At 33.2% G+C, this 72,089-nt stretch overlaps 1 protein-coding gene across 3 annotated transcripts; it reads right to left on the reverse strand.

The window, feature by feature from the left end:
• Positions 1-20,761: 20,761 nt before the first annotated feature.
• On the reverse strand, positions 20,762-41,405 carry LOC110673718 (polygalacturonase QRT3). Of its 3 annotated transcripts, none has more exons than XM_058130059.1 (4): positions 41,165-41,405; positions 40,863-41,090; positions 21,561-21,960; positions 20,762-21,434 (listed from the first exon to the last, which is right to left on the reverse strand). In XM_058130059.1, exons 1-4 carry the CDS (start codon positions 41,339-41,341, stop codon positions 20,905-20,907), a joined length of 1,335 nt encoding a protein of 444 aa, XP_057986042.1. In that variant the 5' UTR covers positions 41,342-41,405; the 3' UTR covers positions 20,762-20,904. The 3 variants fall into 3 exon arrangements, with proteins under 3 accessions (XP_057986042.1, XP_057986041.1, XP_057986040.1); XM_058130058.1 differs by having other exon boundaries at positions 20,762-21,476; XM_058130057.1 differs by having other exon boundaries at positions 20,762-21,960.
• Between the last annotated feature and the right edge of the window lie 30,684 nt (positions 41,406-72,089).

Below are 72,089 nucleotides of genomic sequence, written 5' to 3' on the forward strand. Positions count from 1 at the left end.
ATGAAATTCCACTACAAAACCCTTAGGTCTCTTCATTAAAACTTATCCACTCAGCTTGGGGGAGTGTTTGGCAGCCTAGAAAAGGAAGGAAAGTGAAGTTTAAGCTTGGAAAATTCTGCCCTACAAGAGGTTAGTGCCTATTATGCATACATCTTTCTCTTTCCATGATTAGAGACCTAAAATAAGCAAGAATTTGTGAATTAAATGAATGGAATTTATGTGTATGTATACAAGGAATTTTGGCAGCCCTAAGGAAGGAATAAGAGTGACTGTTTTGATGAACTTAGAGTGGACTAAAGATGATAATTAAGGTATATATATACATGTATAATGAATTGGTGAGCTAACTAGGTAAATGGGAGTAAACTTTGAATATGAGCTAGGGTTTGGGAGTGAAACTTGGATTTAGCTTATGAAATTGTGAAAGAACATTTTAATGGTCAATTAGTGACCATTTGAGGTAAGTTGATCATAAATTGGAGTGAAATATGGTATTGCAAATTGGTTTTGGTAGGCTGCCTAGTGATAGCAGCAGGGAGGCTATGAGTCCAGCCTGTTTGGACTGCCATATCTTTGGCTGTGTAGGTTCAATTGGTGTTTGGCCAATTGGACATGAAACTAGGCTTTTAATGGCACATTTTTGCTGAAGAAACCATGCCCAAAAGACCAAAGCAAGAGGACCAAAAGTTGGCCCCAATCCGGATACCCTGCAAACAGCCCCTGCAGAATGACCAAATGAGCGATGGCTGTTCATTTGGCCATAACTCACTGTAGAATGGTCAAATTGACCTGAAATTTTTACAGTAACAAGATATGATATAGAAAAACAACTTTCATGAAGAACATCACCCAAAATTATGCCATTAACCCATTCAAATTATTGAGCAAAGTTAAGTTATCAAACCTGCAACTCTGCAGATTTTCATTTAAGCAGTAATGTTTGGATGACTATAACTCCCTCTAGAAAACTCGGATTTAGGCGATTCTCGAACCGATAGAAACCTAAGGCATGGTAGAACATTTCATATGAAGAAAGTTAGACCAAATTATGAACTTAACTTGGTCAAATTACTGACCAAAATTGGACCAAAATCTGCCAAAACCCAAAATTTCAGCATGAATAGTACACGTGAACAGTAAACTTATTTTGGCCATAACTTGAGCTACAAAACTCCAAATGGAGTGATTCAAAAAAAGAAATTCAACTAGACAAAATAAGGAACAACTTTCATGTTTACCATTTCTTCAAATTCCCATCTGTGATTGCCCAATGGAACAAGAAATTAAGCTTCAAAAACTGAAAATTTTGTTTCCCTTGGTTTAAGCCTAGAAATGGTAATGGTGATCACTTCCAATAAGTTTTAAATGAAAAATGTGGTATTTTTGAAGTGCCAAAGTCAATGTACCTACTCTCTATGCAAAAGTCAACTTTCTTGTTGACCAATGAAATGAATAGTGACACCAAAAGTTAAAATTCAACGATTGAAGAATTTTAAAGTATCAAATGCCCTGGTATACCTAACAAGATTGGTTTGGATAGTTTGGCATGCCAATAGGGTATTGTTTTAGTAGTACTGCGAAAGGCTTTATGCCTGTATTCATGGCTTTATGCCCGTATTCATGGCTTTTATGCCAGTATTCATGGCTTTTATGCCCGATTATGTGATATCATGGCTTTTTAGCCATCTTGTTGCATACATGGTTGACGTTCTGCGTCCCATGGTATGACGGCCCGAGACACTGCGGTGTCCAGTGCCAACGACCCGTTACCCAGTCCAGTCGTTCAGTATAGGTTACTTGGGCATGGAAAAGTATAACTGTAATTGAACTGATTGTTAAAGAAAATACAAAAATTAAATATCAGGAATGATCATGATAGAATACAAAAAAACTCAAGATCTTGAAGAAAATAATTAACAAAATGCATGAAGAAGTTAATATCATAAAACGTAATTAGCCCTCGACTAAACATTAAGTTGGTAATTATTCAGTTCTTATGAACACAATGGCTAAGAAATTATGATTTTTATTTGCATATTATATTTTCTTGTATTATTGGCACCACTAAGCTTTATGCTTAGCGCCTCGCTTTTGCAACGCATAGGTACTGAAGATTTGGACAGAGGGCCCGGTAGACCATAGATTGGGTAAGGCCATTCACAGTTCTGCATAGCGTCCGTGTCACCTCACAGACTACAGTACATTGGTAGGACACTAGGTCCCATTTTGTATTTTGAGATTTTTGTAAATTTTGGTAATTAAACTCTTATTTTATCATATGTATTTGAACAAATGTAATATAATTTTGTATTAATGTAAGTACTTGTAATTTGTGATTATAAATCACATGTGAGAATTTATTTATGATTTGAGTCTAACGATGATGTGAAATGACAAATAGAGGAATCGTTAAGAAATTGCTGTAAATTGATGTGATACAAAATGTGAATTGTATATGGGTACCATGAGATGAATGATTGAGAAATAAATGAAATTGATGAAATTATTCTGAGACTTTGTTGATAATTGGTGTTTGTGAATGGATGAATATGATTATTAGAAGTGTTTTTCACAGGTTCCGAAGAACTGTTTTCTCCATTTTTAGCCGGTACTCTGCCGGATTTTCTATAAAATTTTCGGAACCTCAAATAAATTACAATTTCAATAAATGAATTATATTTCACAAGTTATTTTCAAAACTATGATAAAAATGAATTAAGATAAAAATAGAGTGCTCCGGCACACTGAGTGGCATAACTTGCTCGGCTACACTATAGTCGGGTAAGGGGTGTCACATTTAGTGGTATCAGAGCGCGGTTTAGGCGTTTCTGGACCTAGATAGATTGCATATCATGCATTGCATTCATATGAGTCGAGGTGACACTATTGCAGATCTGTATTTATTGTTTATTTTAGGTTAAGGTACGGAATAAGAGAGTGAAGAGACAATGAGATAGTGAATGGAGATGAGAAGGAGACTGTATTTAAGATGAAAAAGGATGAGTACATAACTGTTTGAGGATAGGATTGAGACTAAGGAGAAAGTGAAGTAGGATAACACGGAAAGGTGAAGAAATAAAGAGGTATTAGCTCCTTGGCTATTTACATTGGGTAAATTTCGAGGACGAAATTTAAAGAAGAGGGAAAGAGTTGTAACATCCTCCCGGTAGCAACTCCGTACATTCTCTTTATTCGGTGACGATGTCGGTCCGAGCAATAGAACGTCCGGAAAAATATTTAAACTAAAGTCAGGAACCATAATTAACTCAAATATTAATAAGAGAAATTTAGTAAAAATTTTAGAAATGAAATACAACTAAGTCAAATGAGCCGGTGCCCAAGCGATGGGTAACCCAGAGGGAAGTTGCGGTTCTCGCAACGAGGAGCCCTAGACCCGAGGGAAAAATTATAAAATAATTTTTGGGACTCCAGAGAAGGGTTATTGAGGTTTCCATGGCATTAGAATGCCAAGAAAATATTTAGAAAAATTTTTCAATCGGTACAGACAATTTTGACCCGTTAAGCCAAACGGAGGGCATTTTGGTCATTTCGCCTTCAGAGGTGAGTTTTGGCCGACTTGTCCAGTTGAGTAAATAATTATTATGACATAAAATATGAATTAATGTTGATGAAAAACTAATTCAATGTTAGTAGAAAAGAAAAGAAAAGAAAAATCAATAAAATGCAAATAATGACATCACATGATGTTACTCACTTACTCCCAACCAATCACAAGTTAACAAGCTTTCTTAAATCACTTAAAACATACAAAATGGACCAAAAATTCTGGTCATCTTCTTCTTCTTCTTCCTCAAGACGTGAAGCTCTCCTCCATAACCCTCCATGGAAATTTTCTTTAATTACTTCCATTTCCCATGAAATTCCACTACAAAACCCTTAGGTCTCTTCATTAAAACTTGTCCATTCAGCTTGGGGGAGTGTTTGGCAGCCTAGAAAAGGAAGGAAAGTGAAGTTTAAGCTTGTAAAATTCTGCCCTACAAGAGGTTAGTGCCTATTATGCATACATCTTTCTCTTTCCATGATTAGAGACCTAAAATAAGCAAGAATTTGTGAATTAAATGAATGGAATTTATGTGTATGTATACAAGGAATTTTGGCAGCCCTAAGGAAGGAATAAGAGTGACTGTTTTGATGAACTTAGAGTGGACTAAAGATGATATTTAAGGTATATATATATACATGTATAATGAATTGGTGAGCTAACTAGGTAAATGGGAGTAAACTTTGAATATGAGCTAGGGTTTGGGAGTGAAACTTGGATTTAGCTTATGAAATTTTGAAAGAACATTTTAATGGTCAATTAGTGACCATTTGAGATAAGTTGATCATAAATTGGAGTGAAATATGGTATTGCAAATTGGTTTTGGTAGGCTGCCTAGTGACAGCAGTAGGGAGGCTGTGAGTCCAGCCTGTTTGGACTGCCATATCTTTGGCTGTGTAGGTTCAATTGGTGTTTGGCCAATTGGACATGAAACTAGGCTTGTAATGGCACATTTTTGCTGAAGAAACCATGCCCAAAAGACCAAAGCAAGAGGACCAAAAGTTGGCCCCAATCCGGATACCCTGCAAACAGCCCCTGCAGAATGGCCAAATGAACAGTAACTGTTCATTTGGCCATAACTCACTGTAGAATGGTCAAATTGACCTGAAATTTTTACAGTAACAAGATATGATGTAGAAAAACAACTTTCATGAAGAACATCACCCCAAATTATGCCATTAACCAATTCAAATTATTGAGCAAAGTTAAGTTATCAAACCTGCAACTCTGCAGATTTTCATTTGAGCAGTAATGTTTGGATGACTATAACTCCCTCTAGAAAACTCGGATTTAGGCGATTCTTGAACCGATAGAAACCTAAGGCATGGTAGAACATTTCATATGAAGAAAGTTAGACCAAATTATGAACTTAACTTGGTCAAATTACTGACCAAAATTGGACCAAAATCTGCCAAAACCCAAAATTTCAGCATGAACAGTACACGTGAACAGTAAACTTATTTTGGCCATAACTTGAGCTACAAAACTCCAAATGGAGTGATTCAAAAAAAGAAATTCAACTAGACAAAATAAGGAACAACTTTCATGTTTACCATTTCTTCAAATTCCCACTGCAACAGTGCCCAATGGAACAGTAAAATTAAGCTTCAAAAACTGAAAATTTTATTTCCCTTGGTTTAAGCCTAGAAATGGTAATGGTGATCACTTCCAACAAGTTTTAAATGAAAAATGTGGTATTTTTGAAGTGCCAAAGTCAATGTACCTACTCTCTATGCAAAAGTCAACTTTCTTGTTGACCAATGAAATGAATAGTGACACCAAAAGTTAAAATTCAATGATTGAAGAATTTTAAAGTATCAAATGCCCTGGTATACCTAACAAGATTGGTTTGGATAGTTTGGCATGCCAATAGGGTATTGTTTTAGCAGTACTGCGAAAGGCTTTATGCCTGTATTCATGGCTTTATGCCCGTATTCATGGCTTTTATGCCAGTATTCATGGCTTTTATGCCCGATTATGTGATATCATGGCTTTTTAGCCATACTGACTGCATATATGGTTGACGTTCTGCGTCCCATGGTATGACGGCCCGAGACACTGCGGTGTCCAGTGCCAACGACCCGTTATCCAGTCCAAATGCTCAAGATAGGTTACTTGGGCATGGAAAAGTATAACTGTAATTGAACTGATTGTTAAAGAAAATACAAAAATTAAATATCAGGAATGATCTTGATAGAATACAAAAAAACTTAAGATCTTGAAGAAAATAATTAACAAAATGCATGAAGAAGTTAATATCATAAAACGTAATTAGCCCTCGACTAAACATTAAGTTGGTAATTATTCAGTTCTTATGAACACAATGGCTAAGAAATTATGATTTTTATTTGCATATTATATTTTCTTGTATTATTGGCACCACTAAGCTTTATGCTTAGCGCGTCGCTTTTGCAACGCGTAGGTACTGAAGATTTGGACAGAGGGCCCGGTAGACCATAGATTGGGTAAGGCCACTCACAGTTCTGCATAGCGTCCGTGTCACCTCACAGACTACAGTAGATTGGTAGGACACTAGGTCCCATTTTGTATTTTGAGATTTTTGTAAATTTTGGTAATTAAACTCTTATTTTATCATATGTATTTGAACAAATGTAATATAATTTTGTATTAATGTAAGTACTTGTAATTTGTGATTATAAATCACATGTGAGATTTTATTTATGATTTGAGTCTAACGATGATGTGAAATGACAAATAGAGGAATCGTTAAGAAATTGCTGTAAATTGATGTGATACAAAATGTGAATTGTATATGGGTACCATGAGATGAATGATTGAGAAATAAATGAAATTGATGAGATTATTCTGAGACTTTGTTGATAATTGGTGTTTGTGAATGGATGAATATGATTATTAGAAGTGTTTTTCACAGGTTCCGAAGAACTGTTTTCTCCATTTTTAGCCGGTACTCTGCCGGATTTTCTATAAAATTTTCGGAACCTCAAATAAATTACAATTTCAATAAATGAATTATATTTCACAAGTTATTTTCAAAACTATGATAAAAATGAATTAAGATAAAAATAGAGTGCTCCGGCACACTGAGTGGCATAACTTGCTCGGCTACACTATAGTCGGGTAAGGGGTGTCACATTTAGTGGTATCAGAGCGCGGTTTAGGCGTTTCTGGACCTAGATAGATTGCATATCATGCATTGCATTCATATGAGTCGAGGTGACACTATTGCAGATCTGTATTTATTGTTTATTTTAGGTTAAGGTACGGAATAAGAGAGTGAAGAGACAATGAGATAGTGAATGGAGATGAGAAGCGGTCAGATTTAAGATGAAAAAGGATGAGTACATAACTGTTTGAGGATAGGATTGAGACTAAGGAGAAAGTGAAGTAGGATAACACGGAAAGGTGAAGAAATAAAGAGGTATTAGCTCCTTGGCTATTTACATTTGGGTAAATTTTGAGGACGAAATTTAAATAAGAGGGAAAGAGTTGTAACATCCTCCCGGTAGCAACTCCGTACATTCTACTGTTCCGGTGACCGGTGTCGGTCCGGACAGCTAGAACGTCCGGAAAAATATTTAAACTAAAGTCAGGAACCATAATTAACTCAAATATTAATAAGAGAAATTTAGTAAAAATTTTAGAAATGAAATACAACTAAGTCAAATGAGCCTGCCTGCCGATGGGTAACCCAGAGGGAAGTTGCGGTTCTCGCAACGAGGAGCCCTAGACCCGAGGGAAAAATTATAAAATAATTTTTGGGACTCCAGAGAAGGGTTATTGAGGTTTACATGGCATTAGAATGACAAGAAAATATTTAGAAAAATTTTTCAATCGGTACAGACAATTTTGACCCGTTAAGCCAAACGGAGGGCATTTTGGTCATTTCGCCTTCAGAGGTGAGTTTTGGCCGACTTGTCCAGTTGAGTAAATAATTATTATGACATAAAATATGAATTAATGTTGATGAAAAACTAATTCAAAGTTAGTAGAAAAGAAAAGAAAAGAAAAATCAATAAAATGCAAATAATGACATCACATGATGTCACTCACTTACTCCCAACCAATCACAAGTTAACAAGCTTTCTTAAATCACTTAAAACATACAAAATTGACCAAAAATTCTGGTCATCTTCTTCTTCTTCTTCCTCAAGACGTGAAGCTCTCCTCCATAACCCTCCATGGAAATTTTCTTTAATTACTTCCATTTCCCATGAAATTCCACTACAAAACCCTTAGGTCTCTTCATTAAAACTTGTCCATTCAGCTTGGGGGAGTGTTTGGCAGCCTAGAAAAGGAAGGAAAGTGAAGTTTAAGCTTGGAAAATTCTGCCCTACAAGAGGTTAGTGCCTATTATGCATACATCTTTCTCTTTCCATGATTAGAGACCTAAAATAAGCAAGAATTTGTGAATTAAATGAATGAAATTTATGTGTATGTATACAAGGAATTTTGGCAGCCCTAAGGAAGGAATAAGAGTGACTGTTTTGATGAACTTAGAGTGGACTAAAGATGATATTTAAGGTATATATATACATGTATAATGAATTGGTGAGCTAACTAGGTAAATGGGAGTAAACTTTGAATATGAGCTAGTGTTTGGGAGTGAAACTTGGATTTAGCTTATGAAATTTTGAAAGAACATTTTAATGGTCAATTAGTGACCATTTGAGGTAAGTTGATCATAAATTGGAGTGAAATATGGTATTGCAAATTGGTTTTGGTAGGCTGCCTAGTGACAGCAGTAGGGAGGCTGTGAGTCCAGCCTGTTTGGACTGCCATATCTTTGGCTGTGTAGGTTCAATTGGTGTTTGGCCAATTGGACATGAAACTAGGCTTGTAATGGCACATTTTTGCTGAAGAAACCATGCCCAAAAGACCAAAGCAAGAGGACCAAAAGTTGGCCCCAATCCGGATACCCTGCAAACAGCCCCTGCAGAATGACCAAATGAACAGTAACTGTTCATTTGGCCATTACTCACTGTAGAATGGTCAAATTGACCTGAAATTTTTACAGTAACAAGATATGATATAGAAAAACAACTTTCATGAAGAACATCACCCCAAATTATGCCATTAACCCATTCAAATTATTGAGCAAAGTTAAGTTATCAAACCTGCAACTCTGCAGATTTTCATTTGAGCAGTAATGTTTGGATGACTATAACTCCCTCTAGAAAACTCGGATTTAGGCGATTCTCGAACCGATAGAAACCTAAGGCATGGTCGAACATTTCATATGAAGAAAGTTAGACCAAATTATGAACTTAACTTGGTCAAATTACTGACGAAAATTGGACCAAAATCTGCCAAAACCCAAAATTTCAGCATGAACAGTACACGTGAACAAAGAAACTTATTTTGGCCATAACTTGAGCTACAAAACTCCAAATGGAGTGATTCAAAAAAGAAATTCAACTAGACAAAATAAGGAACAACTTTCATGTTTACCATTTCTTCAAATTCCCATCTGCAATAAAGGCCCAATGGAACAAGAAAATTAAGCTTCAAAACTGAAAATTTTGTTTCCTTGGTTTAAGCCTAGAAATGGTAATGGTGATCACTTCCAACAAGTTTTAAATGAAAATGTGGTATTTTTGAAGTGCCAAAGTCAATGTACCTACTCTCTATGCAAAAGTCAACTTTCTTGTTGACCAATGAAATGAATTTTGACACCAACAGTTAAAATTCAATGATTGAAGAATTTTAAAGTATCAAATGACCTGGTATACCTAACAAGATTTGTTTGTATAGTTTGGCATGCCAATAGGGTATTGTTTTAGCGATCTTGCGAAAGGCTTTATGCCTGTATTCATGGCTTTATGCCCATATTCATGGCTTTTATGCCGTATTCATGGCTTTTATGCCCGATTATGTGATATCATGGCTTTTAGCCATATCGATCGCATACATGGTTGGCGTTCAAGGCCCCATGGTATGACGCCCGAGACATCAAGTGTCGGTGCCAACGACCGTTATCCATCCAATCGTTCAAGATAGGTTACTTGGGCATGGAAAAGTATAACTGTAATTGAACTGATTGTTAAAGAAAATACAAAAATTAAATATCAGGAATGATCATGATAGAATACAAAAAAACTCAAGATCTTGAAGAAAATAATTAACAAAATGCATGAAGAAGTTAATATCATAAAACGTAATTAGCCCTCGACTAAACATTAAGTTGGTAATTATTCAGTTCTTATGAACACAATGGCTAAGAAATTATGATTTTTATTTGCATATTATATTTTATTGTATTATTGGCACCACTAAGCTTTATGCTTAGCGCGTTGCTTTGCAACGCTGTAGGTATCAAGATTTGGACAGAGGGCCCGGTAGACCATAGATTGGGTAAGGCCATTCACAGTTCTGCATAGCGTCCGTGTCACCTCACAGACTATAGTACATTGGTAGGACACTAGGTCCCATTTTGTATTTTGAGATTTTTGTAAATTTTGGTAATTAAACTCTTATTTTATCATATGTATTTGAACAAATGTAATATAATTTTGTATTAATGTAAGTACTTGTAATTTGTGATTATAAATCACATGTGAGAATTTATTTATGATTTGAGTCTAACGATGATGTGAAATGACAAATAGAGGAATCGTTAAGAAATTGCTGTAAATTGATGTGATACAAAATGTGAATTGTATATGGGTACCATGAGATGAATGATTGAGAAATAAATGAAATTGATGAAATTATTCTGAGACTTTGTTGATAATTGGTGTTTGTGAATGGATGAATATGATTATTAGAAGTGTTTTTCACAGGTTCCGAAGAACTGTTTTCTCCATTTTTAGCCGGTACTCTGCCGGATTTTCTATAAAATTTTCGGAACCTCAAATAAATTACAATTTCAATAAATGAATTATATTTCACAAGTTATTTTCAAAACTATGATAAAAATGAATTAAGATAAAAATAGAGTGCTCCGGCACACTGAGTGGCATAACTTGCTCGGCTACACTATAGTCGGGTAAGGGGTGTCACATTTAGTGGTATCAGAGCGCGGTTTAGGCGTTTCTGGACGTAGATAGATTGCATATCATGCATTACATTCATATGAGTCGAGGTGACACTATTGCAGATCTGTATTTATTGTTTATTTTAGGTTAAGGTACGGAATAAGAGAGTGAAGAGACAATGAGATAGTGAATGGAGATGAGAAGGAGACTGTATTTAAGATGAAAAAGGATGAGTACATAACTGTTTGAGGATAGGATTGAGACTAAGGAGAAAGTGAAGTAGGATAACACGGAAAGGTGAAGAAATAAAGAGGTATTAGCTCCTTGGCTATTTACATTGAGTAAATTTCGAGGACGAAATTTAAATAAGAGGGAAAGAGTTGTAACATCCTCCCGGTAGCAACTCCGTACATTCTACTGTTCCGGTGATCGGTGTCGGTATTGACTGGTAGAACGTCTTTAATAATATTTATATTAAAGTCAGGAACCATAATTAAATCAAATATTTATAAGAGAAATATAGTAAAAATTTTACAAATCAAATACAACTAAGTCAAGTGAGCCTGCCTGCCGATGGGTAACCCAGAGGGAAGTTGCGGTTCTCGCAACGAGGAGCCCTAGACCCGAGGGAAAAATTATAAAATAATTTTTGGGACTCCAGAGAAAGGTTATTGAGGTTTCCATGGCATTAGAATGCCAAGAAAATATTTAGAAAAATTTTTCAATCGGTACAGACAATTTTGACCCGTTAAGCCAAACGGAGGGCATTTTGGTCATTTCGCCTTCAGAGGTGATTTTTGGCTGACTTGTCCAGTTGAGTAAATAATTATTATGACATAAAATATGAATTAATGTTGATGAAAAACTAATTCAAAGTTAGTAGAAAAGAAAAGAAAAGAAAAATCAATAAAATGCAAATAATGACATCACATGATGTCACTCACTTACTCCCAACCAATCACAAGTTAACAAGCTTTCTTAAATCACTTAAAACATACAAAATTGACCAAAAATTCTGGTCATCTTCTTCTTCTTCTTCCTCAAGATGTGAAGCTCTCCTCCATAACCCTCCATGGAAATTTTCTTTAATTACTTCCATTTCCCATGAAATTCCACAACAAAACCCTTAGGTCTCTTCATTAAAACTTATCCACTCAGCTTGGGGGAGTGTTTGGCAGCCTAGAAAAGGAAGGAAAGTGAAGTTTAAGCTTGGAAAATTCTGCCCTACAAGAGGTTAGTACCTATTATGCATACATCTTTCTCTTTCCATGATTAGAGACCTAAAATAAGCAAGAATTTGTGAATTAAATGAATGGAATTTATGTGTATGTATACAAGGAATTTTGGCAGCCCTAAGGAAGGAATAAGAGTGACTGTTTTGATGAACTTAGAGTGGACTAAAGATGATATTTAAGGTATATATATACATGTATAATGAATTGGTGAGCTAACTAGGTAAATGGGAGTAAACTTTGAATATGAGCTAGTGTTTGGGAGTGAAACTTGGATTTAGCTTATGAAATTTTGAAAGAACATTTTAATGGTCAATTAGTGACCATTTGAGGTAAGTTGATCATAAATTGGAGTGAAATATGGTATTGCAAATTGGTTTTGGTAGGCTGCCTAGTGACAGCAGTAGGGAGGCTGTGAGTCCAGCCTGTTTGGACTGCCATATCTTTGGCTGTGTAGGTTCAATTGGTGTTTGGCCAATTGGACATGAAACTAGGCTTGTAATGGCACATTTTTGCTGAAGAAACCATGCCCAAAAGACCAAAGCAAGAGGACCAAAAGTTGGCCCCAATCCGGATACCCTGCAAACAGCCCCTGCAGAATGACCAAATGAACAGTAACTGTTCATTTGGCCATTACTCACTGTAGAATGGTCAAATTGACCTGAAATTTTTACAGTAACAAGATATGATATAGAAAAACAACTTTCATGAAGAACATCACCCCAAATTATGCCATTAACCCATTCAAATTATTGAGCAAAGTTAAGTTATCAAACCTGCAACTCTGCAGATTTTCATTTGAGCAGTAATGTTTGGATGACTATAACTCCCTCTAGAAAACTCGGATTTAGGCGATTCTCGAACCGATAGAAACCTAAGGCATGGTCGAACATTTCATATGAAGAAAGTTAGACCAAATTATGAACTTAACTTGGTCAAATTACTGACGAAAATTGGACCAAAATCTGCCAAAACCCAAAATTTCAGCATGAACAGTACACGTGAACAGTAAACTTATTTTGGCCATAACTTGAGCTACAAAACTCCAAATGGAGTGATTCAAAAAAAGAAATTCAACTAGACAAAATAAGGAACAACTTTCATGTTTACCATTTCTTCAAATTCCCACTGCAACAGTGCCCAATGGAACAGTAAAATTAAGCTTCAAAAACTGAAAATTTTGTTTCCCTTGGTTTAAGCCTAGAAATGGTAATGGTGATCACTTCCAACAAGTTTTAAATGAAAAATGTGGTATTTTTGAAGTGCCAAAGTCAATGTACCTACTCTCTATGCAAAAGTCAACTTTCTTGTTGACCAATGAAATGAATAGTGACACCAAAAGTTAAAATTCAATGATTGAAGAATTTTAAAGTATCAAATGCCCTGGTATACCTAACAAGATTGGTTTGGATAGTTTGGCATGCCAATAGGGTATTGTTTTAGCAAGATCGCGAAAGGCTTTATGCTGTATTCATGGCTTTATGCCCGTATTCATGGCTTTTATGCGGTATTCATTGCTTTTATGCCCGATTATGTGATATCATGGCTTTTTAGCCATATCGATCGCATACATGGTTGGCGTTACCGTCCCATGGTATGACGCCCGAGACATCTGCGGTGTCGGTGCCAACGACCCGTTATCCAGTCGATGCTCAAGATAGGTTACTTGGGCATGGAAAAGTATAACTGTAATTGAACTGATTGTTAAAGAAAATACAAAAATTAAATATCAGGAATGATCATGATAGAATACAAAAAAACTCAAGATCTTGAAGAAAATAATTAACAAAATGCATGAAGAAGTTAATATCATAAAACGTAATTAGCCCTCGACTAAACATTAAGTTGGTAATTATTCAGTTCTTATGAACACAATGGCTAAGAAATTATGATTTTTATTTGCATATTATATTTTATTGTATTATTGGCACCACTAAGCTTTATGCTTAGCGCGTTGCTTTTGCAACGCGTAGGTACTGAAGATTTGGACAGAGGGCCCGGTAGACCATAGATTGGGTAAGGCCATTCACAGTTCTGCATAGCGTCCGTGTCACCTCACAGACTATAGTACATTGGTAGGACACTAGGTCCCATTTTGTATTTTGAGATTTTTGTAAATTTTGGTAATTAAACTCTTATTTTATCATATGTATTTGAACAAATGTAATATAATTTTGTATTAATGTAAGTACTTGTAATTTGTGATTATAAATCACATGTGAGAATTTATTTATGATTTGAGTCTAACGATGATGTGAAATGACAAATAGAGGAATCGTTAAGAAATTGCTGTAAATTGATGTGATACAAAATGTGAATTGTATATGGGTACCATGAGATGAATGATTGAGAAATAAATGAAATTGATGAAATTATTCTGAGACTTTGTTGATAATTGGTGTTTGTGAATGGATGAATATGATTATTAGAAGTGTTTTTCACAGGTTCCGAAGAACTGTTTTCTCCATTTTTAGCCGGTACTCTGCCGGATTTTCTATAAAATTTTCGGAACCTCAAATAAATTACAATTTCAATAAATGAATTATATTTCACAAGTTATTTTCAAAACTATGATAAAAATGAATTAAGATAAAAATAGAGTGCTCCGGCACACTGAGTGGCATAACTTGCTCGGCTACACTATAGTCGGGTAAGGGGTGTCACATTTAGTGGTATCAGAGCGCGGTTTAGGCGTTTCTGGACGTAGATAGATTGCATATCATGCATTGCATTCATATGAGTCGAGGTGACACTATTGCAGATCTGTATTTATTGTTTATTTTAGGTTAAGGTACGGAATAAGAGAGTGAAGAGACAATGAGATAGTGAATGGAGATGAGAAGGAGACTGTATTTAAGATGAAAAAGGATGAGTACATAACTGTTTGAGGATAGGATTGAGACTAAGGAGAAAGTGAAGTAGGATAACACGGAAAGGTGAAGAAATAAAGAGGTATTAGCTCCTTGGCTATTTACATTGGGTAAATTTCGAGGACGAAATTTAAATAAGAGGGAAAGAGTTGTAACATCCTCCCGGTAGCAACTCCGTACATTCTACTGTTCCGGTGATCGGTGTCGGTCCGGACAGCTAGAACGTCCGGAAAAATATTTAAACTAAAGTCAGGAACCATAATTAACTCAAATATTAATAAGAGAAATTTAGTAAAAATTTTAGAAATGAAATACAACTAAGTCAAGTGAGCCGGTGCCCAAGCGATGGGTAACCCAGAGGGAAGTTGCGGTTCTCGCAACGAGGAGCCCTAGACCCGAGGGAAAAATTATAAAATAATTTTTGGGACTCCAGAGAAAGGTTATTGAGGTTTCCATGGCATTAGAATGCCAAGAAAATATTTAGAAAAATTTTTCAATCGGTACAGACAATTTTGACCCGTTAAGCCAAACGGAGGGCATTTTGGTCATTTCGCCTTCAGAGGTGATTTTTGGCTGACTTGTCCAGTTGAGTAAATAATTATTATGACATAAAATATGAATTAATGTTGATGAAAAACTAATTCAAAGTTAGTAGAAAAGAAAAGAAAAGAAAAATCAATAAAATGCAAATAATGACATCACATGATGTCACTCACTTACTCCCAACCAATCACAAGTTAACAAGCTTTCTTAAATCACTTAAAACATACAAAATTGACCAAAAATTCTGGTCATCTTCTTCTTCTTCTTCCTCAAGATGTGAAGCTCTCCTCCATAACCCTCCATGGAAATTTTCTTTAATTACTTCCATTTCCCATGAAATTCCACAACAAAACCCTTAGGTCTCTTCATTAAAACTTATCCACTCAGCTTGGGGGAGTGTTTGGCAGCCTAGAAAAGGAAGGAAAGTGAAGTTTAAGCTTGGAAAATTCTGCCCTACAAGAGGTTAGTGCCTATTATGCATACATCTTTCTCTTTCCATGATTAGAGACCTAAAATAAGCAAGAATTTGTGAATTAAATGAATGGAATTTATGTGTATGTATACAAGGAATTTTGGCAGCCCTAAGGAAGGAATAAGAGTGACTGTTTTGATGAACTTAGAGTGGACTAAAGATGATATTTAAGGTATATATATACATGTATAATGAATTGGTGAGCTAACTAGGTAAATGGGAGTAAACTTTGAATATGAGCTAGGGTTTGGGAGTGAAACTTGGATTTAGCTTATGAAATTGTGAAAGAACATTTTAATGGTCAATTAGTGACCATTTGAGGTAAGTTGATCATAAATTGGAGTGAAATATGGTATTGCAAATTGGTTTTGGTAGGCTGCCTAGTGACAGCAGTAGGGAGGCTGTGAGTCCAGCCTGTTTGGACTGCCATATCTTTGGCTGTGTAGGTTCAATTGGTGTTTGGCCAATTGGACATGAAACTAGGCTTGTAATGGAACATTTTTGCTGAAGAAACCATGCCCAAAAGACCAATGCAAGAGGACCAAAAGTTGGCCCCAATCCGGATACCCTGCAAACAGCCCCTGCAGAATGACCAAATGAACAGTGGCCATAACTCACTGTAGAATGGTCAAATTGACCTGAAATGTTTACAGTAACAAGATATGATATAGAAAAACAACTTTCATGAAGAACATCACCCCAAATTATGCCATTAACCCATTCAAATTATTGAGCAAAGTTAAGTTATCAAACCTGCAACTCTGCAGATTTTCATTTGAGCAGTAATGTTTGGATGACTATAACTCCCTCTAGAAGACTCGGATTTAGGCGATTCTCGAACCGATAGAAACCTAAGGCATGGTAGAACATTTCATATGAAGAAAGTTAGACCAAATTATGAACTTAACTTGGTCAAATTACTGACCAAAATTGGACCAAAATCTGCCAAAACCCAAAATTTCAGCATGAACAGTACACGTGAACAGTAAACTTATTTTGGCCATAACTTGAGCTACAAAACTCCAAATGGAGTGATTCAAAAAAAGAAATTCAACTAGACAAAATAAGGAACAACTTTCATGTTTACCATTTCTTCAAATTCCCACTGCAACAGTGCCCAATGGAACAGTAAAATTAAGCTTCAAAAACTGAAAATTTTGTTTCCCTTGGTTTAAGCCTAGAAATGGTAATGGTGATCACTTCCAACAAGTTTTAAATGAAAAATGTGGTATTTTTGAAGTGCCAAAGTCAATGTACCTACTCTCTATGCAAAAGTCAACTTTCTTGTTGACCAATGAAATGAATAGTGACACCAAAAGTTAAAATTCAATGATTGAAGAATTTTAAAGTATCAAATGCCCTGGTATACCTAACAAGATTGGTTTGGATAGTTTGGCATGCCAATAGGGTATTGTTTTAGCAGTACTGCGAAAGGCTTTATGCCTGTATTCATGGCTTTATGCCCGTATTCATGGCTTTTATGCCAGTATTCATGGCTTTTATGCCCGATTATGTGATATCATGGCTTTTTAGCCATACTGACTGCATACATGGTTGACGTTCTGCGTCCCATGGTATGACGGCCCGAGACACTGCGGTGTCCAGTGCCAACGACCCGTTATCCAGTCCAGTCGTTCAGTATAGGTTACTTGGGCATGGAAAAGTATAACTGTAATTGAACTGATTGTTAAAGAAAATACAAAAATTAAATATCAGGAATGATTATGATAGAATACAAAAAAACTCAAGATCATGAAGAAAATAATTAACAAAATGCATGAAGAAGTTAATATCATAAAACGTAATTAGCCCTCGACTAAACATTAAGTTGGTAATTATTCAGTTCTTATGAACACAATGGCTAAGAAATTATGATTTTTATTTGCATATTATATTTTATTGTATTATTGGCACCACTAAGCTTTATGCTTAGCGCGTCGCTTTTGCAACGCATAGGTACTGCAGATTTGGACAGAGGGCCCGGTAGACCATAGATTGGGTAAGGCCATTCACAGTTCTGCATAGCTTCCGTGTCACCTCACAGACTACAGTACATTGGTAGGACACTAGGTCCCATTTTGTATTTTGAGATTTTTGTAAATTTTGGTAATTAAACTCTTATTTTATCATATGTATTTGAACAAATGTAATATAATTTTGTATTAATGTAAGTACTTGTAATTTGTGATTATAAATCACATGTGAGAATTTATTTATGATTTGAGTCTAACAATGATGTGAAATGACAAATAGAGGAATCGTTAAGAAATTGCTGTAAATTGATGTGATACAAAATGTGAATTGTATATGGGTACCATGAGATGAATGATTGAGAAATAAATGAAATTGATGAAATTATTCTGAGACTTTGTTGATAATTGGTGTTTGTGAATGGATGAATATGATTATTAGAAGTGTTTTTCACAGATTCCGAAGAACTGTTTTCTCCATTTTTAGCCGGTACTCTGCCGGATTTTCTATAAAATTTTTGGAACCTCAAATAAATTACAATTTCAATAAATGAATTATATTTCACAAGTTATTTTCAAAACTATGATAAAAATGAATTAAGATAAAAATAGAGTGCTCCGGCACACTGAGTGGCATAACTTGCTCGGCTACACTATAGTCGGGTAAGGGGTGTCACATAGTCTCATTGGAACCCAATCCTTATGGATATGAAAAGTCGGGGTGTGACACGGCTTTGAATTGATTTGGATGGCCCCCGCACTTCGATTTAAGCGAAAGTCTAGCTTGAGTTAAGCTTGCTGGTAGGTCTTGGATTAAGAGAGTTGAATAGGGTATTAATTGGATTAATGTATTAATTGTTTATTTTATTATTCAAATCTAGAACTCCGTAGTGACTGTAATGGTATTCTTATAATGTAAAACTAATATATTTGATTTAAGGTGCTTGTGTGATGTTGGATTTAGGGTGAGCTGAGTTTCCCATTTCAATATTGGATGTTGATTTGGTTTGCGAGGGTGAGATGAGCTCCTCAATTGTGATTTTGTTTATAATACAAGTCGAGTGATTTTTCTCCTCGTTGGATTCTCCATTTTATGACCGAACTCTATCTATTTGTTTTCTTGATTTTGGGCTTTGTTGTTGGATTCTAGACTGCTTAGCCTTACTACGAACTTCGGGGGCCTTATGTCGATCCAATTCCTAGTGAGTAATCAAGTTGTGACAGATTTATCACGTCTCAAACCCTATTTTGCACCTACTGACTCAACACTATTTGGTTAGATGAGGCAAGCATTTATCCTTTCTAATCAATTTTACATTTGCTAGTATGCTGCAAGCTTGTGCAACTATGGAGAGGCTCGTAAGTTGTTTGATAGAATGGCTGAGACGAATGCGGTTACGTGTGCTACTTTGATATCTGGGTATGCTATTCAATGGTTGTGTTATGGTTGATTCTATTTGAGCTAGTTTTGTTGATTTATAAATATGATGTTCAGCAGTTGTGTTATGGTTGATTTCTAGGTATGTGATTCAATGGTTATGTTATGATTCTATTTCGAGCGGAGCCTGAATCGATGAAGAATAGGCGTGGTCTTGGATCCAAATGCAGATGTCTCTTGAATTTTTATGTTTTTAATTTTTGTTGTAATTAAAAATAATATTTTTTCGCTAAAGAAAACAGATTTTATTATTAAAATTATTTTTTAGGGGCGCGTGTTTCAAACATTTTTTTTTAAACTGCTGGACTTTATTTGGTCCTAAATTGAAAGCAAAAAATTTAAATTAAACTTATTTAGATTTTGAATGCAAAATTAAAGGGCATATTTAAACTTATTTCCAAAGTTCAATATGCTCTTAGTTTTTTTAATTGGGTTTTAATTAATATAATGAATTCTTAATTTAATTTTAAAAATATATAAATTAATTAATATATTTTTTAAAATAAAATAATTAATTTTATCAACTAAATAATAATTTTTTTTACAAAAAAAAAAACAATTAACGCCCGCTTGTTAAACAATGATGATCAAGGTAATATTGAACTTATCAGTGATTGGGCGGCCCGGGCTGAGCTTGAAAGACTCTGCCCTGGCTCATTCCAGCCTATCCAACATTAATAAAAATATATATATATTTTTTAAAATTAAAAATAATATATTTTAATATTAAATTATTAAATATATAATTATATGTATTCTTAAACAAAAATATTGTTTAACATATAAAAATTATTTTCACGTCAAACTAAAACTGAGGTGTCCACCTCAAATACACAAGTGCTAAGGATTATTAGACTCTCAAATGAAACTCTCGGCGGCCTTGCGTCGAGCTAAACTTGTAAATAAGTCTGCCTTACGCTAGCCTAATAATTATCTGAGAGAGGTGGTGGTAATAAAAATAAACAATGAAATAAATCTTATTATACACGCTTTTATATGCAGAAATTGTTATATAATAATATTACTCAATCCTTTATTCGAAATGTAAAATTTTATTAAAATTTAATTTAATTATTTTTTTTATTAATTTTTCATGTTTGAAATAAAAATTTTAATTTTTTTAATTTATAAAATTTTTTATTTTAAAAGAAATAGAATCTATATATAATTATATCAGAAATCTTTTAAATTTTTTTTTCTTATAAATGATTTATTTCACATGAATCCAAAAAGATAAAGCCTTAGGATAAGAATAAAAGCTCCCTTTTATTATCAATTAGGATTCAATTATATTAAAAACCACTTTTAAATTATAATAACAAGTTGGTCTAACAGAATAAGGTGTTAGGTCCCTTAAGCAACGCCAAGGGTTCGAATCCTAATGTTGTGGATGGAGCAAACTGGGTTGAGAGGGTCACCCTCATAATGGGCCTCTGGACTAACCCGATCAGCATTAATCGGCCAGTGAGCCGGACATCAAGTGGTCTAGACCCAAAAAAAAAAATCACTTTTAAATTATATTTTGAATGCACTAAATCAATATCTTTCAAGTCTTAAGTGCATGAAACCGAAAAAAAAAATCACTTTTAAATTATATTTTGAATGCACTAAATTAATATCCTTTAAGTTTTAAGTGTACGAAAGTAAAGTTGATTAAAAACGCCTGCACAAAAATAAAGATGATTAAGAATAGGTTTGTTGATAAGTATATATATATAAAAAAAAAATAATGAAATAACTCGTTTAATATAACTAGAATTACATTTATAATTTGATCACGTTTTATCAAACATAATCTAAAATGAAATCAATAATTATAGGTTAAAGGATGAATTAGATTTTATTCTTCTCCAGTAGGATTCTACTGATCAACAGCTACAGAGACAATCCCATTAACAGCAGTGTTGCTTTCCACAACTACTAAATTATTAGATACATTGGTCACTGCGTGCGTCACAAGTCCAGCAGCGGGCACATCCAGTACATAAAATGAGTACTGAAAATGTCTAATCCGGTTGGGAAATACCAACACCAACGAAAAATCAGCCACCCATTTCGTTCCATTTCCGGTCACCATTAACTTCCCTTCGGTTGATTTCATGCTCATGCCCTGAACATTGTTCTTATTGATCACAACTTGATCAATGCTAGTAAAATCCCCATCTAATTTCACCACTGGATTCATAAATCTAGGATCTCCATTAAACATGTTATTCACAATATTTATCCCAGAAATTTGGCCCTTGATGGATTTCAACACTACATTGGCGTCTCCAAAAAATAATCCATTAGTAACATGAACTTGAGATGGATCCTCTATAACTATAGCTGTGAAATCCATGTAGCAATTGTCTAATCTAGTCAATGATGCACCAATTTTCACTAGAATTCCTACACCACCAAAAGACGTTGCCTTGTTATAACAATGTACTCCTGTGACCAAATTAGCCTGACCCCTCAATAAAATTCCAATGGCTGCTGAGAAAATTACAATATTGTTGATTGAATTATCATTACCTGCAATATCAATAGCAGTTCCTGAGTAATCTTTTTCGCCTTTATCTTTGCCAACCGTGGAATGTTGTCCTAGAAAGCTGCTTGATATGAATGTCTCATGGCCTCTCTCAACTAGAATTCCTTGTGTTGTGAAGTGGAGAAAGAAGCAATTATCTATCCGGATTCGAGTTGAATCGATAATGAGGATTCCTCCTCCCCGAAAACTCGAGTCAAAGAGGATGTCTCGGAAAGTAATGTCTTCATAGTAGATGCCAACATTGTCTTGTTGATTGATGTTGATGAGATGATTAAAATTGTAGGAATCTATTTCCTTAATTAGCTCAGAATTTGGTGACCATAATTCAATAATGTGCCGGTTGCCGGGAAATGTATTTGATGCTCGTAGAGTCCCTCCTTTCATCTGCCCACAAACCATTGATGTATTCAGCATATGAACACGTTTGTGCAAGCAATTATTGAGGCTTCAAATGACTACTCATAGAAGTTCAAGTCATAATTTGATCACATAGTTGTCCATTATTAATTCAAGTTCGATTCGCTTTGTACTCAACTCAACTAAATCTTTATCCCAAAAATTTAGGGTCGGCCATATAGATTCTCTTTCTCCACTCTAAACGATTTTGGGTTAAGTTCTCGGAAATGTATAATGCTTCTAAGTCAAGTTATACTACTCTCATCCAAGTCAGTTTAGGTTTACCCTTACTTTTCTTTCTATCCTCTAACCTAATGTGCTCTACTTCTACTTGTCTAACTGGAGCCTTTGTATGTCTACGCTTCATATGACCAAACCACCTCAATCTCCCTTCTCTCAACTTATCATCAATTAACATAACTCTTACCTTTTCTCTAATACTCTCATCACGGATTCTAAGTCAAGTTATACTACTCTCATCCAAGTCAGTTTAGGTTTACCCTTACTTTTCTTTCTATCCTCTAACCTAATGTGCTCTACTTCTACTTGTCTAACTGGAGCCTTTGTATGTCTACGCTTCATATGACCAAACCACCTCAATCTCCCTTCTCTCAACTTATCATCAATTAACATAACTCTTACCTTTTCTCTAATACTCTCATCACGGATTTTATATAGTCTAGTATGTTCTACTTCTCTAATACTCCCTTTGTAATTTTAGAATATTGTTGTTGCAAAATAAAATCTGCTGATGTGTGCATAAAGTGTGTTTTTCAAGTAGTTTTGAAAACCTTACTGGATTAGCTAATAATTGAATTATTTAAATAAAAAATAAAATTTCTTTAAAAAAAACAAGAAAAAAGTAAAAAGGAAGATCAACGATCAATTCATTAGGGTCTTTTTTAGTTTTTAATTTTTGGTACAACAGAAAGGCGGTACATACAGTAGTTTTTTTATTTAATTATAGAAATAATTTATATTTTGTGTATTTTGAAATTTTTTCAGCCTCGGCCGGTTATTTCATCGATGAGGACAGAAGATTAAAAGTTTAATATTCAACTAGGCTATAACCAGAGTTTCAATCTATATATTATTAAATAAATATTAATTATATATTACAAAATTACAATCTCTTTCAAAATAAATAATGTTGTATTATTTTAATTAATAGTTTAATACTTTCTTTATTAATATTTAAATTTTAATATATAATATTTTTTCAAATTTTATTTAAAATATTTAAATTTTGAACAATAATATTTTATAATAAAAGAAATACTTAGAATAAAATTTTCATAATAACAAATTTATTTATATCATTAAAACTAAATTTGATATATTAAAATTTATAAAAAAAAAGTAAATAGAAAAAATTTTATATACTTCTTTACTATACAAAAAATTACAAAATCGAAAATAATTTAACAATTCAAGTTAATACTGACAAAATAAATTATTGACATTATTGATTATTAAGTCACAAATTCATGAAATGGATAAAACTTCATTTTTTTTAAGTAAATGTCGAGCAAGAGTTTTGTTTGAATCAGATTGATAACTGGTCTAGTTTCTAGTTAAACAGATTAAATGACAGGTCTAATCCAATTCTGACAATATTGGTGTTTTGGTTTTCTTCTTCTTCTTTTCTTTCTTTTTTTTTTTTTTTAGCACAATATGTCAGGAAAAAAATTAGTCATATTTTGAAGGATATTGTGCCTTAGCTGACGTGATATGCCAATCGAATTATTTTATTATAAATTAGTAGAATCCAAGTACCAAATCACTTAAATTAAAAAAAAAAATTCTAACCATGATTAATGAAAAATTATTCGTCTTCCCTTAATCCTTGATCTCCACTTTTCTTGAGTATTCGGTTCGAATTAAACTGAACTGAATTAAACCAAATCAAAATAAATAAAAAATCAAATCAAACTGAACTGTTTTATTTCGATTGAATTTGGTTCAAATCGATCAGTTTTGATTTTTAATTGATTATTTAATTTAGACTTGATTTTTAAATTATTTGATCTAATTTTAACCTTGATTTTAACCTAATAACTATTAATCAATGAAATTAAACAATTATATATATATAAAATTACATATATTTCATAAATTCCTCATAAAAATAAATCAATTTAAAAATCAATAAAACTGTCAGTTCAGTTCGGTTTAACTATTTTTTTCTCTTCAAAATCGAATTAAACTGAAATAACTGAAATTTTTATAATATAAAACCGAATCGAACCGAATCAAATTATTTTAAAAATCGAGCTAAATTAACAAATTAAGGCGATTCATTTCGGTTTATTCTGTTTGAACCGAATAATGCTCACTCCTACTTCTCTTCATACTATCTATCTCATCCTTTCATTGTCTCCCTCCCCTTTCTATTGCTTTCACCCATATCCCCCTTTGGTCTCCAATGCTTTCACCGCCCATTGTGTAACACCTCAATTTTTGAAAAAAATATTAAATTTGATTGTTATTAGAATAAAATATAAATTATAAAGTTTGAGAGAGAAAAAAATAAATTTAAATTTGGAGATAAAAGTGAAGATTATATGTTTTGGGTGGGAATAAACTTTAAAAGAGTTGATGGACCACAATAATGACAGCTGGTCGCTTATCTAGCCCATGTGTGTCACGACCCAACCTATGGGCCGGACCGGCACTAGGACCTGGGCCAGCCTAAAGCCCCCGAGGCCCGTAGTAAGCCTAACTATTCATTAACCCAACTCTAAGGCTCATTTGGGCCCAATTTCAAGAAATCAACCGGACAGAATCCGGCCATAAAATGGACCTTTCAACGGGGAGTTTTTGACTCACCCGACCTGTAAACACAATCAATACTCAATTGGGGAGCTCAGCTCACCTTTCACATACTCATCAGCATAAAAATAAATGGGAGCTCAGCTCCCTCATCTAATCCATTAAACATGCATAGAATATTAAGTTTACAGGTCCAAAATAATAATTTAGTTTACAGACCCATATCAAATAAACATTTCTAACACATGCGAAAATTCTAGAAATTTATAGAATTACACAAGCATGAATAAATAACCTGCGAGGGAGAAAGCAGGTTAACCTCAAAAATATCTTCCTGTGGCCTGGAAAAATATTGAACAGGAGTGAGCGTTCGACTCAGAGAGTAAAATATCAATTTTAACCATAATCTCTATAACTATCTGAAACTAATGCACCCTGTAGAGTGAAATGCAACATCATCAATAATTTCACATCATAACATCAAAAAGGTAATTTGGAGCACTCACACACCCAGCAATATCAATCATATATATATGGGAGCCGATCCCCTATACAGCTCTCTTAATTCCAACTCTGCCAACGAAGAACTCAGCTTGGACTTCCACTTAATAACCAAATCGGGGTCCCAGCGAAGAACTCAAGCCGTGTCTACCCCGAAGGACCGGGTCCCAGCGAAGATCTCAAGCCGTGTCTACCCGTCCTATCCATAGTCCACACCACATCACACACACGCCAACGCACGCACACTGCTCCAAATTACCACAACAACATACATGGCACTTTTACAGTTATGAATGCAACATAAATCGTGCCTAAAGTTTACCTACATAGATATATGCATATAAGTGATGCATGGGCATGCTTGAACATATAATAATATCGAAATTACAATTAAAATTAATATTTTACTCACAGACTTGACAACGATCACTGTGACGGCTGGGCGGAGGAAGAAGGCTGTCCCGGCTCACCTGACAATTACATTACAATTATTTAATACAAATGACTCAATACAATCAAGAAAAGACCAAATACGTCCTAAGTCGTGCCGAAAATCCGGCAGAGTCTCCCCTATACCTAGGACCTACCCAACCTGCAAAAGAGCTCAAAACGCACTTCTATATTCACAATCTATATATCCACAACTCAATCACATCACACAGCCCCTCCTGAGCTCATCAAATCAATCATTCATCACAGTATGTAAAATTTCTATTTAGTCCTTATAATTGATCATTTTTGCCAAAACTGCACAAATAAGCTCTAAAAATTCTAAAACTTTGCTCAGCGGTCCTTAGTAATATTACTAGACTATTGCAAAAAGAATCATAATTTTCTGAGCTACCACGAATATTTTATGAATTTTTAATCCTATTTAAGCACTAGAAAATTACGAAAAAGCAAGGTTCGGGTTTGTCTTTGCCGATTCCGACTTCGGGAACGTGCTCGGGACATCTGACAATGGGGGGGTAGCCAAAACCTCGGTCCGATTCGGAGACTTTTCCGGTAGCGGGTATGTTTGGCCGGAAATTCACAGACCCGAACAACTGTCGAATTTCAGCAAATTAAGGATACCTACACGAAGCCCATAACACGGGGGTTAGTATAAAATTTTTACGGAATTTTCTAAGCTCATTTAATGCTCGGAAAAACACTGTGAAGTTCCGTGGCACCCACCGAAAAACGGTGTCGGAAAAATTTGAAATTTATGTCGCCGCGAAGCTCTCGACGGGTGGTGCACTCTGGTACTCTCGGTTTTCTCGTGGGATTCACGGTTTGTGAGAAATCTAGCCCAAAAGTTAAAATGGGCTAAAACTTCTCGGACAAAAATTGGACAAACCGCTCAATGGATTTCGGTGTTCTTGGTGTCTATGGAAAGCTCTCGACGAGTAGATGATTTTAGACACAAGACCAGGTGCAATTGGTGGCCGGATCGGCCGAATTTTGGCCGGGAAGGTGAATGGTCGCGCGCGCGCTACGCGTCGCTTCTGGAGCTATTTTTCGGCATTCCAGGAGGCGGCCGGCCGTGGGGGACGGCTGAGGCGGCGCGCCGGCGAGGTGGAAAGGCAGGGGAGGTGGCGGCGCGGCAAGGGGATGAGGGAGGAGAGAGAAAAGAGAGAGAGAAGGGGAGGAGGTCGGACGCGCGAGGGGAAGGGAAGAAGAAAAAGAAAAGGCCGGTCCGATTCGGCCGGTTTGATTCAGGATACAAAATTTTTAATTTTTACTCTGCCTCGGGACCGAAAACGAGGTCCAAAAATTCTGAAAAAATTCTAGAAAACTCAGAAAAATTCAGACTCCAAATATATTTTTAGTTTTGACACGTGGTCTTTAAATTAATTTTTAAAAATCATCAAAGTTTATATTTTCGGAAAATCGAACCCGATTTTTAAAATTCGAAAAATCTCAAAAAAATTCCTAAAATTTAAATAAAATTAAAATACCAAAAATGCTCATAAAATAATAAAATTTAAAATTTTGGGGTATTACAATGTGACTCTCCAGCAGATTATAATAATAAAAAAAATGTAAAAGGATCGAGAAAAAGTGAAGGGGAAAAAAAGGAAAGAAAGAAAGAAGAGATAAATAATTTTTGAAAAATTTAGAATTTAAATTTTTGACCTATGATTTATGAGATATAAATTATTATGTATGAATTATCTGAGTAATAATTATTTCTGAAAAATTCAGAAGTTGAAAGGTTGAGTAGAAAATTTGATATCTCATGATGTACAGGTAATTTGATGTCAAATTTTTTATTGATGTTATATTTGAATGTCTTGAACATATAGTTAAAATTTAGAATTTATTTGATAGTTGGAATAAATAAATAAATATATATATATATATATATATATATATATATATATATATATATATATATATATTAATATACAAAGTGCTAAATTAGATATTAAAGATTGGGTTAAGTTAAACAAATTATTTTGATGGAATTAAATTTATTTTGAGATAAGATATGGCATTCCGTGAATTTTTAAGTTATTGTGGATTATTTTCAAGAAATAAATGTGTTTTATTTGGAATTGTGGTGATATATATGGACATAATATAAAATATTTTAATTGAGATTTGAGTATGAAATATTGGAATTAATATTTGTATGAAGGCATAAGTTGCAAACTTGAGTAAGTTGATAAAATTGTTGAATTGTAGATTTGAGTTTTGCAACGAGGAGTTTAGTTCGATTTAAAAAGGGAATGCTATTGAATTTTCATTAAAAATTTAATATGGAATTGAAGTTTTATAGATGAACCTGATTATTATTATATCATGAAATTTTAGGAGGAGCTTTTGATATTGTAGTTTTAATTAGACAATAGAAGAGTTAAGGACCTGATCTAGATATTGGAGATTTAGATTGAGATTAAATTTCATGTAGGCCTTGGATGGGCATTGTGAGTTTGTTGTGAGCCTGAGGCCAATTTGGGTTGTTGTTGATGTTGTTTGTTAAGTTTAATTGCAGATGATTAGGTCCAATTATAGTACAGACCATCAAAATCTGGGCAAAAACCTAGGATTATTTTTTTTTTTTAACTTCTTTAGTTTAAAATTTATTATTTTTTGTCAGCCAATTGATAGATATTATTATATCTGTATAGGTGATCAGTGTTGACCAATCATTTTGCTTCTAGTCCAACCAGCTATAGTCAAGTTGATTACTTAGAGATTGATTTTTTTTTTTTTGGTAATTTCAATTTTATTAATATTCTGGGCATGCTCATGCATTTTTATAAATATTTATTAATGCATATAGTTAGTTAAAATAAATTAAAAATATTCTTATTATTGCACATTTAATTATTGTCAATTGTCTATGATTGCTGCCTAGAGAATAATTTGTAGCAATGTGTTATTTATATATATATGGTACATGATGGATATAGATTGTGTAACACCTCAAATTTTTAAATTTATTATTTTGTGAGTAATATTAATATTTTAATTTTATTTAAATTTTAAGAAATTATTTGAAATTTTTCATATTTTCGAAATCGGGTTTGATTTCCTGAAAATATAAAACTTTGATGATTTTAAAAATTAATTTAAAGAGCACGTGGCAAAACTAAAAATATATTTGGAGTCTACAAATTTTTCTGAGTTTTCTAAAATTTTTTTCGAATTTTTGGGCCTCGTTTTTTGTCCCAAGGCAGAGTAAAAATTCAAAATTTTGTATCCATTTATCGAACCGGTCGAATCGAATCGGATTGGATCGAACCGGTCAAATCAGACTGGCCATTTTATTTTTCTTCCTTCTTCTCCCTCGCGCGCCCGACCTCCCCTCCTTCCCTTCCCATTTTCTCTCTCCTCCCTCACCCCCAGGCCGCGCCGCCGCCTCCCCAGCCAACCCACCTCGCCGACACACCACCCCACCACCTCCCCACGGCCGACCGACGCTCCAGGCAGTCGAAAAATGCGCGCAATGACCACCAGACGCGAGCACGCCGTTTCGGCTTTTCGGCCAAAATCCGACCGATCTGGGCACCGATTGGGCCAGGTCTCATGTCAAACAACATCTACACCTCGAGAGCTTTCCATAGACACTAAGAACACCAAAATCCATTGAGCAGTTTGTCCAATTTTTGTCCGGGTAGTTAGCCCATTTTGACTTTCGGGCTAGATTTCTCGAAAACCGTAAATCCCACTAGAAAACTGAGAGTACCAGAGCGCTCCACTCGTCGAGACCTTCGCGACAATATAAATTTCAAAATTTTTCGACACCATTTTTCGGTGGATTCCATGAAACTTCGCAGTATTTTTTCGAGCATTAAATGAGCTTAGAAAATTCCGTAAAAATTTTATACTAACCCCCGTGTTGTGGGCTTCATGTAGATACCTTCAATTCGCGAAAATTCGACAGTTGTCTGGGTCTGTGAATTTCCGGCCAGACAGACCGATTATCGAAAAAGTCTTAGAATTGGATCAAGATTTTGGCTACCCCACCGTTGTCAGACGTTCCGAGCGCGTTTCCGGAGTCGGAATCGGCATAGGTAAACCCGAACCTTACTTTTTCATAATTTTCTAGTGCTTGAATGGGATTAAAAATCCATAAAATATTCGTGATAGCTCATAAAATTATGATTCTTTTTGCATTAGCTTAGTAATATTGTTAAGGACCGCGGGGCAAAGTTTTAGAATTTTTAGAGCTTATTTAGGTAGTTTTTGCAAAAAGGATCAATTATAAGGACTAAACTGCAAATTTACATATTGTGATTGATGACTGTTTTGATGAGCCCAGGAGGGACTGTGGAATATGATTGAGTTGTGAGTGTATGATTTGTGAATATAGAAGTGCATTTTGAGCCCTTTTTCAGGTTGGGTAGGTTCTAGGTATAGGGGAGACTTTGCCGGATTTTCGGCACGACTTAGGACGTCTTTAATCTTTTTCTTTTTGTATTGAGTCAAATCTATTAAATGATAGTAATAAAATTGTCAGGTGAGCCGGGACAGCTTTCTTCCTCCGCCCAGCTGCCACAGTGACTGATGTCAAGTCTGTGAGTAAAATATTAATTTTTAATTGTAATTTCGATATTATTATATGTTCAAGCATGCCCATGCATCATTTATATGTAAATATCTAAGTACTTAAACTCTAGGCACGTTTTATGTTGCATTCACAACTGTTAAAGTGTCATTGATATTGTTGTGGTAATTTGGAACAGTGTACGTGCGTTGGCGTGCGTGTGGTATAGTGTTGGCTATGGACACGACGGGTAGACACGGCTTGAGATCTTCGCTGGGACTCGGTCTTTCGGGTTAGACATGGCTTGAGTTCTTCGCTGGGACCCCGATTTGGTTTATTAAGCGAAAGTCAGGCTTAAGTTCTTCGCTGGCACAGGTTGGATTAAAGAGAGCTGTATAGGGGATCAGCTCCCATATATTTATGATTTGACATTACTGAGTGTGTGAGTGCTCCAAATTACCTTTTTGCTGTTATGATGTGAAAATATTGCCAATGTTGCATTTCACTCTACAGGATGCATTAGCTTTAGATAGTTATAGAGATTATGGTTAAAATTGATATTTTACTCTCTGAGTCGAAAGCTCACTCCTGTTCATTATTTTTCAGGCTACAGGAGGATTTTTATTGTGGTTAACCTGCTTTTCTCCTTCGCAAGTTGTTTATTAATGTTTGTGTAATTTTATTAACTCCTAGAATTTTCGCATGTGTTAGAAATATTTATTTGATTTGAGTTTGTAATATAATTATCATGTTGGACCTATAAACTTATTATTATATGCATGATTGATGGACTGGATGAGGGAGCTGAGCTCCCATTTATTTTTATGACATTTGAGTATGTGGAGGGTGAGCTAAGCTTCCCAATTGATTATATATTGTGTTTATAGGTCGGGTGAGTCAAAAACTCCCCGTTGAAAGGTCCATTTTATGGCCGGACTCTGTCCGGTTGAATTCTTAAAATTGAGCAAAAATGGGCCTTAGAGTTGGATTGAGGAATAGTTAGGCTTACTACGGGCCTCGGGGGCTTTAGGCTGGCCCAGGTCCTAGTGCCGGTCTGGCCCATACGTTGGGTCGTGACAGATTGGACGAGTAATCACAGCTTGGACTAGTATCTCTGGAATCCGATTCTTATGGTTATGGAAAGTCGGGGTGAGGCACGATTTTGAGTAGATCTCATTAACCCCCACATATAGATTTAAGTAAAAGTCCGACTTGATTTGAGCTCAATGGCAAGTCTTGGAATAAGAGAGTTGAATAGGAGATCAACTCCCATAGTATATATGAAATGCTATTCTGAGTGTGTGTGCGTAAATTCAAATTATCTTCTTGTGCGAGAATTGGGTGATTTGCTTGATATAAGTGCTCGATGTGCATTTCATATTTAGGATTGCATTAATTTTAGATAGCTATAGAAATTATAATTATAATTATAATCAATTTCTAGCTCTCTGAGTCGAACACTCATCCTTATTCAATTATTTTTTCCAGGTGATCGGCGGATATTATTTGAAGTTAACCTACTTTCTTTCTTGCAAAGAAACTTAAACTATTGATGTATTAACTGTATTTATTTTTGTTATATTTAAAACTCCGCAGTGACTATATTAGTTTCTCTTATGATGTAAAACTTGTTAAACTTATTATGTATATGGAATGTTGGACTTAGGGGGAGCTGAGTTCCCCATTGTGATATTGGATATAATTGTGGTTGTGAGAGTTAGTTGAGTCCCCAAATTGTACATTTTGTTATATTACAGGTCAGATGAGTTTTCTTCGTCATTGGATTGTCCATTTTTATGCCCAAATTCTATCCACTTGTTTTATTGATTTTGGGCCTTCTTTTTTTTTTTTTTTGGTTTTATTATTAGGTTGTAGGCTGTTTAGACTTGTAATGAGCTTTGTGCAACACCCCTATTTGCATAGCCTAATGTATGTTACTGTTCCAGTGACCGGTATCGGTATGGACAATTAAGAGGATTAGAACTGTATTTAAGACACCTAGAAAAGCCCTGATTGAAAATAAATAGTGATAGAAAATTAAAAATAAGAAAAACAGAACATAAAAGGTTAAATGAGCAGAGAGTCACAGCGATAGATGACCTTCTCGGGAAATGACTGCGAGGTTAATCGTAACTCAAATTTCGAATCGGAAAATATGACCCCGTGGTCCTTAAGACTATTGCGAACACAGTGAAAAAGAGAAAATCACAAAAAAGAATTGTTAAGCAGGTCAAATAATTAGGTCAAGGATTCGAAAGAAATATCAAATAACTTGCAAACCGGATCAGACTTGCGATGGGCAATTTGGTCAATTCACCCCTAGCTAACTCCTGACCTAACTGTCAAATAAAATTAGAGAAAAAAAATTTCGGGACTAAGAATTAAATTAAAGAATTATTGAAAAATTAAAGAAAAAGAATTAAAGTTAAGCTGTGAAAAAAAAAAAACAAATAGAACAGTAAGAAATGAGAAAAACACTAGATGAGGAATTGCCACCAGGGCAAACAACCTGCTTAAGACGCGTAACGATATCACGGACTATTTTATCAAGAAGGAAATAAGTTAAATAAAAGTAAACAAGATAGTGCAAAATGGCACATAGGCCTTGGTCATAAATGGAGATGGTAAGATAATGGTTATGAACCTATAGTCAAGAAAGAGATAAGCAGTTCATATATAACCAACAAGGTCATTTAAAAAAAAAAGACTACAAAAGAAAATAATTGCTAAAACAACAGCAAGAAAAGACTAAAATATTCTAAACTAAATAGAAGATTGCATCAAATGATCAAGAGATTTCGTAAGAAAAGAGTAAAACTAAGTTCTCACCCATAGGATCATACAAGGTCCTAGAAAGAGTGGATCCACTTGCACATAGATTTGTTTATCTCTAAAATTGAAATGAATTTGAATCTAACTTATGACAGAAGCTCATAAGAAACTTGGCACACGAGGTAAGCAATCGATATGTAAATAGTGTTGGTTAAAGTGCTACGGACCATTATTCCAATTATGAAGCTACGTAGAAATGTGGGAAAAACATAAGAAAACAACACATATGACTATTTGAGGATAGATAGGATACACAATTTCGAGGACGAAATTATTTTAAAGGGGGGAGAATTATAACACCTCTATTTGTATAGCCTGGTATATGTTACTGTTCCGGTGACCGGTATCGGTCCGGATAATTAAGAGGATTAGAACTGTATTTAAGACACCTAGAAAAGCCCTGATTGAAAATAAATAGTGATTACCAGATAGAAAAGTAAAAATAAGAAAAACAGAACATAAAAGGTTAAATGAGCCAAGAGTCACAGCGATGGATGACCTTATCGAGAAATGACTGCGAGGTCAATCGTAACTCAAATTTCGAACCGAAAATGTGACACCGCGGTCCTTAGGACTATTGCGAACACAGTGGAAAAGAGAAAATCACAAAAAAAAAAAAATTATTAAGCAAGTCAAATAATTAGGTCAGGGATCCAGAAGAAATATCAAATAACTTGCAAACCGGATCAGACCGGCGAGGGGCAATTTGGTCAATTCACCCCTAGAGCTAACTCCTGACCTAAATGTCAAATAAAATTAAAGAAAAGAAAATTTCGGGATCAAGAATTAAATTAAAGAACTATTAAAAAATTAAAGAAAAAGAAAAAGAATAAAAATGGGATTTATTACATCACTTTTATGACATCATCATAATGTCAAAACTAATTTTAATTTTCTTACCTAAATTGACCAAATCAAAAGCAATTTTAAACGACATAAAAATAGCAAAAATTGAAAGAAATTTCATTTTTTCCCTTTCTTCTTCTTCTTGCCGTGAACTCTCTTCTCTCTCATTTTTTTTTTTCCTTTTCCTTCCCTCCATTAAAGCTCACTTTGAGCTTTTGTAACCCTAAATTACCACATAAATCCCTTAGAAAACTCGTAGAAATCCTCAAATTAAGCTTCAAGAAAAAGATTTGAAAGAGAAAATTTGAAGAAAATTAAAGAATTAAGAAGATTGGAAAGCTCAAGTGAGGTAAGAATTTAAATTGAAATTTTTAATTTAAAATATATGTTTTGAGTTAATTTAACTTAGATTTTAACTTAAATTCAAAAGAAAACTATTATGGGGGACCAAATAGAAATTTCAGCCAGCTAGGATTAGGGTTTGAAATAAATGAGTTTGATGGTTTTGAATGATTATTTGAGATGAATTAAGTGCATAGATATTGATTATGTACTTTAAATTCATTAATTGAATGAATTATGTAAGTTAGGGTTTTTAGCACCTAGGGTTTGGGAGGCAAAAATGTGAGAATTGGTCAAATGGTGTGTTTGACCTTGTTTGATATGAAAAATAGTTATTTGTGACCAATTGAGATGTGTTAGAAGTGAGTTTAAATTCAGATTGAAAATGGTCATTCTGTAGGCAGTAGGACTAAGGTCCCTTTCAGGGATCAAAACTGAAAATTTACAAGCTCAATTGGTGTGAGGCCAATTGGGAATAAAACTAGACACAAAATGACACATTTTTCATTTAGGAATCATGCCTAAAAAAGTGATCAAAACCTAGTGAAAAAATTGACCAAATCCGAATTAGACAATCTGACCTGTGCAAAAATTACCAAATGAACAGTATTTCTTCATTTGGCCATAACTTGGGCTAGGTAGGTCTAAATGACCTGAAATTTTACCAGTAGACAGCTGAAATATAGACCTAAGACTTTCATGAAGAACACAAACCAAATTATGCCCTTAACCAAGTCATTTGGCCACCCAAATTTGGTGACCTAAAACTACCGGAACCAATTTGGTACCCAGAAATCTGGATTAAGTCCAATCCAGCAGCCATGACTCAAATGGCTATAACTTGAGCTACAAAACTCCAATTGGAGTGATTCAAAAAGGAGAATAAAGTTAAGACAATAAGGAATAATTTCTATGAAGAAAACTTAGCCAAATTCTAACAGCAACATGACCAATAGAACAGTGCAACATAGGACACCAAAACTGAAAATTTACAATTTTGCCTAAAAGACTTAAAATTTGAGAAAACAACCAAAACCAACAAATTAGGTAACCAAAATATGGTATGTGGGTGAAATTAGAATTTTCATACCTATTAAGCATTAGAAAGTCAACAAATTTATATGAATAGTAATCCCGAAATATAAATTTTAAAGAACGTCAAGTTTAGCATATTAAAGCTAGGTATAAGTAAATTTGAATTTATTTTTAGAGTTATGATAAATGGTGATACTGAAACACTGTAAAACTGCGTGTTTCAGTAGAAAAGAATACCGGGAAAGAACCCGATACATCGAGTCAAGGCCCAGAGGCGACTCGTATAAGATTTGTGCACAACTAACTATTTTGTTACTTTTCACTTCTAAATTGATTCAAACAAGTTTATTTTATGATTTATAATTCTGTTGTGTTGAGGATTTTAATTTGTTGAATGAAATTGTATAAATTAAATGTAAATTTTCTTATGCATTTAAGAATTTATTGCTTGCTTTGAGGATTGTAAATTTTATGTTTGATGTGTTGCTAATCTTGAGCATGAATTTATGATGATTAAATATGTTAATGATTTGTAAACACTTTGTAAATAGAAATTGTTTTGAATATGATTTGAAACCACAGTTGACATGGCAAAACATGTTGTGAATTCTCATTAGCTTGTCTAGTGAGATATCTCCTCCACTAGATAGGGCGAGTTCCTTTCTCTCTGGCTTGCCAGTTGGGGAAGAGTTTGAATAAGTACTCATATATACTAGCTAGTCTTTGTTTCTCCCTTTTAGCCTCAGTTATTGGGAGAGTGTGAAATGTCGTGGTGTACAACACGGCATCTATTTGAATTTTGGGTCATGGGTTCAACTATGTGAATTGTTGGCAACGCCCTTTAAATTATGTATAGTTTGATAAATTGTGGTTGAAATAAATAATTTGTCAGTGATTCAAAATATTTTTTTATTGTTTCGGGATTTAAAAGAAATGTAGATAAACAGTTACTATTTGATCAAAATGTTATTCAAACGAATAATTTACATGAATGAAAATATTGATTTCTGAATGTTATGAATTTTGAAGAATTTAGAAATTTTAAATTTTTATTTGTTATGAATTATCAAGCATAACTTGTATTAAGTTTTAAATTATTAGTTTGTGCACCACTGAGTTCACCACTCAGCGATAGCTTTGTATGCTGTCGCAGGTGAAAGAAAATATAAAGCAGCTGAGCAAGATTACTAAAAGGCATAGTGAGACTATCTTCGGGTATATCATAGGTATACCCTTGTACTTTAGATTTTGATGTAATTCTGTAATTATATATATATGAAATTTACTTTGAGCAGTTATACCAACTCTTTTGTAATATATTTTTGGATTGTAATGAAATACAAATTATTATAAGGTTATCTTGAGATTTTATGTATTTATAAAATTTGCACTACTAAATTTTTAATATTCCCATAAATGTAAATATTCATTTTATTATCTTAATGAGATATTTCAATACTTGATTTAATTTAAACTGCGTATTGAGTTGCTTGTGTTGATTTGCAAAATAAGATTGAATAATGAAGTTGTGATTGAGAAAAATATTGGGAGTGTCTTTATTTTCAGGTTTTGAAGAACTGTTTTCTTAAAATACAGAAGGCACTCTGCCAAAATTTTTGTAAAAATTACGAAAATTTTAAATATCTAAAAATTTAATTTATGTTTGGACTTTAAATAAAGGTTTTTAATATCTAAAGAAAATTTTACCCATCAATTTAAAAAAGAACGAAATTTGTCATAAAATCCCTTATAATATATTTAATGGGTTACCGGTAGGCGAAATACGGTAATTCATTAGGTGTACTATGGGAGCCTGTTACATCTTACGAGGAGTAGAGTTTGATACTTTGGGAGTCTTATATCAACTTAAGTCCTAGTGCTGATCCGACCCAGAAATAGGGTCTTGACACATTGATTGCATTCCTATGGGTGGCTTTCTTAATTACCTTTCTTCACTCTTAGCTACAAACTTTGGCTTTATAACTATTTAGTGCCTTTCTAGCAAAGCCTCTTACTAAGAAGAAAAACATTTCATATAACAAGGGTGGAAATCATTTACTTTGTCCTCACTATAGGCAAACAAATCATCCATAGTACAAGTGTTGGTGGATAGTAAATTTTAATTGCAACAAATGTGTTCAAATGGGTCACATGAAGAGGGTATGTAAGGCTCAACAACAAGATGGAGAAGTGAAAGCTATAGTGAATCAAAAACAAGAGGTGGAAAAGCTTTTTTGAAAAGGAGAAGCAAACTATAAACATTTATGACAATGATAATAAAATATACTCCATTTAAATAACAATAAAATATAACCTGATATTTATAAAAAAAAATGTCATAATTTTATAAACAAAGCCATGCTTATAGCCATATTTAAGAGTTGCATCCATTGAGTCAAAGAGGAGTGCTAGTGTTTGTGCCTTAAAGGCTACAACACCTCTTGAAGATGTCACGTGAAACAAAGCTGCACTCAAGTAAGTAAAAAATGAAGAAAAAAAAAACACATGCTAAAATTAAGAAACAAGATTATTGAGTCAAGATAGCTGACCAAGTCTTTTGGGAAAGTCGTTTAGGTTGTTGCTATTTTTTATGGTGGTATAACTGTTGAATGTGTAGCATACTTAGTTTTTTTTATATACTTTTTTTTGGTTATTTTTGTTCGTTTATAAATGCTTGCTTCAATGAACACAATTATATGACCATTCAGCTACATAATAAAGCCTTTATTTGTTAAGTTTTTTTAATCTTTATTAGCACTTAAAAAACAATATAATGTGATAGTTATGCATATCCAAGGAATCTTTTTTTTATTGGTTTTAAAGGGGTTTTGAAATACAACCATGCATAAACCAAAAAAGAAAGATTAGAAAGTGAAATCAAACATACCTTTTGTTTCATGAGAACAAAGAATAGATCTATTGAAAAGGCATAAATAAAGAACAAACATCAACCTAAGGAGCAAAATTAGGAAGCCCAAAATACCAAACAATACAAGCAAAGGAAAGAAGGGAGAATCCTTGGCGTAGAAGACTTGGAGTAGACTTGAATTTTGTAAATGACAACGAGTAAGAGAATTTTAGGTCCAATGAGAGAAGAAAGTGGGGATTGATTGTGGTGATTTTAGCAGCTTGCACATTTTATCTAGGTACATTTGCAACCTCACCCCCTGAGAGCATCTAGTACATTCAACATCCAAATAAATTCTAATTCTCAAGGCTAAAATAAATCAAAGAGTACCTAACAACATCCATTTCTTAAGCCCAAAAGGGCTTATTAGCTTCACTACTGGGAATTCAATCTTCAATTCCCAACCCAACCATTCCATAATTTACAAGACTATGAATTTTTGTTCATTTCGTGCTCTAGAATGAGATGGTATGGGGTAAGAATAGAGGGGTTGTTGGAACATTTAAAAAGAATAATGAAGGTAGAAGAATGATCCAAGCATTGGAAGGAAGGGCACATTGAGAAAAAAGAAGGTGGTGGTGGTGGTAGGGGAGTAGAGCTTAAAGTAGAGGATGAAGTGTGAAGTTTGAAGTTGGTGGAGGGCAGTTTGGAGAAAAGGTATATCAAGAAATTTTGAAAGTGATTAAGGCCAAGACGGTGATGCCAGTGCTACTAGGCACCAATTGCATTTGCTACTGCCAGCCAGTTGAGCTTGAGCTCAAAGTTTTAAAGTGCTGGGTCATTGTCACACTTATTTATCAAAAGAAGAAGAGTTAACCTAAGTTGTTTTCTCCTAAGGTAGAAGAAGAGTTAACCTAAGTTGTTTTCTCCCAAGGTCTCATTTTGTTCAAAATGCTATACTTCCTAAGAAGCATATTTTTGGTCAAGTACACTTCCAGGAAACTTACTTACTATTAAATAAGATATAAATGTGTTTATTATACAAATTAACTTTCAAAAAAGTAAAAGTTGCTCATAAGTTACAAAGACAACAACACCCATAATATAATTTAAAGTGTAACAAATTAAAAGATAAATTAGTAAAACATATTACACTTAATTAGGGAAATGCAACTTACCAAGTCCCTTATAGGCAAATTACTTCTCTTGCACAAGAGAAATAGAATAGTCTACTTTTCAAAAAGTTGATTTGATAATGCAAATCAAATAAGACAGTTTTATGCATTTCTTAGTAAGTTCTATTTTTTTAGTCAACTTACCTTATTCAAACGAGCTAAGCAATTACAATTTTTATCTTTCGTTAACCAACAAAAGAAAAACTATGGTATTTTAACCTAAGTGATGTGGCATGCAGGTCTTATCATTTAGTAAAAAAAAAATTCTTATTTTCCTTTAAAATTTAAATGAAATGTTCACAAATTTTAAAAATCTGACCTATATATATAATGCTAAGAAAAAAATTTTGAATTATATCTCCAACACATGCAAAAGTTTAAATTATTTTTATAATTAGACCTTTTTTTTACCATAGAAACTATTAATACATTAATTTATTCTTTTAATTACATTTATCAGTTTTTTTTTTTTCGCAATTAAATTGGTTGAAACTAACCCAATGAGCTTACCAGTTCATTAACCTATTCAACATCAAAAACTTGGCTATTGCTTAAAACTCTGATTATTTAAAAAAGCCAAAAATCAGATATTACACTAATAGTTGAATAAGTCGATTACCTGCGTCATAACGTAAAAAGTCAGAAATTCAAATCTCTACAGCAGCCTCCGCTCCTTAATAATTTATGTATTATCAAGAAAAATCAAAAGTGCTTTCAAAAAATTAAATAAATAAATAAAAGTGATCACGTCTTTTTTTTTTTTAAGATTTTTTAGTTATATATATAATTTTATTCTTCCGGACCTCATCGTTGGTTAATTTGGTACTTTAATCCCTCTATTATTTTTCAAATCTCAATAATATATTTTATTATAATAAAAAAAAATAAAGTTAACCTTTAAAATATAATTATTTATGATTATTTATAATTATATACTAAACATATTAAAAAAAAGTGAAAAAATGCTTTTATTGTAGCATAAGCCCACGTGGAACTTTGCCTTAAAAGTAACGCCAGAAAACTCCAATTCCACTTTCCACCAGCTGCACTAATCATTAGGACTTTTTTTTTTTTTAATTTTATGATAAATTTTATTTTATTTATAAATAAATTTTATTTATTTATTGTTTATAAATAAATTCTTTTATTTAATATATTTTATATTAAATATAAAATTTATTTTATTTAATATAAAATTTATTTTAAATAAAATAAATTTTATATTTAAAATAAATAAAATAAAATAATATAATATATAATAAAAAAAATAATTTTATCATTTAAAATATATATAATTTTAAATTTAAAATTTATTTATAAATTTTATTAATTTTAATAAATTTAATTTAATTATAATAAATTTTATAAAATTAATTATTAAAAATTTTAAATAAATTTTTATTTAAATTAAATATTAAAATTTTAAATTTAAAAATAAATTTTATAAAATTTTATGAAATTCAGATACTAGCTAGGTGTTATTTACTCCCTAGGCGTTATTTTCTACACATTACACAAACAGAGAGAGAGAGAGAGAGAGTGTGAGAGCGAGAGCGCTAACCACAAGATTGCCAGCAGCAGCGGCGGGAAATCTGATCGGCTTGCTGATCTTATAGTTTCCACCTTGAAAATCTATGACAACTCCACCCAAGTCATTGATTCCAGGAAGCAATTCACTCCCATTTTGCACTTTCAAGGCATCACCCAAAGCTTTCAATATAGCATCGCTGCTATCTTGAGCCCCTGTTGGGTCTGCTCCATACCCAATTGGATAAAATACTCTCCCATCCTTCAAATCCACATAAATATTAATTCAAGGCATCAACATTATGTAAAGAAATATAAATATATAAACAAGTATACCTTTTTCGGGGATGAAAATGGGAAGGGGGGTTTGGTGACTGCCATTTCCTGAAGCTTTGCTTGAAATTGTGTTAGCATCTGTTGCCTCATAGCAGAACAAATTGCTTCTTGGACCAACAGCAATGAAATGGTGCATAACGCTACAAGGGTTTTCATTTTCTTTTCAAACTTCAACATGGTTGCTGTGTTGCGCTATGGCTTGCAGCAAGCACAAAACCGAGGCAAAGAGAGAGGGGGGGAACATGGGTTGACAAAAGAAGGACAAAATTGAAAAGACAAGGCGGCAATTCCAATGTTTTGCTGAATTGCATAGCTAAAAAGGCTGTTTGGGCTTTTGTTTTTTTTTTAAGTGTTGTCATTTTACTTGGGTTGGGCCCTAACAATTTGCTTGGAAAATGTTTTAAAGATAGGAAAAAAAATAGATGAGGGAAATAAAAAAAAAATTATTATTATTATTTTACTCTTATTCAGATGATGTAGAATAAAAAAGAAAAAAAATATAAAAAGTAAATAACAAAAATAATGTTTTTAGTTTAAAAAGAGAAGAAAATAAAAAAAATTATAAATTTATAATTTTATATTATTTATTTCTAAAAATAACTTAAATGAATGAGTAATTTTCTAATTTTCTCATAAAACTAATTTTTACACAATTAAAAGAATAATAAGAGCAAAATAATAATTAGTTTTTTATTTTTTTTTTGTATATTTTTCACTTCCTCTATAAATAAGCGAAATTTTTTCTTATTTTCCTTAAATTATTTTTTATTTTCCCTATTTTCCACACATCCAAATAGGGTGTAAGTCTATAGATTTATTCATCTTTCATCGAGACCACATACTTCTAAACGCATCAAAACAAGGATTAATGAAAGGGCAAATGACTAAACCATCTGTGTTTTCATTTAAAAATTATAATTCTACTTATAATTTTAAATTTTGTTAATTTAATTTTATATTAATATTAATTTTAATATTATTTAAATTAAAATTTATTTAAGTTTAATTGAAATTTTTAAGTGTAAAAATATTTTTCATAAAAAATATAAAATTCATTAATAAAATATAAATTATTTATCCCAATCAACAAGTCATATTAATGATTTTAAGTTTTTTCAATTATTAAATAATTTAATATTAAAATGTAAACAAAATGTCAAAGTTATGGTTAAATTAATAAAATTAAAAATTTTTATTAAAATAATAAATTTTAATTAAAATAAAAAATTTGTATAAAGTTTTATTTATTTATTTATTTATTTTTAATCCTAAGGCTGAGCCGAAGAGTTCTCCTACACTTTTCCCCCTTTACCTAATGATCGGTAAACATGATTTCTAGTTTTTAGTACTATTTCAATTTTAATTTTAGTTTTAATTTCGGTACAAGCTTAATTACATATAAACATATATCATTTTATTAAAATTATAAAATATACCTAACAAACATAAAATATATATGCATAAAATTAGTTTTTTTATTCCGTTCTTGATAAAAAAAAATATATAATTGAACTCAAACAGTAAATATAAATTTTGTTTAATATGGTTCAATTCTTATAATAATGATTTTTTCTTTCTTTTAGTTTTGGTACGGTGTGACATGATGCGTTTCTTCAATTCGACTTAAAACTTTAAGAATCTTGTATAACCCTAATATTAAGATATTTATTCTTTTATTATGTCTAATTAAGAAAAATGCAAAAAAAATTTAATAAAAATTGATAATTCTTTAATAAACATCATATATAAGTACTGCATAACCTTCTTATAAGAAAAAAATATATAGATATAAACAATTAAAAATTTTTTTTTCTGAGATGATCTGAGTAGAGAACAATAATTTTTGTTGTAGTAACAAATTGACATACACCAATAAAACAGATTGATAGGTCTTCGCCTTCAAAACTTAAAGACGAGGTAGATGCATATGAAAGATGAGATAGATGCATATGAAACGGTCGCGAGATTCATTTGCAGGAGAAGCTATCTTCATTTTGCCCAAATTAGGAAATTATAAGTTTATCAAATTTAATATTTAAAAAAAAATTATCAGTAATTATGAAAATAAACTAAATGTTGAAGTCAAAAATATAATTTTTTATGGCATGAAAATTTATCTCAATTTATTTTATCTTATAAAATTGAAATATTTAATTAATTTTGATTATAATAATTATAAATTATTATTTTAAAATTTTAATTAATTTAAAAATATTCCTACACACTATTTAAACTCTGAAACTTAAACTTAGTTTTTATATTACACTTTTACTCTTAAACTTTCAAACCTAAATTAAATTCCCTAAAAGTTTCTCTCTTAACTGATTGCTAAATTGATAAAAAGCGCGGATAGAGCCTAGAAGGTAAAGAGGTGAAAAATTAATTAGCTCTAAATTCATCTTGTCCTGTAAAAAACAATTAATAGATATGTCTAATTTTTTTTATTATGAAAATTCTTAAGAAACAATGTCAGTTTCACTTTTTAGTCCCAATATTGAACAAATTCTAAAAAGTATTGGAGTTTCAAATCTCTCTCTTTTTCATTCACAATAGTAGAATATATATATATATATATATAGAAAAACACATAATATCCATCCTCAATAGGATACTTTTCCAAAGATAGAAAACCACAGCAAGTCTACAACTAGAAAACTCCTATACAAAGTAAACATCTGTACAAAAAGAAAGTCCCAAAATTATAAATCAAAATTATAGTATCCAATACCCCCTCTCAAGTTGGAGCATGAGGGTTGAAAATGCCCAACTTGCAAAGAAGAAAATCAAACTGATCCTTTCCCAAGGCCTTCATAAAAATATCAGCTGGTTGCATAGAAGACTTGACAAATGCAGTCTGAATATTTCCATTTTGAATCTCATCACGAATAAAATTGCAATCCACTTCAATGTGCTTTGTTCTTTCATGATAAACGGGATTAGCAGCAATGTGCAAAGTTGATTGGCTGTCGCAAATACAAACGCATAGGAGCAGAGTCTTTAACACCAAGAGAAGCTAATAATCCCTTTAACCATTTGAGCTCGCAAGTTGTAGCAGTCATAGAACGATATTCAGCTTCTACAGATGATCAAGAAACTGTGTGTTGCTTCTTGGTTTTGCAAGAAATAGATGAATTCCCCAATAGAATAAAATATCCAGTCAAAGATCGCCAGGTCAACGGACAGGCAGCCCAGTCTGAGTCACAGTATGCCTACAATTTCAAATCACAATTGGCTCGAAGCAGAATACCTTGACCTGGGTTCCTCTTTAAATAACGCACAACCCTCAAAGCTGCATCCCAATGCTCTTTCTTTGGACCCTGCATAAACTGGACAAGAATATGCACACAATATGACAACTCAGGTCTAGTAATTGTTAGATAAATGAAACGTCGAACCAGTCTTCTAAACTGACCCTGATCATTAATGTCATCTCCTGTAGCAAAAACCAGCTTGTGATTTTGCTCAAGAGGAGTGTTGGCTGGCCTAGCTGTAAGCAGACCCGCTTCAGATATAATATCCAAAGCATGCTTACGCTGACACAAGAAAACTCCATCTGGATTGCATGCCACTTCTATCTTGAGAAAGTATTTCAACTTCCCCAAATCCTTCATATGAAAACATCTATTCAAATAATCTTTGAATCTTTGCACTGCTATTTCATCACTACCCGAAATAATGAGATCATCCACATAGACAAGGATATTCAATTGTACATGACCATCCTGAAATATGAATAAAGAGTAATCAGAACTAGATTGTTTGAATGCATACCCCTTAAGGATGCAGCCAATTTAGCAAACCAACAACGAGGTGCCTGTCGCAAATCGTACAAAGATTTTCGAAAACGACACCCCTTTCCAGGAGTTTGAGAAATAAAACCAGGAGGCATTTTCATATACACCTCCTCATCTAAATCACCGTGCAAAAATGCATTTTGCACATCCATCTGATGAAGTTCCCAATTTTTTGTGATTGTAACAACAAGAAAAGTGCGGACCGTAGTCATCTTTGCTGTGGGAGCAAACATTTTCTAATAATTGATTCCTTCAACTTGCTTATTGCCAAGTATCACTAAATGTGCTTTACAACGTTCTATACTCCCATCGGAGTTATACTTAATTTTATAGACCCACTTGCTTCCAATTGCTTTCTTTCCAAGAGGCAAGTCTTCTACTGTCCATGTACCATTGTCCTCTAGAGCTTGTATCTCTTTTCTCATTGCTTCTCTCCAACATTCCTTCTTCATTGCCTCTAGATAAATATTAGGTTCATGTCCTACAGTGATGTTAGCAAAAAATGAACGATGTTGTAAGGAGAATTTATCATAATTCACAAAGTGTGCTATAGGATAAGGAATCCCTGAGGAGTTTGATTGGAACGATGAACTCATTGAGGGGCTTACTTGAATAGTATGAGTTACATAATCCTTCAAATGAATTGAAGGCTGCCTTGTCCTATGTGTAACACCCCTATGTTCAGTAGTGCGTTCTACTGTTCTGGTGACAGTGTCTATCTGGACAGCTAGGATGCTTGGAATTATATTTAAATATTAGTGTTGAGACATAAAATAACGAAATACAAGAAAAGAAAATACAATAAAAATGAAAGGAAAAATAATAGCAATAAAATGAAACTAAGTTAAACGAGCCGAACCCGTAGCGATAGGTGACCACACTGGGAAGTTATGGCGATGACCGTTGACTAGCCCTGGACCGTGGGGAACCCGAGAAAATATTTTTGGGACATAATTTAAGGTCTAATGAGGTGTAATTGACATTGAAAATGTCAAAGAAAATTTAGTAAGTCAATATAAACAAAAATGAAAATTTAAGGAATCAACGGTACAAGGAGTAAATCTGTGACACCCCTTACCCGTGTATAGTATATCCGAGTAAGCAATGTCACATGGTGTACCGGCACACTCTAATATGCCTTATTTAATTTTTATCATGCTTTTGAATATAATTTGTGAAATATAATTTATTTAAGCCATTTATCGAAATTGTCATTTATTTGAGGTTCCGAAAATTTTAAAGAAAATCCGTGATCTGGCTAAAAATGGAGAAAACAGTTCTTCGGAACCTGTTAAAAACACTTCCAATATTTGTATTCAATCATCTCAAACTCCAATATCCAAAATCTCAACAATTTTCAATTTCGGTTCTCAACAACCTTTTCATTTCTCAAACATCTATTTCTCATAATGCTCATATACAACAATAAATAAATGCTCAAATTTTGCATTCATAACCATAACTTTCATTATTTACATGAACATCAAAATACATTACATAAGTTCAAATACATATGAGGAAGTAAAAATTAGCTACAAAATATCAAAATGACGCCTAGTGTCCTACCAATGCACTGCAGAAGTTGAGGTGACACGGACACTGTGCAGAACTGCAGGATGGACTCACCCAGTCTGCGGTCTACTGGGCTCACGATCTGTATCTCCAGAACCTACGCGTGGCAAAAGCAACGCGCTAAGCAATAATGCTTAGTGGTGCAATAATAAAATAAAAGAAATAGCAAGAAAATAAATATGTAGTGATTGTATATGTTTTATTTGTTTTGAATTTGTATATCATTAACTTTGTCCACTTTCATTCATTTGGTTGCCCAAGTAACCTACACTAGACAACTGGACTGGATAAACGGGTAAACTGGCACTGGGTATCAAGCACCTCGGGCCGTCACACCATCGATCACTTATGCATCTCCCGGTGTGCAACAGAATAGCTAACAAGCTGTAAATAATATCAGGCACAAGGCCAAATCTCAATGCAAGGTCAGAATGGCTAAAAGCCATAAAATCACGGAATGGCATATTGCCATGTGCAGTACAGCTAACTGAACCCTATTGGCATGCCAAACTATTCAAACCAATCTTGTTAGGTATACTAGGGCATTTGAAACTTTTAAATTCTTCAATTTGTGAATTTCAAGTTTTGGTGTCACTATTCATCTCATTGGTCAACAAAAATGTTGACTTTTGAATAGAAAATATGTACATTGACTTTGGCACTCCCAACATACCACATTTGGCATTCAAAACTTGTTGGCATTAAGTATTTATACCATTTCAAAGTTTAAACCAAGGGAAGCAGAATTTTCAGTTTTTGTAACTCAACTTTACTGTTCCATTGGACACTGTTGCAGTGGGAATTTGAAGAAATGGCAAACATGAAAGTTGTTCCTTATTTTGTCTAGTTGAATTTCCTTTTTTGAATCACTCTATTTGGAGTTTCGTAGCTCCAGATATGGCCCAAAGACCACAGTTGGCCGGATTTCCATTCTGCAGAAATTACCAAATCTACAGTAACATGAACAGTGACTGTGACTGCATATTTGAATAGGTTCTGGCCATAATTTGGGGTAGGTTTCTTCATGAAAGTTGTTTGTATATGTCTTAAATTGTTTCTGTAAAAATTTCAGGTCAATTGACCAAATCTACAGTGAGTTATGGCCAAATGAACAGTCATTTGGTCATTTCTGCAGGTGCTGTTGTAGGGTATCCGGATTGGGGCCAACTTTTGGTCCTCTTGCTTTGGTCTTTTGGGCATGGTTTCTTCAGCAAAAATGTGCCATTATAAGCCTAGTTTCATGTCCAATTGGCTAAACACCAATTAGACCAACACAGCCAAAGATATGGCAATCCAAGTGGACTGAAATCTCAGCCACTCTGCTACCCTCATTGGGCAGCATACACATTCACTTTGCCATGCTATATTTCAGTCCAATTTATGGTCAACTTACCTCAAATGGTCACTAATTGACCATTAGAGTGTTCTTTAACAATTCCCTAAGCCAAGTCAAATTTTCTCTCCTAAACCCTAGCTCAAATTCATAATTTTGTACAAACTACCCTAGTTAACTAACTAAATCAATATCCTTATGTTTATATACTTTAAACTTGATTTGTAGTTCATTCCAAGTCAATCAAAAACACCCAATTCTATTCCTTCCCTAGGGCAGCTGAAATCCATGGGGTGCATACACTCAACTTTTATTCCTTTAAGTTACAAAATCTCACCTATTTCAAGTCACTATCATGGATTAAAAGAGGTTTATGTATAAATATGCACTAACCTCTTGTAGGCAGATTTTTCCCAAGTTAAATCTTCACTTTCCTTCACTTTCTAGGCTTCCAAACACTTCCCCAAGAGATGTGGTTAAGTTTTAATGAAAGGCGTTTAGGGTTTAGTGGTGGAAACAAAGGAGAAAGGAAGCTTTTGGTTGAACATCAATGGAGGGAGAAGAGGAAGAAGTTTCGGCTAGTGAAAGGGGAGAGGATGGCTGCTGACTTTTTGAATCATTTTGGTCTCAATTTGTCTCTTTTATTAGTTAGTTTATTGGTTAGTTAATTGTGATTGGTGGACAATTTTAAATGACATCACAATGATGTCATAAATAAGTCTTTTTCCCCATTTTCTTTTCTTTCCTCCACTACTCATTTCCAATTTAATTTCTAGTATTGTTTATTCATATTTTATGTCATAATAATTATTTACTCAACTGGACAAGTCGGCCAAAAATCACCTCTGAAGGCGAAATGACCAAAATGCCCTCCGTTTGACTTAACGGTTCAAAATTATCTGTACCGATTGAAAAATTTTTCTAGGTATTTTCTTGGCATTCTAATGCCATAGGAACCTCAATAACCCTTCTCTAGAGTCCCAAAAATTATTTTATAATTTTTCCCCCGGGTCTAGGGCTCCTAGTTGCGAGAACCGCAACTTCCCTCTGGGCTAGGGCACCGGCTCGTTTAACTTGGTTGTATTTTATTTCTAAAATTTTTACTAAATTTTTCTTATTAATATTTGAGTTGATTTTGGTTCTTCACTTTAGTTTAAATATTTTTCCGGATATTCTAGCTGTCCGGACCGACACTGGTCACCGGAACAGTAGGATGTACGGAGTAGTTACCGGGAGGGAGTTACAAAATCGATAGCAACGAAAAAGTCTGAATTTGACCCGAAGAGGGGCATTTTGGTTATTTGACACCTAAAGTGGACTTTTGACCTAAATGTCCATTAAAAATAAGTAGTATTAGATTGTAAAAATTTAATGAAAAATGAAATTAAGTATAAAATGTAATTTAAGTAAAAAGAGGGCATTAGTGCAATTATGGAGAATTTGAATTATTTAATTAATTCAATAAGGTTAGTGGAGCACTAAGTGGACTATATAAGCCCTATAAGGACCATAAAATCTGCATTAAAACTTCATCTTCTTCCCATTTTAAAACCTTGTCGAATTTAAGCTCTCCCATTGTCCTCCATGGCCATCCCACATGCAAGCTTCCTCTCCTCCATGATCAAGTCATGATTCCTATAAGTGTCTGCATTAAAAGTGATGTACACATCTTGGGCAGAATATTGGGAGCAAAAATAAGGAAGTTTGGTGAGGTTTTAGTCAACCTCAAAAAATGTTAGTGCTTAATCTCTCCATTTTCTTTCATTAGATCTTGTTTTGAGCTTTGGGTGTGTTGAATTATGGAAGAAATTTGAGGTTTGATGAATTATTGGTGATGGAGCATTTTGGCAGCTATGAAACCTCACCATGAACAGCTTGCCCTTGCATATAAATGGTTGTTTGGATGTTGATTTAAATGTTTAATTGTATTAAAGTTGAATTCCATGTGTAAAGTTTGATTTGTAAGCTTGAAAAGTGAAAGTGGAAGTTGATGGGTATGTGTAAACTTGTGGCAGCCTCATGAAGAAAATTAAAGTGTTTAAGTTCATGAAATATTATTAAATTATGTTGCTTATGGTGGCAGCATGTGTATGTGAATAATTATTTGGATTTGGACATGTAAATGGGGTATGTTCATGTGGTTAAATTATTGTAATTGGACTTTGAAAATTCTGAGTTATAATGTGTATGTTGAGAGTGGTTACAAGTTGCCCAAAATGACCAAAATGTGATGTAAAGTGTGTTAATGTTATGGTACCAAATCAGAATTGGCATGAAAGGTAAACTTGGTAAGTATTGAAATTGTAATTGGTAAGTGTTGAATAATGTGTAACAGGGCAGTGTACATTTTAGCTTAGAACCTTAAGTGTGTGACTCCAATTGGTATGAGACCAATTGGAGGTGAAACTAGGCACAAAAAGTGCCAACTTTCATGAAGAAAGCTTACCTAAATTCTGCCTAGAAGATGACTTGAAAAATGACCAAATCCAGATTAATGACTTGAAAGCCTGAAAATTGACCATTTGAGCAGTAGTTAGTGTTTTGACCATAACTTACTCAAAACAGTTCCAATTGACCTAAAATTTTTACCATAAATAGTTTAGACATAGATCTACAATTCTTATGAAGACACCAAAGCCCAGAAATGGCCAGAACCAGCCAAATAGCTTGCACAAGTTTAGGTACCAAAACTGGCCGAACCAAAAGTAACCTAAAAATGACCTAAGCCTACCATTTTGGTGCATTCTGTTCAGCATTGGTAAATTGACCATATCTTGGTCTACACTACTTAGAATGACCTGAAATTTTGCCCCGCGTACAATAAGAGATAGACCTACAAGTTTGTAGTTTGGACCAAAACCCGAAAATCGAAGAAACTAGGTCGTCCGGCTAGGTCAAAATAGTACACCGAAATTCAGTAAATTGCAATAAAATGCAATACACTTGGAAATGAAATTGGTAACATATACCAATACTAAAGAGCTATAAAATGTGACATATTACTAACATTAGAATTGACTCACTTAGAGTGCATCAAGGGTCAATATTATAGGTTGACTAATGAAATGGATTGAAGGGAATAGTATCAAGAAAATTTAAATATTGAATTTTATTATTAGAAACAAATTCATTGAGTACTGAAACACTTTAAATTGTGTGTTTCAGTTGAAAAGGATATTGAGAAGCATAAGGAACACTGAGTCAGGGCCAAGAGGCATTTATCAGAGGTTTGTGCACAATACCTTTTATATTCACTGTTTTTACTAGAAAATTTATTTGGAGAAATGAGTTATGAATAATATTTGATTGTTTTGGCTTTGGGAATTTTATTTGAAAATTATTGTGTTGCCTACTTTGCAAATGGAAATTTTGAGATAAAATGTGAGTTTGTATGAAATATTTAAATATTGTGATTTGGAATTGTTTTGATTCACACTTGGCATGACAATATTACTATGTTCCTCCCTCATTGATTTCGAATAGTGGGGTGAGTGTGCCTTGTCGTGATGTACACACGGCATGTTCGGAAAAGTTTGTGTCATGACCTAAATTGTGTTATCGATTGGAAACATTGTGTTATTCAATTGTTTGATCAAATTTGTGTTATATGAGCTTTAAAAAATTGTGAATTGTTTGGATTGTAAATTATCAACAAAAGTTTTACATACGCATTTTAAATTGTTATTGTGCACCACTGAGTAAATTTTACTCAGCAATAGCTTTTTTATTGCTGTCGCAGGTAGACAGACGGACAGAGCAGCAGAGTAGGCTGCTTATACCATATTTTGAGATTTCGCCGGGTATATCGAGTATACCATATTGTGTAGTTTTTATTGTAATGTATGTACACTGTATGTATATATTGTACTTGGTTTTGAGTAGTTGTAACCTAAAATTGTAAACTATTTTGGCCTGTATAAGTATTGTGATAAATTTATCTTATCTCAGTTTTTGGAAATATTGGAAAATTATTGTTGAATTGAGTTGACAATTGTTGAGGAATTTACCGTATTGAACAAATTATTGGAAGTGCTTTTTACAGGTTTTTGAAGAACTATTTTATTTAAAATATAGATGGCACTCTACCAAAATTTTTACAGAATTTATTAATACTTCAAATGTGTTATCTGGTTTCACTTCAGTAAGAAAATTTTTAACACCTATAAATAGTGCTCACCACTATAAAAAGAAGTAAGAAAAGGTTTAAAATCCTTTGTAGTGTATTTAATGGATTATCAGTAGACGTGTCACACTTTACTCCTCGTAAGATGTAACATGCTCCCGTAGTACACCTAATGAATTACCGTACTTCGCCTACCGATAACCTATTAAATATACTACAAGGGATTTTAAAATAATTTTCGTTCATTTTTAAATTGGTGGGTAAATTTTTTTTTTCAGATATTAAAAACCTTTATTTAAAGTCCAAACATAAATTAAGTTTTTAGATATTTAAAATCTCCGCAATTTTTATGAAAATTTCGGCAGAGTGCCATCTGTATTTTGAGAAAACAATTCTTCAAAACCTAAAAATAAAGACACTCCCAATATTTTTTCAAATCACAACTCCATTGTTCAATCTCATTTCACAAATCAATACAAGCAACTCAATACATAGTTTAAATTAAATCAAACATTGAAATATCTCATTAAGATAACAAAATGAATATTTACATTCATGGGAGTATTAAAAATTTAGTAGTGCAAACTTTATAAATACATAAAATCTCAAGATAACCTTATAATAATTTGTATTTCATTACAATCCAAAAATATATTACAAAAGAGTTGGTACACCTGCTCAAAGTAAATTTTATACATACAATTACAGAATTACATCAAAATCTAAAGTACAAGGGTATACCTATGATATACCCGAAGATAGTCTCACTGTGCTTTTTAGTAATTTTGCTCAGCTGCTTTATATTTTCTTTCACCTGCGACAGCATACAAAGCTATCGCTGAGTGGTGAACTCAGTGGTGCACAAACTAATAATTTAAAACTTAATATAAGTTATGCTTGACAATTCATAACAAATAAAAATTTAAAATTTCTAAATTCTTCAAAATTCATAACATTCAGAAATCAATATTTTCATTCATGCAAATTATTCATTTGAATAACATTTTGATTAAATAGTAACTATTTATCTACATTTCTTTTAAATCCCGAAACAATACAAAAATATTTTGAGTCACTGACAAATTATTTATTTCAACCACAATTTATCAAACTATGCATAATTTAAAGGGCGTTGCCAACATTCACACAGTTGAACCCATAACCCAAAATTCAAATAGATGTCGTGTTGTACACCACGACATTTTACACTCTCCTAATAACCAAGGCAAAAAGGGAGGAATAAAGACTAGCTAGTATATATGAGTACTCATTCAAACTCTTCCCCAACTGGCAAGCCAGAAAGGAAGGAACTCGCCCCATCTAGTGGAGGAGATATCTCACTAGACAAGCTAATGAGAATTCATAACAAATAAAAATTTAAAATTTCTAAATTCTTCAAAATTCATAACATTCAGAAATCAATATTTTCATTCATGCAAATTATTCATTTGAATAACATTTTGATTAAATAGTAACTATTTATCTACATTTCTTTTAAATCCCGAAACAATACAAAAATATTTTGAGTCACTGACAAATTATTTATTTCAACCACAATTTATCAAACTATGCATAATTTAAAGGGCGTTGCCAACATTCACACAGTTGAACCCATAACCCAAAATTCAAATAGATGCCGTGTTGTACACCACGACATTTTACACTCTCCTAATAACCGAGGCAAAAAGGGAGGAATAAAGACTAGCTAGTATATATGAGTACTCATTCAAACTCTTCCCCAACTGGCAAGCCAGAAAGGAAGGAACTCGCCCCATCTAGTGGAGGAGATATCTCACTAGACAAGCTAATGAGAATTCATAACATATTTTGCCATATCAACTGTGGTTTCAAATCATATTCAAAACAATTTCTATTTACAAAGTGTTTACAAATCATCAACATATTTAATCATCATAAATTCATGCTCAAGGTTGGCAACACATCAAACTTAAAATTTACAATCCTCAAAACCATGCAATAAATCCTTAAATGCATAAGAAAATTTACTTTTAATTTATTCAATTTCATTCAACAAATTAAAATCCTCAACACAACAAAATTATAAATCATAAAATAAACTTATTGAAATTAATTTAGAAGTGAAAGGTAACAAAATAGTTAGTTGTGCACAAACCTTATACGAGTCGCCTCTTGGCCTTGACTCGATGTCTTGAGTTCTTTCCCAGTATTCTTTTCCACTGAAACACATAGTTTCACAGTGTTTCAGTATCACAATTTATCATAACCCCAAAATAAATTGAAATCTACTCATACCTAGCTTTAATATGCTAAACTTGACGTTCTTTAAAATTTGTATTTCGGGGTTACTATTCATGATACTATTCAAGTCAATTTGTTGACTTTCTAATGCTTAATAGGTATGGGAATTCTAATTTCACCCACATACCACATTTTAGTTACCTAATTTATTGGTTTTGGTTGTTTTCTCAAATTTTAAGTCTTTTAGGCAAATTTGCAAATTTTCAATTTTAGTGTCTTATGTTGCACTGTTCCATTGGTCATTTTGCTGTTAGAATTGGGCTATGGTTTCTCCACAGAAATTGTTCCTTATTGTCTTAAATTTATTTCCCTTTTTGAATCGCTCCATTTGGAGTTTTGTAGCTCAAGTTATAGCCATTTGAATCATGGCTGCCGGATTGGACTTAACCCAGATTTCTGGGCACCAACTGGTTCTGGCAGTTTTAGGTCACCAAATTTAGGTGGCCAAATGACTTAGTCAAGGGCATAATTTGGGTTTGTGTTCTTCATGAAAGTTTTAGGTCTATATCTCAGCTTTCCACTAGTAAATTTTCAGGTCGTTTAGACCTGCCTAGCCCAAGTTATGGCCAAATGAACAAACATTGTTCATTTGGTCATTTTTGTACAGGTCAGATTGCAGAAATCCAGATTTGGTCAATTTGTTCACTAGGTTTTGGTCACTTTTTGGGCATGATTCCTAAATGAAAATTGTGTCATTTTGTGTCTATTTTCATTCCCAATTGGCCTCATACCAATTGGAATTGTAAATTTTCAGTTTTGGTCCCTCAAAGGGACCTTGGTCCTACTGCCTGCAGCATGGCTATTTTCAATCCGAATTTAAACTCACTTCTAACACTTCCAACACATCTCAATTGGTCACAAATGACCATTTTTCATCTCAATCAAGGTCAAACACAACAGACCCATTCTCACATTTTTGGCTTCCAAAACCCCAGGTGCCAAACTCTAATTTTCATGCTTAGCTCAATTCATGCAATTTAAACATACAAATCACCTATACAACATTAATTCACCAAGATTTCATATTTAACTTAACTAAACACCATCAAACTCTAGGATACCATGGCTGCTGAAATTTTCTACTCATCATGCATGCAAGATTATTTTCATTTTCTTCACAATTTCCATGCATCTCAACTAAATTTCAAGTAGTATTTAAAGATTTAAAACCAATTTATACATACCTTGATTTATGGATTCTCTAATTCTCCAAGTCTCCTTCTTTTCTTCTTCTTTTTGTTACTAATCACTCCACCAAGGTCTAAAATCAAACTTTAATGCTGATGGTTAGGGTTTTTATGGTGAGGAAGGGAGGAGAAATCAAGCTTTTAAGGGTTAAAAATGGTGGAAATGTGAGAGAATTAGAGAGAAAGAGAGAGTGGCGGAAATCCATGAGAAAGAAGACCAAAAAATAAATTTCATCATTTTGTTATTTTATGTGTATTTATCCCAAATTGACTTAGTCAAATTAAGTAAATAATTGATAATTATTTATTGAGTCATACATGATGTCATTCATGATGATGTCATTTTTCTTTATTTTCTTTTCTTTTCTTTTTCCTTTCTTTTTCCTCACTTTTTTAATTTAATTCTATATTCTGATATTTTCATTTCTTCGATTTTATTGGACTGTTAGGTCAGAAGTCAGCTCTAGGGGTGAATTGACCAAATTGCCCCTCGCCGATTCGACCCGGTTTGCAAATAATTCAATTTTTCTTCCAGCTCCTTCACCTAATTATTTGACTGGCTTAACAATTCTTTTTCGTGATTTTCTCTTTTCCACTGTGTTTGCAATAGTCCTAAGGACCACGACGTCACATTTTACGGTTCAAAATTTGAGTTTAAATCGACTTCGCAATCCTTCCCGAGAAGGTCACCCATCACTGTGACCTCGGCTCATTTAACTTCTTATGTTCTATTTTTCTTATTTATACTTAACTAATTGACAATTACTAATTATTTGTGTTCAGAGCTTATCTAGTTGTCTTAAGTGTGGTTCTAATCCTCTTAATTATCCGGACCGACACCGGTCACCGGAATAGTGAAATATACCAGACTATGCAAATAGGGGTGTTACAATTCTCCCCCCCCCCCCCCTTAAAATAATTTCGTCCTCGAAATTTTACATGGTATCAGTCTTTGAACAGTTGTGGGTGCTGTCTCCTCATGTCTTATTCACGCTCCTAAGTAGCTTCCTGGCCTGAATGATGGTTTCTTAGCACTTTAACCAATACTATTTACTCATCGATTGCTCACCTCGTGTGCCAAGTTTCTTATGAGCTTCGGTCATAAGTTAGATTCAAATTCGTTTTAATTTTAGAGGTAAGCAAATCTGTGTGGTAGTGGATCCACTCTTTCTAGGACCTCGTATGATCCTATGGGTGAGAACTTAGTTTTACTCTTTTCTTATCAAATCTCTTGATCATTTGATGCAACCTTTAGTTTAGTTTAGAATATTTTAGTATTTTCTTGCTGTTGTTTTAGCAATTATTTTCCTTTGTGGTCTTTTTTTTTTTATTTTAAATGACCTTGTTGGTCATATATGAACTGCTTATCTCTTTCTTGGCCATAGGTCCATAACCATTATCTTACCATCTCCATTTATGACCAAGGCCTATGTGCCATTTTGCACTATCTTGTTTGCTTTTGTTTAACTTATTTCCTTCTTGATAAAATAGTTCGGGATATCGTTACGCGTCTTAAGTAGGTTGTTTGCCCTGGTGGCAATTCCTCATCTAGTGTTTTTCTCATTTCTTACTGTTCTATTTGTTTTTTTTTTCACAGCTTAACTTTAATTATTTTATTCCTCAATCTTATCTTCTTCCTTAACTTGACTATCGAGTCATGATTTAACACCTCTTATCATCCCTAATAAATCCACTATACTTCAATATTACTTTGATTTGGTCCTCTGACCATTCTAGTCAACACTTTAACTAATATTCATAATGTTTATTTATTACATTCGCACCAACTATTCTAATTTTTACTTCCATAACTCTTTTATCTATCAATATTTTATAGCTTATTTTCCGCTAGTTTGCGATCATTACCTTTTATTTTTTAACCATAAACAATTTTGTAATCTTAAGAAGGGAGTCTACTAGACTCTCCTGTTTCCCATGCTATTCAAAAGTTTTACTTTAATTCTAATCTAATTCTTATGATCCGCACAATAAAATTGTGCTCTTCCTCAAGAATACCTGGCCAACTAGTTCCTATCGAATTACTGTTATTAGTAGAATATCATTTCTTAACTATTTTATAAGTTATAATTGTCATCCATAGCATCCTGTCTCTTCTAGGGGAACAAAATTATATTTTGTGTCTTACTGCTACACAAATAGAATATTGTTCCTTACTAAACTTTGAGCAAAAGATCCATTGCAATACCAGAACAACTATAAACCCCATATCGGAGACTGGATGACTTAGCCCTATAAGTGTTATTTTTAAATTTTTACTATGCTAAAATCTCTAGTCCCATAATAATTCTTGATGTACTGTAATTCATGCTAGGGTAACGGAGTCTTTAACTCTCACTACCTTGCAACCATAATCTTTTGATATTCTAATTATAGAGTTTTAAATCCCAAATTAGGATTTTCAAACTCAGTTCTAGTAATAAAACTCTATTCTGGTATATTTTGTACCAGAGCGAAAGTCATTTATAACTATTCTTATCCTTATGTACTATTGGGTAGTACATAGCTCTACACAATAAATCTCAAGTCAGTGCTGTAATCTGCGGCTTACAGCACAAACATCAAGAATATTGCGTAGCTACTATGATACATCCAAATACATCAAACTTCCTTATGTTTTATTTCTTTCAAATCCACTAATATCTTAAACTTATTTTGATTATAGTACTTACTGACATCTATCAACAGTAATACCTTTACTTCCTTCTAGAGTAGATATATTGCTATAACTTACTTTTTGGTCCTCTTGCCTTACCTAATTAGGCTTATTAATTAACTTTATAATTTATCGTAGTCTAGGAGATGTCTCTCACTAGAAACTTTTCCAAAATTAATTCCAATCACGCTTATTATCTTAATTCTTATCCTAAAAGACTAATTACTAATACATTAAAATTTATCTCCATGCAAGGGAATAGCAGTAGAACATATAATTTTGCATTAGCATATAAATAAGTAGAGCCGGAATCAAATAGTACATAATTATTCCTTTCACAAGTTAAGAATATACCGACAACTACATCTGAAGTCTCTACTTCTTCCCCTCGATGCATGGCATTCCCTCTTTCTAGTGTGTTCCTCTGCTCGGGTTGGTCCATTGTGCGAGGATTACCCGAAGTGTTGTCTCTACTTCTGCCTCTGCCTCCACTGACTATTAATAAGCCTCTAAAATCAGAACCTTGGACTGATTCCTCTGGTGTAGTATGTGGCATAAATTGACGTGTGCTAGTACAATCTCGGGCGAAATGTCCAATTACAGCACAATTGAAGCAGGCTCTAGTGACCCTATGGCAAATACCCCCATGAAATTTTCTACAAACGTCACAGATACGGATAGGGTAGGAACTTCTGGTTCTTTGATGAATGGTTCTTAATTGCTTCCGCCCTGAAGATCCACCTCTGTCATACTTAGGAGCTCGGGGTCCCTCATAATCTTTTTCTTTCCCAAATTACTACTCGAACTTTGACCGATGGGTTTCCCACTTTTCTCTTTTTCATGCTGCTCTTGAGGGGGTTGGGTTTGTACTTGGGCCTGGGCTGACAGATTATCAGCCATTTGCTGAAAGAACATGGCCATCTGCTAGGCCGTTTGTGCAGTAATTTGTATAGGAGGGCCTGGTGCAGTTGGACCTCCAACGCTCTGCGAAGCTGGGGCCTCTCCTCGTACGTTAGCTGTATCAGACTGCTCTACCGTTTTATCCCCCTTGTCCATATCTATCCACAGGATTTTTTTTTATTTCCTGTACAACCAACACAAGGAGATTTCTCCCCGTTAGTTCATATTTATGATGTAAATGTACTATATGTATCAAACATTCGAGCAGTTGTACTTACCAAAAAATATTTCAAATTCACAGTTCAAAATTTACTTTAAAAACTAGCTCTGATACCACTTAAACATGTCACACCCTACCCCTCGTAAAATGTAACATGCTCCCATAGTACACCTAATGAATTACCGTACTTCGCCTACCGGTAACCCATTAAGTATACTACAAGGGATTTTATAACAATTTTCGTTCATTTTTAAATTGGTGGGTAAATTTTTTTTTTCAAATATTAAAAACCTTTATTTAAAGTCCAAACATAAATTAAGTTTTTAGATATTTAAAATCTCCGCAATTTTTATAAAAATTTCGGCAGATTGCCGTCTGTATTTTGAGAAAACAGTTCTTCAAAACCTGAAAATAAAGATACTCCCAATATTTTTTTCAATCACAACTCTATTATTCAATCTAATTTCACAAATCAACACAAGCAACTCAATACACAGTTTAAATTAAATCAAACATTGAAATATCTCATTAAGATAAAAAAAATGAATATTTACATTCATGGGAGTATTAAAAATTTAGTAGTGCAAACTTTATAAAAACATAAAATCTCAAGATAACCTTATAATAATTTTTATTTCATACAATCCAAAAATATATTACAAAAGAGTTGGTACAACTGCTCAAAGTAAATTTCATACATACAATTACAGAATTACATCAAAATCTAAAGTACAAGGGTATACCTATGATATATCCGAAGATAGTCTCACATGCCTTTTAGTAATCTTGCTCAGCTGCTTTATATTTTTTTTCACTTGTGATAGCATACAAAGCTATCGCTGAGTGGTGAACTCAGTGGTGCACAAACTAATAATTTAAAACTTAATACAAGTTATGCTTGACAATTCATAATAAATAAAAATTTAAAATTTCTAAATTCTTCAAAATTCATAACATTCAGAAATTAATATTTTCATTCATGCAAATGATTCATTTGAATAACATTTTGATCAAATAGTAACTATTTGTCTACATTTCTTTTAAATCCCGAAACAATACAAAAATATTTTGAATCATTGACAAATTATTTATTTCAACCACAATTTATCAAACTATGCATAATTTAAAGGGCGTTGCCAACAATTCACACAGTTGAACCCATGACCTAAAATTCAAATAGATGTCATGTTGTACACCACGATATTTCACACTCTCCTAATAACCGAGGCTAAAAGGGAGGAACAAAGACCAGCCAGTACATATGAGTACTCATTCAAACTCTTCCCCAACTGGCAAGCTAGAGAGGAAAGAACTCGCCCCATCTAGTGGAGGAGATATCTCACTAGACAAGCTAATGAGAATTCACAACATATTTTGCCATGTCAACTGTGGTTTCAAATCATATTCAAAACAATTTCTATTTACAGAGTGTTTACAAATCATCAACATATTTAATCATCATAAATTCATGCTCAAGGTTGGCAACACATCAAACTTAAAATTTACAATCCTCAAAACCATATAATAAATCCTTAAATGCATAAGAAAATTTACATTTAATTTATACAATTTCATTCAACAAATTAAAATCCTCAACACAACAAAATTATAAATCATAAAATAAACTTGTTCAAATCAATTTAGAAGTGAAAGGTAACAAAATAGTTAGTTGTGCACAAATCTTATACGAGTCACCTCTTGGTCTTGACTCGATGTCTCGAGTTCTTTACCAGTATTCCTTTCCACTGAAACACATAGTTTCACAGTGTTTTAGTATCACCATTTATCATAACTCCAAAATAAATTCAAATCTACTTATACCTAGTTTTAATATGCTAAACTTGACGTTTTTAAAATTTATATTTCAGGGTTACTATTCATGACACTATTCAAGTTAATTTGTTGACTTTCTAATGCTTACTAGGTATGGAAATTCTAATTTCACCCACATACCACATTTTGGTTACCTAATTTGTTAGTTTTGGTTGTTTTCTCAAATTTTAAGTCTTTTAGGCAAATTTGCAAATTTTCAGTTTTGGTGTCTTATGTTGCACTGTTTTATTAGTCATTTTGCTGTTAGAATTGGGCTATGGTTTCTTCATAGAAATTGTTCCTTATTGTCTTAACTTTATTTCTCTTTTTGAATCACTCTATTTAGAGTTTTGTAGCTCAAGTTATAGCCATTTGAATCATGGCTGCCAGATTGGACTTAACCCAGATTTCTGGGCACCAAACTAGTTCTGGCAGTTTTAGGTCACCAAATTTGGGTGGCCAAATGATTTGGTTAAGGGCATAATTTGGGTTTGTGTTCTTCATGAATGTTTTAGGTCTCAGCTTTCCACTGGTAAAATTTCAGGTCGTTTAGACCTGCCTAACCCAAGTTATGGCCAAATGAATTCATTTGGTCATTTTTGTACAGGGCAGATTGCAGAAATCCGGATTTGGTCAATTTGTTCATTAGGTTTTGGTCACTTTTTGTGCACGATTCCTGAATGAAAATTGTGTCATTTTGTGTCTATTTTCATTCCCAATTGGTTTCATACCAATTGAACTTGTAAATTTTCAGTTTTGGTCCCTCAAAGGGACCTTGGTCCTACTGCCTGCAGCATGGCCATTTTCAGTCCGAATTTAAACTCACTTCTAACACTTCCAACACATCTCAATTGGTCACAAATGATCATTTTTCATCTCAAACAAGGTCAAACACAACATTTGACCCATTCTCACATTTTTGGCTTCCAAAACCCTAGGTGCCAAACCCTAATTTTCATGCTTAGCTCAATTCATGCAATTTAAACATATAAATCACCTATACAACATTAATTCACCAAGATTTCATGTTTAACCTAACTAAACACCATCAAACTCTAGGGTACCATGGCTGCTGAAATTTTCTACTCATCATGCATGCAAGATTATTTTCATTTTCTTCACAATTTCCATGCATCTCAACTAAATTTCAAGTAGTATTTAAAGATTTAAAATCAATTTATACATACCTTGATTTATGGATTCTCTAATTCTCCAAGTCTCCTTCTTTTCTTCTTCTTTTTGTTACTAATCACTCCACCAAGGTCTAAAATCAAACTTTAGTGTTGGTGGTTAGGGTTTTTATGGTGAGGAAGGGAGGAGAAATCAAGCTTTTAAGGGTTAAAAATGGTGGAAATGTGAGAGAATTAGAGAGAAAGAGAGAGTGGCGGAAATCCATGAGAAATAAGACCAAAAAATAAATTTCTTTATTTTGTTATTTTATGTGTATTTATCCCAAATTGACTCAGTCAAATTAAGTAAATAATTGATTGTAACACCCCTCACCCGACTACAGTGTAGCTGAGCTAGGCATGCTACATTTGGTGCTAGAGCACCCTAACTTACCTTACTTTATTTCTTTAAAAATTTTGTTCTCGTTATATTTAACATCGATTATTTTTCGACGGAGAAACTAACAGAGTTTCTCCTATTTTATTATCGTTTGACATGTTTTACTATTCACCTATTTGAAACTTTCAATAATATTTTACAATAAAAATCCCATTAATTATTTTCATAACCATCTCATTCATATATCTTAATTTCATATTTATTTCCATTCATTATCTATATATTTCAAATCTGTCTTCAAATCCATACAATCTCATTCATGCTAAAATCACATAAGTAAAATTTTCAAATTTCATTAATTTACACAATTTCATAATTTACATGATATATAAATTAATTACATATGAAAAAGCTAATTCATTAATTTACATCACATTTCTATTAATTACCTGTTCATAATCTACATTATAATACAATAACTAGCATTTTATACAAAATACAAAATATGATCTATATGGGCCCTATCTACATGCATTGTTGAGAAGGTGACAAACTTTGACACTCTGCAGATCAAAACTCCCAAAATTCCCAGTCAAACGTCCATTGGGTTCTAGCTTCAGTACCTGCGCTAGGCATTAAGATTGTATGTGAAGGAAACAATTCCATCGCGCTAAGCATTGCTGCTTAGTGGTGCAATAATATAACAAGGAAATAATATACAAATAAAGATAAAAATAGAACATAATTCAAGTAATTAAGATTTATTTATACTTCACATACAGTTTCTAAAATTTAATATGTTTTATCATAATTTAGTCTTCTTTGAAAGTGTTTATTTTGCCAATGTACAGTAATAATGTACAAAGAAAAATGATCTGAAAATAATAAATTTATGCTTATATTATTATATAAGTCACATTTGCAATATTTATTTATGTTATCATTTTCTTTGCTAATCTTTTAGCATTTTCTTTATACTTGCTAGGTTGTCTCAAATTGTTTTATAATAAGTAAATTTTGATATCGGTTTAGTTCATTTCGATTCTTTCTAATAAATAACTATTCTAATTTATTTTAGGTCATCTTACTTATTTATTTAATTTAATTTCTAATATTTTTAATTGCTAATATTCTTAACTTATTTCAATAAATTTCACTGCCCAAGTAACCTATGACAGGCTGACTAAACTGGATAATGGGTCGTTGGCACTGGACATCGCGGTGCCTCGGGCCGTCATACCATGGGATGCAGAACGTCAACCACGTATGCAGTCAGTATGGCTAAAAAGCCATGATAACACATAATCAGGCATAAAAGCCATGAATGTTGGCATAAAGCCATGAATGTGGGCATAAAGCCATGAATACGGGCACAAAGCCATGAATACAGGCATAAAGCCTTTCGCAGTACTACTAAAACAATACCCTATTGGCATGCCAAACTATCCAATCTGACACACATGTCTAGGCAATACAAGGGCACATAATATCATTAAATATTAATATATTGTGTTTTATGACTTTATTATTTCATAATAAATTTCATAATTTATACATTCATCATACTATTCATACATTTCTTACATCATTCATATTGATCACAATTCACAACAATGGTGTTCATATACCATTGTACTCAAAACTTTCTTCCTTTCTCTTATAAATAGAACTAATGTTTTATTTATATTTTCATGTTATTCATTTATTCATTACAATATTTATATGAATTCATAACTCATACATGGTGTTATTATCTTATTTGTAATGGAAACATAAATCCTAATATAAACCTCATCCTATTTATACTCAACAATCCATCTAGTTTAATTTCATTTCATATTCAAGTGGTATTACTTATGTTTTATTAGACCTACTAGTAAGGGGAATACAAATCTTAATCATATACTCACATAACTTAAATGTTTATTAAGTCATTTAGGTAAATTACTATTTCTATTCCAAGTAATCCATGAATGTTTCATGGATTCCAAATTTCATACCTTAATTTCCTCTACCAATTTAGTTATTATACTTTGTGTCTTTGTATTACTATTCACAATACTATTCACTCAAATTGTTGACTTTTTAATACATAATAAATTTATTGAACCTAAGTTCTCCAAGATACCACATTTTGCATTCAAAATTTGTTGGTATTGGTTGCCAATACCATTTCCAAGCTTAATGTTAATTGGGCAAAATTTTCAGTTTTCATGCTTTGTATTTACTGTTCAATTTGTCACTTTTGCAGTGGGAATTTGGAAAAATGTTCAACATGAAAGTTGTTCCTTATTTTGTCTATTTGAATTTCCTTTTTTGAATCACTCCATTTGGAGTTTTTTAGCTCAAGTTATGGCTTAAAAACCGTGACTGGCCGGATTGGGCAGAACCCAAAATTCTGGGTAAAATTGTTTCTGCCAGATTTGGTAACTCAAGCTTGGTTGGCAATTTGACTAAGTTATGGTCATAATTTGAGTCAGGTTTCTTCATGAAAGTTGTTGGTATATATCTCAACTTGTTGCTGGTAAAATTTCAGGTCAATTGGATCTTGCTACATTGAGTTATGGCCAAATGACCAAATACTGTTCATTTGGTCATTTTGCCCAGGCAGATTGCAGGTCACCCGAATTAGGGAAAACTTTTGGTCAAGTTAGTTTGGTTTTCTAGGCATAGTTTCTTCACCAAATTTGTGCCATTATGTGTCTAGTTTCACCTCCAATTGGCCTCATACCAATTGGAGTCACACAACCTCAGTTATAGGTCAAACAATACCTTGGACTCATAGGTCCAAATTTCCTGCATAAGAGAAGCACTCCCAATTTTCAATTTCACCTAACTTCCAAACTTCAATTCACATTTATAACACTTCTAATAGTCAATAATCAACCTCAACATCATCAAATTCAAGTCACAACACAAAATTCCATATTTGAGCAAACCCTAAATCAACTTGCAATAATTTTAAATTCCAAGAGAATTTCTAGCACTAACCTTATTCCTTAGCTTCACTCAACTTCAATTCAACCTTCTAATCAATCAAAAACTTGAAGCTCCTTCTTGGTCCACCTTAGCTGAAATTCCTCTTGCCCCAAACTCAATTTTTTTTTGGTTTTCTTTAGTGCTTTCTTCTAATTAGGCTTTAGTTTAGGGTGGGCTATAATTTTTCCAAGAAAAAATTTGGTTGAGACTTAGGGTTTCAAGCTTTGAATTTTGTGTTTTTAATGGAGAATTTTAGAGAAGAAGAGAAGAAGGCAAGTGACGGGAAGAAGAAGGGAAAAATGCAGATTTTTGTTCAATAATTAACCTATATAATAATTAAATATTTAATGGCAATATGGTAAATAAGTAGAATGGCAAATTTGAAATTATTTTGAAGTTTATAATCATTATAATTTGACTTTTCAATAATTATTTTTAATTTTCATAATTTCAATTAATTAAATTAATTTAGCTTCATTAAATTAATAATCATCATTTTTTGTCTATATTAGACCCTCAAATTTAATTGACCAAATTTTGCTCTTACCGAGTTGTCGGTTTATCTTTCTTTCTTCTTTCTTTTGCTCATTTTTAATTTAATTTTCATCAATATTTATTCCTATTTTATGTCATAATAATTATTTACTTAATTGGACAAGTTGGTCAAATGGAGTGATTCAAAAAGATGAAAATTGTCTGTACCGATTGAAAAATTTTTCTAAGTATTTTCTTAGCATTCTAATGCCATAGGAACCTCAATGACCCTTCTTTGGAGTCCCAAAAATTATTTTATGAATTTTCTCCCAGGTCTAGGGCTCCTAGTTGCGAGAATCGCAACTTCCCACTGGGTTACCTATCGCTAGAGCACCGGCTCATTTAACTTGGTTGTATTTTATTTCTAAAATTTTTCCTAAATTTTTCTTATTAATATTTGAGTTATTTATGACTCCTCACTCTAATCTAATTATTTTTCTAGAAGTTCTAGCTGTCCGGACCGACACTGGTCACCGGAACAGTAGAATGTGCGGAATTGTTACAGTGAGGGTGTTACATTGATAATTATTTATTGAGTCATACATGATATCATCCATGATGATGTCATTTTTCTTTATTTTATTTTATTTTCTTTTCTTTTTCCTTTCTTTTTCCTCATTTCTTTAATTTAATTCTATATTCTGAAATTTTTATTTCTCCGATTTTATTGGATAGTTAGGTCAGGAGTCAGCTCTAGGGGTGAATTGACCAAATTGCCCCTCGTCGGTTCGACCCGGTTTGCAAATAATTCAATATTTCTTCCGACTCCCTGACCTAATTATTTGACTGGCTTAACAATTCTTTTTCGTGATTTTCTCTTTTCCACTGTGTTCGCAATAGTCCTAAGGATTGCGTCACATTTTACGGTTCAAAATTTGAGTTTAAATCGACTTCGCAATCCTTCCCGAGAAGGTCACCCATTGCTGTGACTCTCGACTCATTTAACTTCTTATGTTCTGTTTTTCTTATTTATACTTAACTAATTGACAATTACTAATTATTTGTGTTCAGGGCTTATCTAGTTGTCTTAAGTGTGGTTCTAATCTTCTTAATTGTCCGGACCGACACCGGTCACCGGAATAGTGAAATATACCAGGCTATGCAAATAGGGGTGTTACAAGACGGAGTTGGTAATTCATTAGGTACACTACGGGATTATGTTATGTCTTACGGAGGGGTAGGGTGTGACACTATGTCCTCTACCAAGGTGCTCCTCCACATCGTCAAAACTTTTTATGCCATTTCCATGATTATCTCTATTTTCTTCATTGATAGTAATTACTTCCTCTTCTTTACTTCGCTCCTCTTGATCCTCAACAACATCAAAACCCATATTCATATTTCTATTTTCAGTTAGCTCCATATCTATAATATTCTTTTTAGCATAAGGAAATTTGGCTTCAACAAAAACCACATCCCTAGAAACAAAATAGTCACCTTTCTCCAAATCATATAATCTCCATCCTTTCTTCTCAAAAGGGTATCCTACAAAAACACACTTCCTACTTTTACTTGCAAACTTATCATTATTCCGATTCAAATTATGCATATAGCAAAGGCACCCAAAGGTCCTAATATGCTTATAAGAAGGAGGCTCTCCAAAAAGAATTTCATATGGTGTTTTACCATCCAACACCATAGAGGGAGTTCGATTAATTAAGTAACCAGTTGTAAGCACACACTCACCCCAAAATTCAATAAGCAAATTTGCTTGGAATCGCAAAGCTCTTGCCACATTAAGAATATAGCGATGTTTTCTTTCAACTCGCCCATTTTGTTGTGGTGTACTAATGCACGATGTTTGATGCAATATACCATGTTCCTCAAAATAATTCTTCAAATAGACAAATTCACGTCCATTGTCACTTCTAACAATTTTTACATTTTTTTCAAATTGTCTTTGAATCATCATAATAAAATTTCTAAGAACATAAGCAACCTTATCTTTCTCATTCAACAAGTATATCCAAACAGTACGAGAACAATCATCAACTATTGTTAAAAAATAAATTGCACCACAAGATGCTGGAACTCTATAAGGTCCCCATAAATCACAATGTATCAAATCAAAACATTCTTTGGCTTTATTGTCACTAGAGAAGAACACTTCCTTGGTCTGTTTTTATCACACCTTACCCCTCTGCAAGGCATAACATGATCCCGTAGAATACCTAATGAACTACCGAACTTCACCTACCGATAACTCATTAAGTACCCTACAAGGGATTTTAAAACAATTTTCTTATCTTTGACAAGTGGTGAGCATTTCTAATAAGTATTTAAAACATTTAGTTGAAATTAAAACTAATTAATATTTTTGGCCATTTTAGTTTTTCGCAAATCTTATAAAAATTTTGACAAAGTTTCCTCTGTATTTTGAGAAAACCGTTCTTCAAATACCTAAAATAAAAGCACTTCCAATAATTATCTAATCACTGCTTCAAATTCATACTCAATCTCAACCAATTTCTCAAAATTCACAAGTTCAAAAATTCTCAAAATACTGTCCATCAATATCATTTATTCATATTCCATTCAAGATAAACAATTTATATATTCATCATACTAAAATTTACATTCAAAAAGTTCAAATTAAAATTTATTACAACTTTTATACAAACTTTGTACAAGCTGCTCAAGACCCATGTACATGTCCATACATTTTATGTGCAATATATACATCAAAAGAAATATTTACAGTTAGGGTATAAATTATACCCGAAGACTTCAAGCTGATGACTTCACACACCTCAGCAGCTCAGTCTGCTGCTCCTCTAGTCTCTGTATCTGCGACAGTAATAAAAGCTATCGCTGAGTACTAGGACTCAGTGGTGCACAATATACTAAAATAATCTTTATGCAAAACTTAAAGCACATTCATTCAAAAATTTGGCTAAACACGAAAATTTAATACAATCATGCATTGTAAGATTTTACATGTAAACCAAGTTCATTTCAAAGTATCAAAACACATTTCATAAAACCCACAGTTAGATCACGCCATTCGAAACAAATAGAATCTCAATAGCCAGAGGCTAAAGAGAAATCACATGAATCTCAATAGCCAGAGGCTAAAGAGAAATCATATCACAAGTCTAGCTAGCTCAAATATATGGATATCCATTCACATCCTCTTCTACTGGCACACCTCAACACTTCTCCAGAGAAGGAATCAAAATTCGAAACTAATTACCCCCACTAGTCGTGCTAGTGAGGTGTTCAAATATATGGTCATGACACTGTGGTTTCAAAACTTATCTTAACAATTTGCTAAACATTGTCATTTCAAATATACACAATAACTTTCACAATTTAAATCAAACATCATAAAAATGCTATAATCCAATATTTCACATTATTCAAAACATTATGCAAAAGATGATTATAAAAGTATATGTTGTGCACAAACCTCAAACGAGTCGCCTGTTGGCCTTGACTCGACTCCTCGGGTTCTGTCCCGGTATTCTTTTCCACTGAAACATGAAATTTTCCAATGTTTCAGTACTAAAACTTAAAATAAATCCAAAATAAACTTAACTTCACATTTACCTAGCTCTAACGTGTTAAATTCGACGTTCTCGAAATTTTGTGTTTCGGGTTACTATTCACTGCACTATTCAAGTCAAATTATTGACTTTCTAAGGCTTAATGGGTATGGGAACTCCAACTTCACCCACATACCACATTTTGGTCACCAAACTTATTGGTTTTGGTCATTTGTTTAAAGCTTAGGTCATTTTGGCAAAATTGCCAATTTTCGGTTTTGGTTCTCCGAAGTTGTACTGTTCCATTGGTCGATCTACTGTTGGAATTTGACAAAACTTCCTTCATAGAAAATGTTCCTTATTGTCTTAAGTGTATTCTCATTTTGGATCACCCCAATCGGAGTTTTGTAGCTCAAGTTATGGCCAAAATAAGTTTACTGTTCACATGTACTGTTCATACTGAGATTTTAGTGCTGGCAGATTTTTGGTCCAACTTTGGTTAATAATTTGACCAAGTTAAGTTCATAATTTGGTCTCACTTTCTTCATATGAAATGTTGTACTATGTCTTAGGTTTCCATCGGTTCAAGAATCGCCTAAATCCGAGTTTTCTAGAGAGAGTTATAGCCATCCAAACATTGCTGCTCAATGAAAATTCTGCAGAATCTCAGTACAGTAATTTAATTTTGCTCAATGATTTTGAAAGGGCTAATGGCCTAATTTGGGTTGGTGTTCTTCATGAAAGTTTTAGGTCTATATCATATCTAATTGCTGGTAAAATTTCAGGTCAATTTGACCTACCTAGCTCGAGTTATGACCAAATGAACAGTTACTGTTCATTTGGTCAGTTTAGTGCAGTGGCAGCCTGCAATCAATCCACTTTGGTCAATTGTTTCACCAAGTTTTGGTCAGTTTTTGGCCATGGTTCCTTAATGAAAATTGTGCTCTTTTATGTCTATTTTCATCTCCAATTGGTGGCATATCAATTGGACTTGTAAAATTTGAGTTTTGGTCCTTCAAAGTGGGTTTGGTCATGCTGCCAGCAGCATGACCATTGACCTACGAATTTGATTTTTATTCCAACAATTCCCACACAACTTATTTGGTCATAATTGACCATTATTTCACTTCACAATAAGTCCAACATGCCATTTATGCATTTTTCCCAAAATTTGGTTCACAACCCTAGCATTTAAAACCCTAACTCATCAATTTCACTACTTTGTTGCAATTAATCACACTTAATGGTTTTAATACTAATCATTCAACCAAGAAAGGTTTCTAAACTCATTCAAATGTATCATATCCATGCAAATCATATTCCTCTCAAGCTGCCCAAAATTTCAGTTTAATTCTTCCCCATATTTGTTTCATTTAAATCAAGTTCTAAGCTCACTTTCAACCATCACATGTGCATTTGAATGGATAAATGAAGAGTTTAGCATACTAACCTTAGGTGAACCTTAAATCTTCACTGTTTGTTCTTCTTCTTCCTGCTTCTCCTTGCTTTCTTATGCTTCTTCTATACTCTTCAAGATGCAATAATGAAATTCATGTGGAGAATTTTAGGGAAAGCATGTTTAATTTAGGGTTTCAAAAGCTTGGTTAGACTTATCCATGGTGGAAGATGAAATAAGTGAGAGGGAAGAGTGAGTCACGTTTTTCCTTTTGAAGATGATGAATTTAATTTTTTTTTTCTTTTGTTTCTTTTATTTATTTTGCTATGGAAGACCATAAATATCAAATTTAATAAATATTTAATAAATTTGTTTATGACATCATTAATGATGTCATCAACTTTGACTTTTCCAACCTCTTTCCTTTTCTTTTTTTTTTCTATTTATTTCTCTATTAGTTCTTTAATTTTATTCTCGATTCCGAAATTTTCTTTTCTCCGATTTTATTTGACAGTTAGGTCAGGAGTCAGCTCTCGGGGTCAATTGACCAAATTGCCCCTCGCCGGTTCATCCCGGTTTGCAAATAATCCAATATTTCTTCCGGCTCCCTGACCTAATTATTTGACTGGCTTAACAGTTCTTTTTCGTGGTTTTCTCTTTTCCACTGTGTTCATAAGGGTCCTAAGGACCGCAGCGTCACTTTTTACGGTTCGAAATTTGAGTTTAGAATGACTTCGCAGTCATTCCCGAGGAGGTCACTCATCGTTGTGACTCTCGGCTCGTTTAACCTCTTATGTTCTGTTTTTCTTATTTATAGTTAACTAATTAAACATTACTAATTATTTGTGTTTATGGCTTCTCAAATTGTCTTAAGTGTGGCCCTAATCCCATTAATTGTTCGGACCGACACCGGTCACCGGAACAGTGAAATATACCAGGCTATACAACGGGGGTGTTACAGTTTTGCTCTAAAACAAACATCACAAGCCTTATTACTATTTCTAGCAGAACTATCAACTTTAAAAATTAATTCTACCACTTTTGAAGAAGGATGACCCAACCTCCTATGCCATAGCTCAAAGGACGCAACATCCGTTATTTTGCAAGCATAAGCTGAACTCACTCCC

Source organism: Hevea brasiliensis, chromosome 11 (assembly GCF_030052815.1).
Source record: "Hevea brasiliensis isolate MT/VB/25A 57/8 chromosome 11, ASM3005281v1, whole genome shotgun sequence".
Lineage (NCBI taxonomy): Eukaryota > Viridiplantae > Streptophyta > Magnoliopsida > Malpighiales > Euphorbiaceae > Hevea > Hevea brasiliensis.

Coding starts and splice junctions, on each gene's coding strand:
- LOC110673718 (XM_058130057.1), bottom strand. CDS start 41,341: ATGTTGAAGTTTGAAAAGAAAATGAAAACCCTTGTAGCGTTATGCACC. Junction 41,091..41,164: donor CATTTTCATCCCCGAAAAAG/GTATACTTGTTT, acceptor GTGGATTTGAAG/GATGGGAGAGTATTTTATCC. Junction 21,961..40,862: donor CTGCTGCTGGCAATCTTGTG/GTTAGCGCTCTC, acceptor GTTTGTGGGCAG/ATGAAAGGAGGGACTCTACG.